The 72089-nt window shown below is 36.1% G+C and overlaps 1 protein-coding gene across 1 annotated transcript; it reads left to right on the top strand.

Annotated features, from left to right (window-relative positions):
* The first annotated feature begins 32621 nt into the window (after positions 1 to 32621).
* On the top strand, positions 32622 to 34824 carry LOC128241098 (uncharacterized). The gene is made up of 4 exons (XM_052958077.1): positions 32622 to 32942; positions 33176 to 33372; positions 33591 to 34514; positions 34806 to 34824. The coding sequence occupies exons 1-4, from the start codon at positions 32628 to 32630 to the stop codon at positions 34822 to 34824; spliced, it is 1455 nt and encodes a 484-aa protein (XP_052814037.1). The 5' UTR covers positions 32622 to 32627.
* The last annotated feature ends 37265 nt before the right edge of the window (positions 34825 to 72089 follow it).

Genomic DNA, 72089 nt, shown 5'->3' with positions numbered 1-72089 from the left:
GTTCTCAGTAACAATCTTCTGAACATCATGTTTAAGACCTCTGGCAATTCCGTTAAGGGTAACAGACTCATAAGGACCAAGTTCTACAGTATGCTCATTAGTGCAGCAGACGCTGAACTACAAGTGCTGGAACATCAAGTTTAAAGTTCAAATCAGGAACAGCCAGAGTAATTTCAATAAAGCCAAAAATGTCAAGTTTGTAACCATTGGCAACAGTAACATTTATATCGATATTCAAATCAGACAACTCCCTCAAAGGAGGCTTACTAGGTAAAGACCTAAAGAAAGTATCACTAATAGTAGTGACCATGGAACCACTGTCTATCAGACCTATAGCAGGAACTGAATCATCGACAACATTGGACGTATTGGACGCACCAACAAGATCAGAAACACTAACAGACTGGCCGAAAACGGCGCCAACCCCTGGGTGGCCACTGGCAGGGGCGGCTAAAGATATGGGTGACTAGGGGCCGACCAAAAGAAGTATGGCGACAACCACCTCTACCACGCCGAGAACCACGGTTACCACCAGAGTATACATTTTGTGTCGGAGGGCCGTTACCATGCGGTCTGGGAGGTGCCGCCTGGGAAGGGGAAAACAAAGGAGGAATGTATTGAGGTGGGGGTACACTAACACCAGGCGAAAATGTGAGAGGGTCTAGGCGCTGTAAAATAGTGGAAAACTTTTAATCAACACCAGATTGGACAGAAGATATCCGGGAATGGAGCCGTTGCTCTAAGTCAGAAAGCTTCTTATCAAAGTTGGGGTGCTGAGAACTGGAGGGCATAGATTGCTGTTGGCTAGAAGCATGGAGGGATTTTGGACTTAGGTAAAGAAAGGTACATCTCTTTATCAACTGCCGGACATCCAGGAGAAACGCGTCATAATCTGTTGCTTCGTCTAACTTGTGGCGTGTGCTTGTGCGCAACAACTCTGTGCGCAAACTAGACCATAGTTTTTCGCAAAGCAGTTCGTAACGATTTGTCAATGGGATGCGGCCGCTGTCAAAAGCTTGAGTCAAAGCCGACTCAAGCCGACAACCAAAAGATGTGACCGACTCATCTGGTCTCTGAGCCAAATTGAAAAACTTCTTCATAGATAAAAACTTTTGAGAAGGCTCGCCATAATTCACTTCAAGCTTCCGGAGTACCGTGTCTACTGTAATATTTTCACCAAGTAAACGACGAGCTGTACCCCATAATGAAGACCTGATAGCTTGCAGCACTAAAGAAGAAGACAAAGAAGCGTCTTTCCTCAGGCACCGCACCTCATGGCGCCACTCATAAAAATTGATCTCTGACTTAGGCGAAGGATCATCACCAGAAAACGGTGGGATCTTCGGAGCATTAGTCGCCATAGAAGAAAGAAGGTGTAAAACCAAAATGAGATGGGGGCGTGGAAGGCTGGGTCATAAAGAACATCAATGGTTGGGGCTTTGGCTTGACATTAGAACTTGAAAGAGGTTTGGGCTTAACATCAAAAGTGTGTGGGGCAAGCTTAGGTGTAATATTATACTTGCTGGAACTGTAACATTTCAGCTTCAGATGGTATACACATCACCATCAACTGCACCAAGCTTCTCCTCGGACATGGGGGCTTCTTCGTCACTCAGGGTGACAGAAAGCAACAACAACAGAAGGTATAAGAAACCCAGAATAAAGAAATGATGTACAGAAAATACAGTAGAAAACAAAGGTAAATAAAACAATAATAAATTAATAAAACAGAAAGCGGCTATAATCCACTACATTGTGTGTGACTTTGGGTGAATAAGTGTATCACAATGTGCTCTGCTCACCATTGAATTATTAACTAATGCAAATGTATATCTTTAATAAATATATATATATATACCAATGGATGTGTAAAACTATATGTGTATGGTATATGAAATTAAATTTTAATGTGTGTATATTAAGTTTAATCAATTATGATGAAAATAAATTTAAAAGTTTAATTATTGAAATTAGTAAATTGAACTTATCCTACTGATGTATGTGAATGTTAAACTTTAATTCAAATGACAAATAAATTAATTTTAATCAAATTTATGAAACTTAAATGTTAATGCCAAAGACAAAGCAAAGGACAAATCCGTTACAAAATATTAATAATACAAGTGATAAGTTTAATGGCCGGGAAAGTTTACACAAGTTCAAGGTCAAACAGGGTCAAAAGGTGTTCCCTAAATATTTTAGTACCAAATATATTTATATAACTATTTCTATTTAATATATACACAACTACCATAAATACACCTGGTTTAGCTATATATTCACACAGTAACTATTAACAATAAATAATTGAAGTACTTAATTGTGTGGGAAGCAACTTAATAAAATGATTTCAGAATCTCAAATTAATCAAAACTGTGAGATAACACTATGAAATATTAATAATCACAGGGAAAACTGGAAATAAAGTAGGAAAATTATATGAAAAAGGACAAATATGTATAACCTAGTCTGAAAGGTCAAAATATGAAACATATAATGAACAAAGAAAACAGAAACAAAGAACACAGAAACACACCCTTATGAGCGTGCGATATAAAACAGAACAAATATTTTAGTTTTTGTAGACCGGACAAGACTTTTGGCCATTAGTATATGACACAAGTAAAGCAAGCAAGTTTACACAAAACAAAACATTTAAAGAACAGTCAATAGATGAGCAATTCAAAAGGAGCCGTGTGTACAATTAATTAAACCTATGAATTTAGCTGTCATAATTTACTGTCAAAACAAAAACCGGGTCGCGAAAATATGTCACAAATGAAAATGGCTGACAAAGTACAAAATGACAGTTACAATTTCAAGCAAAACGGAAAAAAAATCAATACCAAATGAAATGAAATAAACGAAAAATATATGTACTATTACCGTAAATAATGCAATAAATCTTAAAAGTAATGCAACAATCTAGGTCAAGCTATTTTCACTTTATAAATGTCAACTAACCTGTTTACTCAAAAGGAAAAAAATAGTTACAGCCAAAATATCAAAAACTTACAAAGTTATGTATAAAATAAGGGTTCTCACTGTTCAACGAAAAAAAAATCAGACACACAAAAATACAATCCACAATTACAAATAACAAAAATATCACAGACAAAACACACAGAAATCCATACGCGGTGCTTCTCTTCTGTCATGTGACACGCGACCAGCTGATAACTGTCAAATTTGACAGATAAAATGTAAATAAAACAGGATTAGACTCTCTCGCGAAAATATACTACACGATCAGGGAGGATGGGTGGGGAAAGGGACGGGAGATATACCAATACGGAAGTGCCGGCGGATCTGCTGGGCTTCTCGACATCTTCTGGGCGTCAAAACGCAGACAAAATCCCCTCAACGTCTGGTCTGGGGACTCGACGGCCTGGCTCTGGACTACGCCAACCTCGATCTGGGAGCCATTTGTAGTGTGGGTGTACAAAGACGAAACCACTCAACTTCGGAGTTCGAATATTTATTAACGTTGTCGAATGAAACCTAAAACATATAATTAAACATATAAAAATATATGCTAATCATATTATTAATAACACAAAATACAAAGACAATGGACAGTGATCGGTAAATATATAAGGGAGACTTCGCGGTTAAGTACATAAAACATTCTAAGAACTATAAGTAATAAACTAACCAGGCACGTCTAAATAATAATTATACATGAACTAATATTTCAGTTCAAAGATAAGAGCGAATAAAGTAACAACTGTTACAATTGCAATCTTGACTTGCGTCGATGATGATTCAGAACGGAATGATATGATATATATGTATATATAAATATTGGGCGTGTGCAATGAAGCGGGAAAAAGGGGAAAGGCATTATGAACCAATCAATCGCTCTTATAGATTTAGACAAACTCGCATAACCAGTATTCCTGCTCTGACGCACTCGGACATAGGCGGACATTGACGAACATTGACGGACAGTAACGCAAAGACGTAGCACAACACTAAACACGACAATACACAAACAATACAAAACAATATATGATATGGGACCATACCAAACACACAAACTGAAAAAAATACTGAAATATGCACCTTGCTACATTTGTTTTACTTATTCTGGAAAATTTCAAATGGCTTAAGGATGATCGCAACTGATTTTGATATCCTTTTTTAATCGATGTATGTACAGCAAAATGAAAATATATAACGGAAAATTGCTTAACCGTTTGTTTTTTGAAATCTTAGCTTGTAATTGGAATCATGTTGGTCCAATTTCACTAAGAATAACGAGCAAAAAAAATGAAACTGTAATAAAATAATTGAAAATGTGTTTGGAGCATTTATGATACATATTAGTGCGTATTAGCAATTAAATGTCTGTCAATTGCTACCAAAACTATATAGAACACAATTTATTAAACCTCTTATTGTTAATGAAATTTTAGAGAAATCATTTATTTGTAGGTCGGATTGTTGGACTTGGTCAGTGTTGCATTCCAACCGACAATCAAATATTCATCAGTTGATTATTCTCTTTTTATTCCTATGATCATTTCCGATATGTATTGATCTACAAACAGTAACATATATTAGGTGTTAACGGTTATTGTGCTCATGTATTGGGTATTCAAACACATGGTTTCATACTTTGGGAATGTTTTGTCGTTTCAGTTAAGACAACTTTTTTTGAAATGAGTCACTTACAGAATATTTTCAAATGATTTTACTGATATTAATACTTTACAAAGCGAACAAATTCAGTGATGTCAACGCAGTTGAATCACCAGGCGTGGACGGCTTTGTTTTTCCATCAATGCCAAGTTTGCTTAGGAGCATGTATAGTTAGACCAATCATTTAAAAATTCAAAATGCCAGTTTTGTAATTATTGACAACATATCCAACTATAATGTACATGTATGAACTGTATGCAATAAAACTATTTAAGTTCCGTTGCTTTAATAGTTTTTATGCGAAACCACACGACGGATGTACAGGAAAATAGGCGCCCCACGGCCAGCAACGGCAAACGACTTGGCATAAAGATAGTAGTTTTTTTGCATAAATATTAGCTTAGGCCAGTTTCTGACACACCAACGAATATATCCGCTAGTTCTTACCTGTTGCAGATAAATCCGCGTTTTCTGGTATGAAGTTGTTCTGTGGTATTGAATTGAGTTCTGATCGGACGTACACTGGCGTAAGTTTATGTAGAGCATTACTTCGATATCATAATATTCCATCAATTATTTTCAATCTTTCAGATATGCAAAGTGACAGCGAAAAATACATTCGGCGATTCTTTTTACACTTCTTCATGTGAACTTCAGCATGTAAGTTCTATTGATTGGATTGTTTTAAGTTTATTTACATTTCACTAATAAAATCTAAAAAAAATACTTTGATTCGCTTAAGTCAATAAAGTTGGACTCATCACAATAATTTGGCTTCAACAGTCAGTACGTTTTCCGTGGGAATCGAAATAGTTAATTGAAATAAAATTGAATTTAGGGCTAATCTAATTATAAAAGACAAGATATGTTAGGGATAAAAAGGTTATTGAACGACACATGTATCAGCTAAATAAGTATTTTAATTTATATATTATGACAAGATAACGTTGAAACTGTATTAATAATATTGAGAATGACCCAACAGTTTTGATACTTTGTTAATGGTATTTACATGAATGATTAAATACTTAAGACCTGTGGACTGCATCAAGAACCAGGAATAATTGGCAAACGAGAGACCGTGAACGCCCGTTCAAGTGAAAACCTTCACGTATGCGATGCTTGCTGCTCCACAGATCTTTGTAACAGGGATTGTAAAAGAGGTAATAAGGTTTAGCTAAAGGCAGGACAACAATGGTGTGTTTAAATAATAGTTCAAACATTGCAACGAACTTACTAGGTTGAACTTATATTCCATTGCATATGCTGATAGTAAAACCATTGTTCAAAAGTCGAAATTATAGCGGATTGTTTTATAAAGCATGTTAAAATATGGGTCTGTTTCAAATTGTTTAGACGACAAATCATCACAATGAATAATAACTAAGTCAAACCGAAATAAAAATAAGATTTACTTAATTATTTATGATTTCATACACCTATAGTTTAACTTGGTTTTAAAGAGATAATAATATTACTAAAACGAGCCTGATAAAAAATAAATAATGAAAATTATGAGCTTGAACTGTTATTTGACTATCAAATTTCGACACATTATGATGGTTAATTGATCCTTACATTCCTTTAATCCATTATTGATTCAGGCATAATTAATACTTCTTTAGATTTGAAGACAATCACACTAAATTAGTATAAACTTATTGACTGGGTTTTCAATTTGTTTTGGTCAATAAATTATTTGCATTTTCATATTAGCAATGCAACGTATCCATGGACAATGGGCTGAGTGGTCCTCTTGGGGTTCTTGCTCGTTCAGCTGCGGTGACAGCGTGCAATCCAGACACCGAACATGTACAAATCCCTCACCGACAAATGGCGAAATTATGTGCTCAGGACAAGAAACCGAATCAAGGGCCTGTACAAAACACGCATGTCCAAGTAGGGAATTCAACAATGTTTTTTCCTATTACTGTTATGTAAGATCGAGAAACATGTTTTGCATGTTCATACATGGGGATGATTAATGTTGCCGTTGTCTTAATATTTGTTATATTTACGAATACACAGATTACATTTTGATTAAGGCCTCTTGGATGTGTGTTATTTACATTCCGTCTTGAAGAGAACAAAAAATGATGGAAAGAATTTATATACGTTAACGTGAGGAATCCATGACAAATACTAATTATCTGAGAGCTCAATTGACCGTAGTCTTACAGATATCATGTGGTATCATTTAACAATTACGCCTTACACAATCATCTTTACAGTAAGTTTCCCCGCTTCAGCTGATGGCCAATGGTCTTTATGGTCGACATGGACCAACTGCTCTGTATCTCATGGTGACGGCGTCGTGTCCAGAACACGGTCCTGCTCCAATCCAAGTCCGGTAAATGGCGGGAACAATTGCGCGGGACTTGTCATTGAAAGAAAATCATGTCAAATGCCACATCAAATCGTTTGTAAGACTTTATTTATCAATTGATGGGACTAACGCCGCCATTGTTATGTTTGTAACATGTAAAATTAATACACGTCAGGAATTGGAATATTTTTTTCAAGAATTTACAATATATTTCATATTAGATATTCAGCATATTGATAAAAAACATACATAACAGATGACTGTAGCGATGTGTTAAAACTTGGTTTGTCATATGGGTCGGGTGTGTACAGAATCACGGTCTGGAACAGGCACTTGGAAATTGACGTTTACTGCGATATGGATACCGACGGTGGGGGTTGGACGGTGAGTAGTATGCTGTTTATATAAACTGATATAAATTATAAATACGGTATAACCCTTTCAATATATAATATATATATAATAACCTTTTAAACGATAATACTTCTTCTTAAGATGTTAAATCCAGAATGTATTTCTTAACAAGAAACCATTTATCATCCTTCAAATGCACATATAGCCAATAGCTCCACTCACAAAATGTAAACAACATTTCAATTAAATATCTGACAACATAAGGAAATGCTTTAAAGACCGAAACACACTTCTTCCTAAATTTGCTCAAAGTATTCGGTCCAAATAAAGTTCGGACTTGTTGTTGTAAGGTTTTAGATCCATAGAAGTAATTTATAATTTATTATTCTGCTTAAGATTTAAGACCAATACATAGGAAATCTTTATGTTTTCAAAGTAATCAAACCACACACACACATATAACTGATATTTTTCAAGAGACTCGAAACATACATCTAAATGTCGTATGCCGGTTGTAGTATCCGGCCGTTAGTTCTAAGAATACAAAATGTAAAATATCCAATACTAAATAGTGAGGAATTACATTATTTGTGGTAAAACGTCATATGATAGATGCAAAAAAACTGTATTCCATTTTAATGTTTTACGTATATGGCTTAAATATTTTTTTAAAAAGATATCGACTCGTCGATAATAATAAAACCCTATATTAGCTGATATTGTAATTACATTTGCCCTTCAACCTCAGTGGCAAATATGTTATGGCCGCGACTTCATATCTGTCTTGCTATAAGTCATTCTGCATTTTCCTGGAATTCTGATATACGAAAACCATTTTGTCCACACAGTCACTTTAGCACTGCTTTCTATTTGAAGGTGTTTCAAAGACGCTGGAATGGTTCTGTTGATTTCAAAAGGAGCTTTGGGTATTATGATGCAGGATTTGGTTCGCTTGATGGTGAATTTTGGATGGGTTAGTACTTTCAATAACGAACATTATTCTCGTAGTAAAAAACGATAATTTAGTGCTTCACTTCGTTATTAATTGACATCTTAAATCGGTGAAACCATGTTAAAGGTTTGCTCAAGGTAACAAATACATGGTTTTGTGAACAGCTTTAACAACAATATGGAGCTTCTGCATGAAGCCGCTATTTCTGAATTGCTTCAAAAGTATGGTAATTTTCCTGTTTAACTAAATGGTGTATTAACACACGTGTTTGATAACTGTCCGCCATGTCGTTTTTTGTGAAGAGAGCTTGTTTTCGGATGGAACGAACCGAATAAACCACAATTTTTGAAACCAACATTAAATCAAAACGAGTTTATTACCAACGAAAAACGCCCGAAATGTGACTAAGTGGTAATGTTCGAAAATGCTAAAATCGTACGTTCAGATTCGTGTTGATAAGGTATTCTCCGATCAAAGAAAAGCTCATTTTGTATTCAACTTACTTTATGTATTTTTTGTCTCCTCAAGTTTTAAGTAAAGAACGTGTTCATGTTAGATGACAGTACAAGGGCGTATGTAGGATCACCGTATACCTTTCAGCCTCATTTGTTTCCCTTGACAATTAGTTCAATTTCCAGTTCAACAGCAGATTCCCACTATTCTTTCACCGAAACATCAACAGCCAATTTCATGGAACACCCTTGTGATTATGAATTGTATACCTATTGAATTATGTACACCTAGTTTTAACTGTTTAACAGACTAATTGGGTGATCAAAATGCAGTATATTTCATTGATGACAAAATGATAACTATTGACATTGATCAGGCGTATCGATGACGGACGTGTTATTTCTAGTGTAAGTGAAAATCTTCAATCATGATGTTTTAAAGTAAATTTGTGTAATGGAAACGGAGATAAAGGATAGTTCATTGTTTGTGATGTACAGTTCTTAAATATTGTGGTAGAAAATAAACGCATATGGACGATCTCGATAAATATTTCTAGCGAGGTATTGTATTTTAAAATTTCGTCTCTACACTGCTAAACATTAAAAGTCAATATCGGTAAAAAAAATAAAAAAAAGTTAAATTTTGTGAAAATGGATAAATCATCTCCATCAACTTCAACGCCTATAGCCCAAGTGGGCAATAAGCGCGATTTTTCTCTCACCCCATCTGATGAGTACTTGGCTGCTGAAAGCAAAAAAAAGCTAGACCTGATGACCCGATTAACCTGTCTTCAATTACCGAAAATCATCCTGATACTGCATGTGTTACAAACGTACAGTTGTCGAAAGACGATGTTACGGCGATATCGCTACAACAAAAGTTATTATTCAATGTTGAGATTCGAAGCTCTATGAACAATGCTGTCAATGCACTGATCCCTAAAATTATCGAGGGTATAAATTTGAGATTATCAAACGAGATTGATTCGTTGAAAACTTACATTTTTTATATTAAAGCTCGCATCAGTGTTCTCGAAAAATCTGAAGATCGCCTAGAACACCTTAAACAATACAGTAGACGTAGTAGCCTACGAATCCCTGGTGTTTGTGAGCGGGAAGGCGAAAGTACAGACGATATCGTTACTAAACGTGTGCCTGACTTGGGAAATACAGTATCGCTAGATGAAACCGACCGTTCCCATCGTGTTGGTCTTCCACGGCGCAATCATCCGGCCAAGCCACGTGATATCATTGTAAACTTTACGTCGTTCCGTGCGAGACAGAAACTGTGCTCATTTACTTCATAGGCAAAGCATTGCCCAAATCTTAAGAAGGTGTTTCTAAATAAATACCTTTGCAAGGCGCGATGTGACGTGTTCTACCTTGCCAGATCTTTAGTGCGAAAGGGTAATATAAACAGTGCCTGGACCTCTGTTGGAGTCATCATGATCAGAGTTATTGGCATGCACCTGCATAAGGTTACAAAGGCACACGAACTTGACAACTTCCAGTCGGTAACAGTACCACGGACATCGCCGACTTCTCAGAGGTCGTACGCATATGTCCTTAATAGCAATGTCCAGTAAACTTTCGTGGTACGCAATCTTTGTTGATAACTCTCACCTAAAACGATATTGATATTTTACGTCTGTCATCGATTACCTAGGAATAAAAGCTATTTATCCTTGTCCTTTATTAACACCACACCTGTGTTTTTCACCATTTACTGTATTAAATACCTCACTTTATCTCCCCATTGACTGTACTATATAAAACTGATAATCACAGGTTATTATATTTTGTGATTGTTTGACTACCGCAATCTAGATCATAATGTTAGATAAAAAATCTATTTTTCAATTTGAATTAAGAAATAATTTTTGTTCTACCTATAGCTAAAAATTAACTTATTGTTCACTAATTATATTGATATTCAACTATCTAATTGTTTGGCTTTTTGCAGGTTTTTCCTTTCTTTTACTTCTATTTCTGGTCCGAAACATAATTGTTCTCATAATAGAAAAGTCGGTATGCATATGATCAATTTAATTAAAGTTAAGCATTCGTAATGGTAATAATGTACATTCATTGCTTGTGTAAAATTATTTCTTTTTGAAGTTAAAAGTTTACACCAGTAGTACTTACTATTGAATATAACGATAGCTGACTGCATATTCGTTTAAAAGTGTTTTGTCATCACTGCATACATTTGATAATATTGATGCGTTAATACCTGTATCATGGTTAATTTATTATTTTCATTGCTTGTATAATAAATACCAATCTATATATATTAGTGCTGTTTAATATTTATAAAGATTATTGCATTACTTATTTGCTTAATAGAGTTGTGTACTCAAGTGTATAGTTCAACGGACTACAGGAGATAATTATATTAGGCTATGCTTATATCAATGTTAGGCATAGAATAGCTAACATACTTTGAAGTTAAAATGGCTTTATTGGTAGTGTGTAATATGACTAACAATACCTGTCTGTATTTTAATTGGATCAATTGATTTTATGGATAGTTGCATAGTTCTACCGGAATTATTATTTAATAATAATGTTCGAATATATTGAAAGGCAATTTAATACCTGATTGTATTACTACATCACATATTGAAATTGATTTTATTGTAACCCTCCATCTCATTTCCTATACAATCTCTCTTGACATTATTTTGAAAACAATATCATGTTTCATATTCTAGCCAAGATTTCTTCTTTCTTCTTTCTATTCATATTGTTCTCAAATTTGCATGCTATTTGCTTCATGAAAGTTTGTGGGTACATACCAGTGACATTGAATGTCGTCAATCGCAAGTTACCGGCGGTCATTTTGTTCTTGTTTCTTTTACACTCTATTTCATGAAAACATCTTGTTATATGACCCCGGCCGCTGGTTTGATACAATTAAACGTCAGGGGAAGTTAGAAAAACAGTATCATTTTTATATGTTTAATTCATATGCAGTGTGTTAGCTGTGATTTCTCTTATATCATACCATACTCCGCACCCAATACCAATCACTGGTAAAAAATCCGTTCCAACGAAATTAAACGCCGCTGTAATGGGTTATGGTTTGTGCTCGTCTTTTCAATATTAGCTTCATTTGGAGTTGAATGTTGGATTTTTGAGCTTATTTTATTATTTGGTGATATTCAACCCAATCCTGGCCCTGATTCAGTTTCACTAACATCAGAGTCAAGCTCAGAGTTATCCAAACTTCTCTTGTCACACAATCATGTTTCATTCATCCATTACAATGTACAAAGCCTTCAAAGCAAATTAGATATACTTTTGGCGGAACTGAGTGGGTTTGATCTAATAGCTTTTACTGAAATATGGCTTAAAGATACAATTTCCTGCGAAGATTTATCCTTTAATGGTTATCACACGGTTGAGAGACGCGATAGACAGGGAGACAGTCATGGTGGTGTTTGTGTCTTCGTCAAAGGTTCTACTCATTTCTCGCGTCGTCCTGATTTAGAGCTCCAATATCTCGAATGCGTATGGGTCGAGATTACACTAAAGAACCGTAAAATGTTATTGTTTGGTACAGTTTACAGACCCCTAACTCCTCTGCCGCATTTTGCGATTCTATAGAGGATTCTGAGGGACTTGCCTTTGATACAGGAATAAGTGATATAATCATCAATGGTGACTTTAACTACAACACCAGCAATATAAGTTATTCTAGATGTGTTAAAACTTTATGTTCACTATATGGTCTATCGCAGGTGGTAACAGACCCAACTCACTTTACTGAAAGTACCTCATCAACACTAGATCTGATTTTCATTGCTCTAATAGTTTAATAGCATCGGGTGTTGGAGATCCTTTTCTTCCATCAAACATTCACTTCCATTGCCCAATCTTTGGCATTCTTAAGTTTGCAAAATTTAATCTACCTCTTTCTCGAGAGAAGTATGGTATTACGATTGGGGTAATTACGATGAGTTGCGTGATCTTCTCGAGGGAACTGATTGGGACTCTCTTTCTAATTTGAATATCAATATATACACTGACAATATTACCAATGCCATTTTGACTAACGCAAAAAGATGTATCCAGATTAAAACAGTCGTTATTCGACCAGATGACGTACCCTAGATGACTTTACATGTACAAAATCTTATTCGCAAACGTAAAAGTTACTATAGTAAGGCTAAAAATACAAACTCAACCCAACTATGGGATAAATTTCGTAAACTTCGGAACGAAACAACTTTGGCTATTCGTGACGCAAAAGAAACATATTATTCTAATCTCTCAGAAAAAAAATGCTCAGGGTCTTCTCAGTCGAAAGGGTGGTGGACAGTTCTGAAGTCGTTTGTTAATCCTCAACCAAGGCCAAACATTAATGCAATCCAAGATCTCTCTGATGGCGAACTCTGCCTAGATGACGCTATTAAAGCTGATATTCTCAATACCCACTTAAAAATCAATCTGTATTAGATGATGGCGGAACAATAGCGGCCACATTGTTCCGCCAGCTAGTAATCATAACAGTAACCGCACAATTGACAATATCACAGTGCTACCAAATGAGATAACTGCCATTATATCATCATTGTTAATAAAGCTTCAGGACCAGATGGCATAAGCAAACGAATCCTTAAAGAATGTTCTCACTCGTTAGATTGGCCTTGCCCTCTCTATTTAATATGTCTCCCTCAATCGGTAGATTTCCAAAACCGTGGAAATATGCTAATGTGTGTGCAGTTTTCAAAAACGTTGATTTTATACTTCCTGTTAACTATCGTCCTACCTCCCTACTTAATACAATGGAAAAGGTGTTTGAAAGGGCAGATATAAACATTTCTTTAACCACCTTCGTGACATAAACTTTTTTACCCCATTCCAGTCAGGCTTTCGGCCAGGCGATTCTACTGTTAATCAGCTTGCATACCTTCACAACACATTTTGTAAGGCATTAGATGATGACCTTGAGGTTAGATCAGTATTCTTTGATATCAGTAAGGCATTTAATAAAGTTTGGCATAAAGGCTTGATTGTGAAACTACAACACACTGGTGCCGATGGCAACTTACTTTCGTGGTTTTGTGACTATCGTAGCAAACGTAGGCAACGTGTAGTTTTCCCTGGCTCCATATCTAGTTGGGTCTTTCTTAAGGCTTGTGTATCCCAAGGTTCTATTCTAGGTTCCCTCTTATTTTTGATAGTTATAAATGACATTGTTGTCAACATTGGAAGTAGTGTTAGGCTATTTGCAGGCGATTTTAGTCTTTATATTCTCGTTGACGAGCCCTTAAGGGCCACTGAAATAATCCAGAGAGATATTGATAGCATCAGTACATGGGCTGATAAATGGCCAGTCACCTTTAATCCTGCAAAAACTAAGTCAATCTTGTTCTCCAGAAAACGTCTACTGCGTATTTATCCAGATTTGTCTATGTATGGTCAACAAATCTCAGAAATCAATTAGCATAAACATCTTGGTTTGGTTCTTTCCAGTGACTGTACATGGCTTGAACACTGAGTACATCAGAAGTAAAGCCATTAAAAGAATATGCATCATGCGAAGGCTTAAGTTCCGTCTGGACAGAAAATGTCTAGAAACTATTTATTTTTCGTACATCCGTCCGATTCTTTAATATGCGGATATTGTCTGGGATAATTGTACGGACTACGTAAAAACGAACTGCAAAAGATACATAATGAAGCCGGTAGAATAGTTTGTGGGTCTACTAATTTAATTTCGATTGATGTTCTCCATACGGAGCTATGTTGGCCTACTCTATTAGAAAGACGCACTAATCACAAACTATCTATATCTTCTATAAAATGAAAAACGGCCTTGCCCCAGAATATATATCATCCCTTGCCCCTTTAAATGTCAGTACACAGAAGTATCCACTACGGAATGCATCTAACACAAGAACGGTTATGTCACGCACAGATTCTTACTTTTTCTCATTCTTACCTTCAACTATACGTGCCTGAAATGAACTTCCACAGAATATTCGGGATTGTCGTTTAATTGCATCCTTTAAATATGCACTTCGTAGTCGATAGCCAGTCTGCCCGCCTTACTATTATTACGGTAACCGCCGAATACAAACACTTCACACTCGACTGCGTACTAGTTGCAGTGCTCTTAACTATCACCTTTATTGTAAAAATATCATCAGCTCTCCTCTTTGCGAGTGTGGTTGAAGTATGTCAATTAACAAAGAAATAAACATTGTTTTCATTCCCTATGGCAATCCAACCCTAACCAACGAGAACAACTCCAAACTAGTTGATACTGTGAATAAATTCATACAAGACTGATCATTACCTGATTTACAGTGTTTCCCCAATATGGAATGTACCAAACTTGTTTTCTTCCTTCATATCTGTCCACACCCTACATATATATCCTTTATACTGTCACTTGTGCTTATCTTGTATCTATTATGTATCGTGTTTTAACTATTGAACCCATATCTAAACAAAAAACAACTTATTCCTATTTGTTAGCATTAGAAACAACTTTACTCGCATAAAATATATATATCGTCTAATCGTCAGTAATAGGCATTTTTTTCTGGTGAATGAGTAATTTAATTCCCATGGAGAAGATCTCTATAAGCTATGCTTTCGTTCCAATCCATTTCAATATTATAGACAACTTGTGTGTGTGTGCGTGCGTGCGTGCGTGCGTGCGTGCGTGCGTGCGTGCGTGTGTGTGTGTGTGTATATTCTGTGTAGTTTGTTTGTATATGTTGAATAAAATATGTTTAAATCAATAATAACTATCGTGTTACGGAAGAGTTAAAGTTAAGTCCGCAATACACGGGTCTAGCACATTTTTAGTTAAATATCACGCTATATTTATGTGAAAACAGTGATAGCAAAACATTTTTACTAGTTAAATATGTTAATGGTATATTTTTGTCAATTTGATAAGAACTTCTAACAGAGGTGGTTCCTCGACACTTCTCAAGAAGACATTTCATATCAATATATTTTAAGTCAGTATCTACCACGTGCTTATCACGAGGCTTTGAATTAGTTAACAGTACATAACATATATGTCCATGCTGGAACGCCGAATAAGAAATAAGACATAAACAACAACATGTGCCTAGGGCGATAAATTATGTTTTGTAACATTGTAGATATGTAACGAATAAAAGATTATTGTAAACTTAATATGAAACTGACATTGAAATGTTGAAAAGTGTAAAAACAAATGAAATGAAATTAAATTCAGAAAATGCTACAAAAGTAAATCATTGCAATTATTTCACGATGTAGCATCATATTTTTGCTATATCTGCTGAAATGTTAAAAAAAATTGTCACTGTTATACGGACATTGCTCGTGTTCAAAATTGACGCTTATGTCAATATGATTGTAAATGTAAGAAAATATGTACACATAATATTAATTGTTATACGCATACCTTATGTCATCACATAAGCGGCCCTTTTAGATTAACTAAAAATGCTTCGCGAGATATTGATCGCCATTGACAATGGACTGTGTACGTTAGTTTATAAAACTTGATCTAGATTATTCAGCAAAGCGGATTAAAAACGGAACTTCCATGGTTTTGTCCGAATTCCTAGCAATAATACGACAATTTGTTTTCAAACGAATAAATCAAAACATGATTTTCGCAAATGTCATTTAACTGTAATATTCAGAGCACTTGAGTTTATTATTAATTTGCCGATAGCGGCAGAAATACAGAGCATGTGCCGAACTAATTCCTCTCATAACGATTCATGTCGAAAATTGGTCTCCACGATTCATGTACTATGAATAGCTGTGTTCGTATCAAATCCTTCAACGCTAGGTCACGAGTGTACACACACTACAACTTTAAACCAGTAATTTTTTGTTCTTCACAGGTTTGGGTCCTCTTTACTCTATGACAAGCCGGGATAACATGACGTTACGCCTGGATATGAGTTTACCAGACGGAACTACTGGATTTGACGAGTACGCGGGTTTCTATATTTCTCCACCTAACCAGTACAACTTCAACGTTGATAGGAGAATCAACTCAAGAGGAAGTACGTTTTTTCGTGATATTAGAAAATAATACAATGTATAAATAAAATACGTCTAAATACGTTCATTGCTCATTATTTGTTTCAATATCCTATATCAGTTTTAAATATAAACTATGTTAAAACAATTAAATATTTTTAAAACGGAATAATTCACCACAATATTTGATTTGTCTTTATATGTTTTTGCTCAGTATAGTTTAGTCTTAGGCGATGCTTGAAGTTGGTATATTATTTTAATAAAATACGTCGGGATTCGATAATTATCATGGCTTCCCTTTAATGGTAAAACTAATAAATGGGTGCACAAGAGATTTTTTTAATTATAATGCATGATAATGTTTTACGCATTTGACTTTAATTATCAAAATATAAACACGTTTCCACAAAACAACCTACGCTCGAGTCGGAATGGACCTGTCTTAAACTTACGGCCATGGAATATACTTTTTATCTCACCTACATTCATGAAAGAAATTAAATAAGATGTCTGTTTGAAATAGGTTAAATTGTTTATACTTTAATATAATTGACAAGCAATATATTGTTTTCCGAATGCAGACAGCCAATTTTGGAGTTAAATCGGCTCATTTACGAAAATGCTTGCTGGTTCATTCTGTACATTTTTAGAACCTAGGTTCATCCCGAATCTGGAAGATCTATGGCACACTGTATTTACCCGAATTACCAGGGTTTTTTTTTAGTTTTTCAAATATATTAATTTTGTTTATTATTTAATTAAATAAGAGGGTGTGCAGATATATGATTTATATTTTCAAGGAATAAAAGATGAAACGAAAGAAGAGATCAAACCTGAATCTAAATAAACAAAAAAAAACAAGACGTTTTAAGGTAGTCCATATAAACGACATAATTAATGAATACTTGATGATAAAATAAAAATAGAGGTTCTTTATAAATTAAAGGGACTATACACCAGATTGGCACAAAAAGGTTGTTTTTTTCTGTAAAGAAATTCATGACAAGTATTTAAAGAAATGTTTTACTCTTTCATATCATTAATGTAGAAAAACAAATCGAGTCGGAGACCGGGTTGGAACCGGTGTCGCCAAAATTGCAGTCCATTGTGGTATCCTCTGTGCTACGAAGGCTTACCCTAAACGGTTGGAATATTTAAGCTATATACCTAACTTGGTTATATCACGTGATGACATCAACAAGTGAATCACGCAATACGGGAATGAATTCCACTAATATGTAATCTTTTTTAAATGAAAAAATACGAAAAAAAAACTGCAAAAAAATAACTAAATTTTGAACTATGTGGTACTTCGGTTAGTAAATTTCAATGCATAATTGATACGAAGTTTATGTCAGGTTTCGACAATTTTTTCTCTTTTTCGGTATTTCACCGTATGGAGTACAGCCTCTTTAAAATTGCTTATGTAATTATGTAAGGTAAAATTGTTGATTATTTCAAACTACCTTTTTAGGAAATAGCAATGTAAAGGAACTAAGAGTTTACCTAAAAGGGTGCTATATGTTTACTTTGGCAATCGAAATAAAAAGGGAGACAACCTGCAGGAAACAGGCAACAATTTAAGGTCTAAAAACTTCGTGTCTCGACTTACTATATAACCTCCAAAAATAATGACAGTTCTTGAAGTAGAGAGCCCTGTCAGCGTGTATAACACGTGATAAAAATGTCATAACGCTACGTCCGAATGAAGACTTTAAACGAAGATAACTTTCCTATTTCTTCACCATTTTAAATGAAATATATAGTCCCGCCTTCGGTCGTTTCTCAGTGTTTGATTGAGAGTTTAGATACTTAAAACACTTCAACAAAACTTTTCACAATACGGCCGTCTGACGGAGCACTGTCAAAACATTATTTTTGAAACAGGTTTGTCGAAGTGTTTGTTGAAACTAATCACCTTATCAAACTCCGGTAAAACAACGAAGGCGGGACTCCTTAGGTGCCATAGATTGCCTTTGTTTCATTTAGAATTGTGTAGTGATTGAAAAGTTAGAGGTGAATTAATGTTTTTTGAAGTCACAAAAAATTGCAACACGCAATATATTTAGTATATAAATCTACTTTAATAACAGCAGAATGTTATTATTCTTTTTTCTCTTGATTAAATGCAAAGTTATTCAAAAAAGATAAATTAAGTTAACAGTGATATGTTTTTCATTGTTCGTCTAAATAACGTTTTGTTTCTACACATGCAAGGTAATCACCATTATATGTCAAATATGTTTATAAAAATGTAGAACTAGGGGATGCTTAAGTAGTGTGTCCTACGGATTTGGTGTTTTTCGAATCATAAGTGCGGCAAATGTGTGATGCGGAATGAAATGGCGGTGTTCTAAGTGTATTAGGAAGATGTTTTCACCTATTAAGTAAGTGATATTAATTTTCTCGCAATATAAATACGCCGACCCGAAGGCCACACGTGTAAGCTTCTCTTATTTTTTGCAACTATGTTTTTAGAGGCATTAACAAAATGTTATACATATTCATAAACAACAGGACCAATAAGGACACGGAAATATCGCAAAATGATAAAAAATGTATACTTGCTTTTGTTTACAGTTTTTTTCAATCGGCTAAGCCATTTATTAAAGTGTTATGCTTTACCATGATTATTGATTTGAATTATATATCATGTAGACTGTAAGGCTAAAAACTGTTCACTATGCTTTATCAAGTTCGTTTACAGGGCCTGGCAATAAAGACAAAGCTGTTAATTAAGAATCCGAGTATCTTTGTGGGTTGATGTTAGAGAATCCTTCTATTGTATGGAATACAATTAAACTCTTTGTACGTATAAGGCTGAAGGTGGTGTTATACTGACTCAAAGCCATACTATAGCATCGTTGACTGCGTATTTGCAATGCAAAATTTCCTACCAGATACAGTAGTATTCTATTCTAGCAATTCAAATATAAGCGCATAAAATAATTACTCTTTATACCAATGTAAGAACAATGATGAAGCACGAATGGAAGGTGTATTTATATTGCGCGAAAAGTGATATAACTTACTTACCAGGTGAATATATCCAACTTAAACACCATTTTTACTTCAATTAGTTGAAATGTGTGTTCAATTTTGATCTGTTCACAGCAAAAATGACGTTTACGTATCTTAACTTGTCATTCTGAAACTTGAAGCATTCTTTATCTTGCAATGTTTCTCTATAAAATGACTGAAATAAATCAATAAAAATAGTTCATGATTGTCCGATGACCTGCTCATGTCGTTTGAGTTGGCTGTCCTTGGTGTTTGTGTTTCCCATGCAGTTGGTTGGTCTTGAACAAGCGCCAGTCAGAGTTGATCCGTCCACACCTTGATCACTCTACCTGTGACTTAGACCGCACTGCCACTGTGTCAGCCCACAATCCACCCTTACACATCATCACATTTATATAATTCGATAAGGGTAATACGTTTACTAGAATACCTTGCATCCCTTGTAAATAAACGTGTTCTGTATGACAAACATTTGAACAGCCAAAGAACGAAAATTCTGTATATACATGTAAATCAATCCAGTAGAGTCGATCAATACATATCATGTTCTTATAAATAGTAAGCGAAAGGTCACTGAAGTTGGAAAGTAACTAACATTTATTTTGAGCTTTAACTTATTTTCTAACTCTTAAATTAAAGAAATAAAGGTAAGCCACAACTGGTCCTTGGTTAAAAACATACAAGTACATCTATTCATCGGTCTATCTGCCACTAATGATGCAGAGAAAAGTGTAGGTGAAAACTAATTAATAAATCTCAATATGTAATATATTCATAAATAAGTATGTCTGTTGTGTTCTGATAAACAACTACCGCTCCAAAAAATAGTCATGTCCACACAACTCCACAAACGAAAAGCACAACGTCCTTTTAAAATTTATGAAAAATGGTCAGCAAATTATAAATCATTAAAGAAATCGAATGTCAAAATATAGCGACGGCTTTGCAGGCAAATGCAGTTTATAAAGTATCGCGATTAAATCCGCGCAAATTGACAAAATATTGCAACGTGAAATACCTCAGCTATTAAAACTATACATACATTTTGGTAAACACATTAGGACGTCGCTCACAACTTTAAATGCTGCTAACGCATGTATGGTATAGCCAACATGGATGTTATATATTATTGTTCAGATTCTACAGTGTTTGCACTCTGTTTCTTTATTAGGTGAAAGCGGGCATATATATTGCCATTTGCGTATTTGTGCCTTATTGATTGTCTGCAATGACGTCGTACATTATATGCAGTCCAATAATATGGCTGCTTCCTTGTTATGTGATATAGCAAGAGTTTTATATAACATAATATGTTTAAAGGCACATTAAGCAAAACCCAAATAGTAATGACAAAAACCGCGGGAACGAAATGACGCCGCGTGAGTCTTGGCGTGAGTAGGCGCGGGCGGAGATGACGTCTGATTCTAAATAACTAATATAAAGTAAGAGTTTCCATGTGGCTGTCTATATGATTTTATTACCTTAAATGATTAACCTAAATATGCCCCGGACACAACGTAGTATGAATAAGCTTCTGGCATATTGATGGTTAAGTTAATAGATGTATAAAGCATTAAATAATTGGTAGTATGCCTTATTTGAAAATGACTGTATGTTTCAACTAGTAATTTATGTAAATATGATTTATCGTCTCAGCCGTTGTCATCTGCTCTTAGAAGCATCCAGGCCAGGTGGTTGTTATCGTAATAGTGAAGTTCTTCAAATCCATACGCATCGCATTTAGAGGTACATGCAGCGGAACGCTTGGACGACAGAAAGGGGTGGTAACGGTCGTTGTAGTAAAAGTCAAAGGGGCCGCGATCTGCCCAATACCACAGCTAGAGCCATAGCAGCAGGTCTGGTACTGGTAACATGTACTTCCGCTGATTAAGTCGGGTAACAGCAGATCTTTTTAGTCACACCGCCACCCTTAATATATATTTACTTTCTCGTTATGACATATAAGAACACCTCTCCAAATTGTTTTCGGTGAAAGGATTCGGCATAACAACACATTCGTTGCTGCTTCCAGTTGCCTGTCATAGAATTATCATAACAGCATTCTGTTGTGCAGCAAACGTTCTTAGCAAGCGCATTCGGAACACCTTGGCCATTTTGCATTCAAAACAACCTTGGATGTAAATGGACGATTTGCAATGTCAAAAATATTTACATTTAACTTCGCTATAAGTGGTCACGTAGTATTTTCAATTTCGAAGTTAAACACGGCCGAAGTGTTCCAAATGGTGCCTGTGTAGTTACACGTCTGGAGCACTCATAGATAAAGTGTGTTTTTATTGTCTCTGTAAAATATGTCCGATGTCATTAAAGGTTCAAACTCGTTTCATACACACACATTCGTCTGTACACATGCTCCCCATTTTACTGTGTTTCATTTTCATTGGAGCACTAGGTTCATGATTACAGTTAGTCGTCTGTACACATGCTCCCCATTTTACTGTGTTTCATTTTCACTGGAGCACTAGGTTCATGATTACAGTAAGTCGTCTGTACACATGCTCCCCATTTTACTGGGTTTTCATTTTCACTGGAGCACTAGGTTCATGATTACAGTTTGTCGTCTATACACATGCTCCCCATTTTACTGTGTTTCATTTTCACTGGAGCACTAGGTTCATGATTACAGATAGTCGTCTATACACATGCTCCCCATTTTACTGGGTTTCATTTTCACTGGAGCACTAGGTTCATGATTACAGTTAGTCGTCTGTACACATGCTTCCCATTTTACTGTGTTTCATTTTCACTGGAGCACTAGGTTCATGATTACAGTTAGTAATCTGTACACATGCTCCCCATTTTACTGGGTTTCATTTTCACTGGAGCACTAGGTTCATGATTACAGTTAGTCGTCTATACACATGCTCCCCATTTTACTGGGTTTCATTTTTCACTAAAGCACTAGGTTCATGATTACAGTTAGTCGTCTATACACATGCTCCCCATTTTACTGGGTTTCATTTTCACTGGAGCACTAGGTTCATGATTACAGTTAGTCGTCTGTACACATGCTCCCCATTTTACTGGGTTTCATTTTCAATGGAGCACTAGGTTCATGATTACAGATAGTCGTCTATACACATGCTCCCCATTTTACTGTGTTTCATTTTCACTGGAGCACTAGGTTTATGATTACAGTTAGTCGTCTGTACACATGCTCCCCATTTTACTGTGTTTCATTTTCACTGGAGCACTAGGTTCATGATTATAGTTAGTCGTTTGACACATGCTCCCCATTTTACTGTGTTTCATTTTCATTGGAGCACTAGGTTCATGATTACAGTTAGTCGTCTATACACATGCTCCCCATTTTACTGGGTTTCATTTTCACTGGAGCACTAGGTTCATGATTACAGTTAGTCGTCTATACACATGCTCCCCATTTTACTGGGTTTCATTTTCACTGGAGCACTAGGTTCATGATTACAGTTAGTCGTCTGAGTCTAGACTCACACACAGAAAAGTACTTTTATGAAGTAAAAATCACATCTTGATTCCATTTCAAGTACATAAATATATGTAAAATAATGATAAAACATTTAGATAGCAATATAATTCAGCCAAGTTCACCAGACTTGACAACAGCCGTGAACAGGCTCAGTATTAGAGCTCATATAAAATAGTAAATATCTCATCGAGCTAATGTTTCTTGTTAACACTACCCGACTTAATATAAAGATTCTTGTATCTTGTGTCTTGTATTAGAGGACTGGTGCGGCCTAAAAAACTTTACAGTGATCAACTATCATCTCTATAAGCTAGAAATATCGTGTTTTCTGCACCTTCTTTCAAATTAAGCACGGTATTCTTCAGAAGAACCCTGCTATTTATTCATCATTTTCTGTAAATTAAACATTTGTAATGAGTATGGTACTCATTTTGCACACTCACCCAGAGTTATAAGTTTAGAAAACTTCAATGTTTTGAATATGTCGACGTATGTACTCATTTGTTTTATCATATTAACACTGTATTGTCAAAGAAAGTCAATCGTTGTACCGTTGTTCTCATTTTATTTTCACACCAAAGTCCATAAACAATTTTTATGCAAACTAATAATAAAACTTAGGATAGAACAAAGGGAAGTAACTAATATTACCGATACATGCAGTTTACTGTGAAGTTATCTCCCTCGAATAACCGCTGGATGGAGTTTGATAAAATGGATGGTTTTATCTTAAGTGTCTTGATTTTTTTTTTTTTTTTTTTTTTTTGGGGGGGGGGTATCATTGACAATTAACGTGGTGTTTACATGGCTGAAGTCATTCATGTTCATCAGTTCATCCATGCATGACTCAATATAAAAGTGTGCACCTAATTCTAGTAGCTATAGATGTCGACTGTTCTGATAAATATTTAGGAGTATACTTTCTCAAAGACGTCGTTATTCTCATGTATTATATGTTACAGTTCACCACTGATTACTTTAAAACCTGGGAAGACTTTTGCTTTAGGCATATTGCGAACCCTGCCCTTGCGTTCAAAACATATTCAACCTTGTCGACATATCTATTAAATACGTAGATACAACTTTGACATTGCCACATATAATCTATCCCGTCAATTCGACTAACAAGAAGGTAACGCATCATCAGAATAAACAATTTAAACGCGCCCATACACGAAGAAAACTTTTAACATCGACAACTGTTTTATTGATTGTCTTTATCTTGCATGTCCACCAAACAAGAAAGCAACATCTTCTGCTTACACACTTATCATGCAGAGGCGGTTCGAGGACTTTCTAAACTGACAGGCACAGCTAATTATAAACATATCAAACTTTTTTGAATGCACTATTTTTATCATATAATGGCAATAATATTTGTCTTCATTGTCAATAAAGTTTGGCAGATAAATTAATTAAATAGAAATCATTTACTAAGATAAACCTTTCAAAACACAACAAAGATATCTAGCCGTTTTGGGGAATCGAACCAGCGTCGACCGATTATCAGACTATTTTTGATCAGCTGTCTGTGTAAAATGCGCCGCCTTTTTATCGAATGTTCGGGAACAGATGTCATTTTTCAAAAGACTTTTTCGTTTCGTATACATGTACTTTATAATACTCGATAACCAGGTTGTTTATTTGCTCAAATGCTTATATAAAAAAAACTGAATTGGGGCAACTTATTTGTACAGTTAAATCAATAAAGATGTGCCCCCAAAAAAATTACTTGCCGGCACGCTGGGGAGGGTGCACTGGCCCTATGTCCCCCGGTATGATTTACATGATGAGAACATTGTCACAGAACATTCAGTTAAATGTCACCATATATACGAGTACACTAACATTTCATATCGAAACACTTGAATATAACAAATGTATACAGTATAAAACGGCGTTTATTCATCGACGAAAAAATAAAAACCCAATAAAGTGAAAGAGTACCATACAAATAATACATGTAAACATTGATGATGATGTCATGCAAATCCAATTAATTTCAAATTTTAAAACATCACTCCGTATAAAGGATATCAGTATTGGGTGTAGTAATTTAGGCTAAGTTCTACAGTGATTCAGTGAGATTGCATAACGTACACGTCATACCAGGGTAAGTTCTACAGTGATTCAGTCAGATTGCATTACGTACACGTCATACCAGGGTAAGTTCTACAGTGATTCAGCGAGATTGCATAACGTACACGGCATACCAGGGTAAGTTCTACAGTGATTCAGTGAGATTGCATAACGTACACGTCATACCAGGGTATGTTCTACCGTGATTCAGTCAGATTGCATTACGTACACGTCATACCAGGGTATGTTCTACCGTGATTCAGTCAGATTGCATTACGTACACGTCATTCCAGTGTATGTTCTACAGTGATTCAGTGAGGCTGCATTACGAACACGTCATACCAGGGTATGTTCTACAGTGATTCAGTGAGGCTGCATTACGAACACGTCATACCAGGGTATGTTTTACAGTGATTCAGTGAGCTTATGATTACGTACACGTCATACCAGGGTATATTCTTCCGTGATTCATTGAGGTTATGATTACGTACACGTCATACCAGGGTATGTTCTACCGTTATTCAGTGAGGTTATGATTACGTACATGTCATACCAGGGTATGTTCTACCGTGATTCAGTGAGGTTATGATTACGTACACGTCATACCAGGGTATGTTCTGACGTGATTCATTGAGGTTATGATTACGTACACGTCATACCAGGGTATGTTCTACCGTGATTCAGTGAGGTTATGAATACGTTCATGTCATACCAGGGTATGTTCTTCCGTGATTCATTGAGGTTATGATTACGTACACGTCATACCAGGGTATGTTCTACCGTGATTCAGTGAGGTTGCATTACGTACACGTCATACCAGGGTATGTTCTACCGTGATTCAGTGAGATTGCATTACGTACACGTTATACCAGGGTATGTTCTACCGTGATTCAGTGAGGTTATGATTACGTACACGTCATACCAGGGTATGTTCTACCGTGATTCAGTGAGGTTGCATTACGTACACGTCATACCAGGGTATGTTCTACAGTGATTCAGTGAGGTTATGATTACGTACACGTCATACCAGGGTATGTTCTACCGTGATTCAGTGAGGTTGCATTACGTACACGTCATACCAGGGTATGTTCTACCGTGATTCAGTGAGGTTATGATTACGTACACGTCATACCAGGGTATGTTCTACCGTGATTAAGTGAGGTTATGATTACGTACACGTCATATCAGGGTATGTTCTACAGTGATTCAGTGAGGTTGCATTACGTACACGTCATACCAGGGTATGTTCTTTCGTGATTCATTGAGGTTATGATTACGTACACGTCATTCCAGGGTATGTTCTACCGTGATTCAGTGAGATTGCATTACGTACACGTCATACCAGGGTATGTTCTACAGTGATTCAGTGAGGCTGCATTACGAACACGTCATACCAGGGTATGTTTTACAGTGATTAAGTGAGGTTATGATTATGTACACGTCATTCCAGTGTATGTTCTACAATGATTCAGTGAGGCTGCATTACGAACACGTCATACCAGGGTATGTTCTACCGTGATTCAGTGAGTTTATGATTACGTACACGTCATACCAGGGTATGTTCTACCGTAATTCAGTGAGTTTATGATTACGTTCACGTCATACCAGGGTAAGTTCTACCGTGATTCAGTGAGGTTATGATTACGTACACGTCATACCAGGGTAAGTTCTACTGTGATTCAGTGAGGTTATGATTACGTACACGTCATACCAGGGTAAGTTCTACCGTGATTCAGTGAGGTTATGATTACGCACACGTCATACCAGGGTATGTTATACCGTGATTCAGTGAGTTTATGATTACGTACACGTCATACCAGGGTAAGTTCTACCGTGATTCAGTGAGGTTATGATTACGTACACGTCATACCAGGGTATGTTCTACCGTGATTCAGTGAGGTTATGATTACGTACACGTCATACCAGGGTATGTTCTACCGTGATTCAGTGAGGTTATGATTACGTACACGTCATACCAGGGTATGTTCTATTATGATTCAGTGAGGTTATAAATACGTACACGTCATACCAGGGTAAGTTCTACCGTGATTCAGTGAGGTTATGATTACGTTCACGTCATACCTGGGTATGTTATACCGTAATTCAGTGAGGTTATGATTACGTACACGTCATACTAGGGTATGTTATACCGTAATTCAGTGAGATTATGATTACGTACACTTCATACCAGGGTATGTTATACCGTGATTCAGTTGGGTTATGATTACGTACACGTAATACCAGGGTAAGTTCTACCGTGATTCAGTGAGGTTATGATTACGTACACATCATACCAGGGTATGTTCTACCGTAATTCAGTGAGGTTATGATTACGTACACTTCATACCAGGGTTTGTTTTACCGTGATTCAGTGAGGTTATGATTACGTACACGTCATACCAGGGTATGTTCTACCGTGATTCAGTGAGGTTATGATTACGTACACTTCATACCAGGGTTTGTTTTACCGTGATTCAGTGAGGTTATGATAATGTACACTTCATACCAGGGTATGTTCTATTGTAATTCAGTGAGGTTATGATTACGTACACTTCATACCAGGGTTTGTTTTACCGTGATTCAGTGAGGTTATGATTACGCACACGTCATACCAGGGTATGTTCTTCCGTGATTCAGATTAATCACGTGGTATACACACACTGAAATATAATGAAAGTGAATGGTGAGATCTGAACAAAGGTTAAATGGCTCGTAAATGTGCTGGAAAAAACATGCGCTTGTTTGGTATCTTGATGTTTCTTTTTTCTATAATCAGTTTATACAATTGTATGTTCATAAAGGTTGTTTTTATCAAACATATTTTATAGTTTTATTTCACAAAATTAATGTTGTCGCTGAACCATTTTGATCACGTGACCCCCGTGGTACAACATTGAAAACTGTATTCCAAAATGACGTCGCGTTTCCGCAATCACAGATACGTAAAAGCATGCTGTAATAGAACTAATCAAATACATTTGAATACTATTGGAATATATTGATTAAATGTGTAGTTTTAAAAGCAGATATGTATCTCGTAATTGCATATTGTTTCTTTTCTCGTCAGTTGAATATATAATATGTTAAAACAAGAGAGCCGCGGAGCCAACACCAACGCTCGCCTGTTCTTATTGGCCAATAAGGGGCATAACTCGACAAGTCGTGAATCATTTGTTAAGGGCCTTGCTACACATGCGCCCATTCTCACGGGTAATATATACCATACAGCGTTTGATTTGAATATCGTGAATGTTGATACTCCATTATCAAAGAAACGTATGGCATGACTTTGATAATTGAAAAAGACGCCATCCGTTAAGTTTGTATTCGTATTGTTGAAAGACAAACATTCGGGGGTATAAAAACCATTTGTATCAGTTTGGTTTATTGTAACAGTTGTTTAAGGTAGAACATGCACACTTTTCGTCATAGAGCGAATATCTCATACTACATAAAAAACAAGTGTTCAAAATTGTGATTGGAAAAAGTGTACACGTCACTTTCGTAACGCTACACGCAACTGAAATAACGTTCTTCAGAATTTAAATACTCATGGTAGGCCTACAATTGCCATGTTGATAAACTAACCGAATTAGAATGGTCGTCGTTGATTTCAAATATACAAGATGGACAAATATTCCTAGAAAGGATCGCTTATGTAAAGCATGCAATAAGTTAGATGAGTACCACTTCTTGAATGTCATTTGTACAAAAACATACGATGTGAATACATTCAGAAATATTATAGGGACAGAGCATGTTTAATTCAGTTTCTATTCTAAAGTCTAGAAATGCAATCGTCTTAAAAAATTAGCAGTATCGATATTAATGCAGTTGAAATAAGGAAAACGTATGTTCACGTATAGATTTCTAATGAGTAGAAACTATGCACGCTTCCATCTGTATAAAATGTTCTTTGAAATACCGGCAGCCATGCATTATATTTGGTAAGCAAAACAATACTAAGATCGACATTTCTCCCACCTCAGATAAGTAGATCCAATAATTTAATCATGCTAGATATTCTTATCTTGCCCACGGGCGAAGATAAAATGCCCGGATGGAACTCCTTTTTCATGGTCAACACATTGTAATTACCTCCCTTGTTGAAGACTGTCGTCTGTAGCATCATGGAAACCTTGTATTGTGGCTATATTTAGAACGCTTACTAATTATTTCTCGCTTCAAATGTCACCATAAAACAGTTTTTACGCACCATTAAAGAAATAATTCTTCATTCTCCTTAGAACTATTTAAAAAGACCGATTTGACTATTAACATTAACTGGATCACTGCGCGCTTATCCATGACAACCACGTGCTATCGCATATCCATACGCAATTATTTTTACTAAACACAAAAGAGTTCCAGCAAAAAAATACATTTTTACTTACTGTTACTGAGGTGGGAGAAAAAGCATCTACCATAGCCGCTCGTGTAAGATAGGTTCATCCCGACCCTCGCGCAGGTAAACCTCGTTTCCGCAAAACACCCTACGCTCGGGTCGGAATGAACCTATCTTACACTCTCGGCCATGGAAGATACTTATAATCTTTACCCTGTTAACCCTTTTAACAGTTTTCGTCCTTTTAGTGAGGTAGGAATAGGGCATAAGCATTAAAGTTAGACACGTTTGTACTTATAAGAATATAACGAATTGGTAGTACATTTTTCGTAGAATAATTAAATTTCATTTTAAATGGATATCATATGTATGTTATTTCTTTCATGCTTTCCGATGCAGTGTCAGTAATATAACAACAGGGAAAATATGAATTTGACATTTTCACTGCAAAATAAGTAGTGAAAATATCAACATGCAGAACTACTTTTCAAATCCTTTGTAGTTACTTCCCCTTCAACGAAACAGAACACTTCACTTTGAACCATAAAACGTAGGCGAAAAATGTTTAATATTTAATGAAACTTTTTATTAGTTGAAATGAATAGATATTTTGAAGTTAAAAACCAAACAATTTACAGACGAAAATAACTGTTCGATCATTATAATAAGAGGGGGTACACGTTTACATACAAAAAGGATATACACAATACCGTTTAGAGCATTTAACCACCTCATTCTCCTACACAAACTGAAGAATTAAAACTTTAAACGTGTCATCACAATATTTTCTTCACGGGTCTTGTGTTTGATACAGGGTGGGATATGGTCAACTTTGCTGCAATTTGTTTTATTTTTAATATTTATTTGCACCTTTTAAAAAACCAACACTCGCTGATTAGTTAACGTTAGGTCGCAAAAACAATGTGTTCACCATATTTCCGGTGACAAAGTGAGGTGGGGATAATAAGGGAATTTATATTCACTCCCGTCGTTACGTCCGTCTCTACGACAGTCGGTCCAACCGTCCCATTTTTGTCGACTCCATATCTTTCTCGTTAATGGTCTGAGTACATTAAATAATGTATTGATAGCAGTTGAACCGACGCCCCGAACATGTGCAAAATCCAGATAACGGCTTGTCGAGTATGAACACACATCCACATGTTGTTCGCTTGGTAACTGTGATATATTTGATGAAACAGGTAAATCGTGATCGGAAGAAAACACTTCATCAGATCATTACCAAAGGCGTTGTTCTAGAAGTAGTCCATGTTCAGTGTAACCAACTGACCGGGGTATAGACTCCCCACAACAAGTATCCAACGTTGCACCATTACTGGGGCTTGTTTTGGTGCTCGACAGCGCAACAGTGGCACCTATTAAATAAGTGTTGCATGTTTTCATTTCAAGAAGTACCTATCAAGCTGATGTTAATAAAACAACGCTACAACGATTTTATTTAATAACCAACACAATCAATTTTACTTATTTAAAAATCTTATTAAACAAGACTCTTATGGTTATCAAATTATGCAAAAATGTCACGAAGTGATTATTATGCTGTTAAGTGATTTTTAATTGAAATTGTGCCGCCACCGAAATGTTAATATAGCAATACGCAGTTACGTGCATTGGCTTTATGACGCCGCCAATAAATACGATGTCTCTTGTCAGCACTGGAGATATTGAATCGTGATGCATCACTAACTATCACGAAACCCCATCGATGAGCACGATTGTCGACCGCCCACTGACGTCAAACTTGACGATGACGTCACGCGAGAATTGTGTCACGATATGTCTCATGCAGCGTACGCCCCGCTCTAGAAGCCGATTTTTCTCTGTATGGCGGTTGATTAACCTTCCTCTACTTCCTTCAATAAGGTTCGACGTTGAACTCGCTGTAACAAACCGATCCGGGAGATGACGTGTATGTATGCTATTGCTGACGTTACCCGTGATGCACCCGATCTTGGAATGTCTTAAAATACACGTTCCCTGTTTATCCGCTGTACTATACGTGAACTTCTTCGAACAAGATACGTTAAAACGTCAAGCTACGGATTCTGGTGTACGTCAACACGTTGCCGCATTTATAAACGAAATCAACCACGCTTATGCAGTTGATAAATTTCATCAAGAACGGACTTAGTTTTTTGTGTCTACTTAACCAAGCTTTGAACTGGACTTTTGGAGACGTAAATTCTGACAAAGATTTTGTAAGATCGGCTTAAAGATACACTCTTACTTCCAAATAAGATTTACCACATTTAATAATATTGTTTTAATATTCCAAAAAGAATGAATAAATATCGATAACAATGGTTACATGACGGAAACCAAGTTTAATTTCAAAGAAATGACATAAAGTTCGGTATTTCTACCTTATGACTACATTAGATCACAGTAAATCCTTTAGCATTCACGGTTACAATCTTATTATCGATACTTAATATTTTCCACAAACGCATTATTTAGTATGTAGTAAGAGGTTTATCAGTCAAAATTGATGTTCGTTACACATGTGTATGATTTGATTTTGAATAAGAGTGTCACTTTAAATGCGAACCAAACCAATTGATCAGATTTCAGATAGATTTTACGATCTGCCATTATCGTAAATTTACGATCATAATAACGACCAATTTAACGATAATCATATAGGCGTTTCAGAAACGTCTCGTAAACTCTCCGGTCGTACGTAAAATATAACGATCAAGTTCAGCGTTAAAGCGAGTGACACAGTCTGAAGTAAAATGACGTCACGTCATATTAAACTGGTGAGCGCACCTGTCTTTTATTATTATTATTAATAATAATAATAATAATAATAATAATAATAATAATAATAATAATTGTCCTTTCCGATAACTCGATTATCTTTCCCTGAATACTCTTCAAGTGGGCATGCGCAAAAAGCGGAAATTTACTTCCGGGGACTACACAAACCAGGAAGTAAACAGCAACAAGTGAAAATGGAAAGTAAAGATTCAAAACTAATAAAGAAAACGGGCAGGAAAACCCCTAAGTACTGTTGTATTTGTAAAGGAATTTACAGAGGAAAGGTTATTGATGGGAGAAAAGTGTCATTGCACCGTTTTCCTCAGAACAAACGTTTAAAACGTGTGTGGGTGCAGCGATGTAAAACGGTCATGAGATCGTTCCAGTGGAATGAACACAGACGATTGTGTAGTGAGCATTTTGTTGGCTTCAGAGGACCTTCATTCCAGCATACACTTCCATCTATGTTTCCAACTGAGACTGGTGCTACCAAAACCTTCCAGCCAACGGTATTTTTTATTTCTTATATTAGTTTAAGTTCTTCCTTACATGCACCTCAAAATGAATTATGTTATATCAACGGTGCTTAAAAACAATGTCACAGCACTTATTTGTAAATTTTGTAATTTAAGAAATGATTAAAGAATTGTTTTCAAATACAGCCTGGAAAAATGTGTACCATATAGCCTGGCAGATTTTGTACTAAAACATTTATCTTATACAGTTTCATTTGCAATTTCAGCTCCTTGATGAAGACGTAGGTGATGATGATGATGGTGATACGGTCAATGACGATTTAGACCTAGAACTGTCAAATGATGATAGTATACAGCCACAACTGTCATTTGTATCCCCTTCCGGGCATGCCATTGATACCTCTGTCCACCTGCATGATTACTGCATGGGACCAGTACTACAGCCACAGAATCAGTCCTTTAGGTATTGTTCAATATATATATATATTGCTTCTTGTGCTATGAAATCGATCTGATAAGTTAATTACTTCTGATCATTTTTCTTCATTCTTTAACAAAAATAGGAAAATTTAAGTGTTTGTAAATGTTTAAGGCCAAAAAAACAAACATTTGGTTAGGGTTACCAGACTGTACATGTAAGATGTGGTAAATGGGTACATGATCAATTTGTATATGTTTCAGATGTTGTGACACACAGACTGAGAACAACTGTGCAGTGATGGAAGTACAAACTGAAGAAAGTTTCCTGGGAAAAACAGCAGACTTCAGTTCACAAACAGAACATTCTACTAGAGACTTTGGTGTACAATGTCAGCTACCTATGCTCACATATGATGACGTAAAATACAATGACGATTTGGTCAGTTTTTACACCGGAATCCCTAATCGAGTTGTGTTTGAAGCTTTGTTTGATGAAATCAAGGATGAAGCTGAAGTGCGGACATCAAGGCGGAAACTTAACTATAAAGATTCAGATGGAGGACGGCCAAGAACTCTAAGTGTTCTGGATGAATTTTTCATGGTGCTGATGCGCCTACGTCTAGGTCTGTTATTTGAAGATCTAGGTACTAGGTTTTGCATATCCACTTCACAATGTAGTGACATTGTTGAAAGATGGATCAACTATTTACATGTACAATTATCCTTTCTTGTTCAATGGCCATCTCGTGAGGTAGTGAAAAATAACATGCCTGAACAATTTAAAGAGAAATATTCTAACACTAGAATTATTATCGACTGCACTGAAATTTACAGTGAAACATCCAGTTCTCTTTCTTTGAAAAGTTTAATGTACAGTGATTACAAGTCTCACATGACTCATAAGATTTTGGTGGGTATAAGCCCAAATGGTGTTGTAACTTTTGTTTCTGACTGTTGGGTGGGCTGTACCAGTGACAAGAAACTCACAGAAAAATGTGGACTCTTGGACTTGCTTGAAGAAGGAGACGCCATAATGGTTGATAAGGGTTTCACTATTACAGACCTTACTACTCCAAGAGGCATTCATCTCATTATTCCACCATTTAAACAGAAAGGAAAACAATTCTCTAAACGTGAGGTTCTCCTTACAAAAGATATTGCAAGTTTACGAATACATGTTGAAAGGCAAATGGAGAGAATCAAGAACTTTCGAATATTGCATGGCAATATTCCTATAACACAGTCAAGGAGAATTTCTAAAGTGTTCAAAATATGCACATATTTGACAAATCTATGGCCACCACTTGTTCAATAATAACTCATGTGTCAATGAAAGCGTTTGTATATATCAAGCATTAGATTTAGGGATAAAAACTTGTATACTTCTAACTAGAACAATGAAATTACAATTTTGTTTTAAAATCATTTTTTCGAGCAAGTTATATGATAACATATGAGATTACACATTTGATTCAGGTTTGACAAAAATGGATAAGGAAATATGCTCATGTGAATGGATTTCAAGATTTGATTTGAAACATGTATGCATTAACTGATCAATTTATTGATATAATTTTTTGTTTGTGAAACATCTGCTTTGTATTTTGTGGTTTTATTATTTGTAACATTTCTAAGAATAAAAGTCAAAGATCACTTATTAAGTTTGGCTCTGAAATGAGTTTTTTTTTATTTGCCATGTGTAATTGATCTACCACGTACTTCAAATCATTAGTATTGAATTGCTTAAAGGATTTTTCAGTATGAACCATTTTCATATCAGTTTCATAATTGAACTAAGTGGAAATAAGAATAGGCAAGAGTGCCATAGATCAAACTGAAATGCCCGACAAATGTTAACTTTAAGATACATTAGATTAAAAAAACTAGCCCCATGCTAAATATGTCCCAATGTTTAAAGGGACTGTACACCAGATTGGCACCAATAAAGTTTTTTTCTGTAACAAATCTCAGGACAAATTATTTAATAAAATGTTTTACTCTTCTGATATGATAATGGTAAAGAAATACCAAAATGTAAAAGAAAATTGAGCTATGGATTGAACTAGTGTCACCAAAATAGCTGTCCAGTGTTGTATCCACTTTGCTACGAAGGCTTATCCGAAACCATATGAATGCTTAAGCTAATATACCTTACTTGGTTATATCCCATGATATCATCAACTAGCAAATCACGCATAAGAATGAATTCTACTAGGTATACATACCCAGTAAAAAAAATTAATGGAGAAATATGGAAAAAATAATGCGAAAATAAATTAATTGTATACTACGGTATGTGGTACTTCAGTTAGTTAGTTTCAATGCATTGTACACATTGATACCAAGTTTATGTCAGTTTTTGACAAGTTTCTTTTTTTTTTCGATATTTCATCACACGGTGTATAGCCCCTTTAAGTTTTGCACCCTGCAAACATAAGAAAGTAACACTCATTTGTTGTTTTTAATTAGCAAGTCAGAAAAGGAGAACAACTCGACAGTCTTGAGTTATGGGCCGTGCAGTAGCTACATGCAAACCAATATTCAATTGAACATCTTCAATTGTTTTAGAGTAAAACTCAGCTACTTCTTTAAACAATGGCAATATAAACGCTATCACTATCCTGCACACAAAATGCAATAATAACACACTTGAAAGGTTAAACATATGTCCATTTATTAAGCTCAGAAATACATCCCTGAAAACTAGATAAATGGAAAGGAAAAGTAGAAAAGGTCAAACATAAAACAAGGAAATAATTAAAGTAGATTTACAGCATCGCATAATCACAATATGTTGACAAAAGTACACATACTTTCAAAATACTGCCCAAAATTTAGATTTACAACTTTTTTATTCATGGTTTCAAATTATAGTAACAATACAGTCATTTTGGAGTTTCATTTTGAATATAGTTATGAAAATAACTGAAAGCAAACAAGATATTCACATAAATTGCCATTATTGATCATTCAAATGTACATGTATAAACAACACATAACTAGACGATGTACAAATCAATTGAACAGACTCATTCCCCTTTTAACACGTTGTGCGTACAGTTCAGGAATGTATGATTCAAGGCAAAATCTGTCAAGTTGACACAACATTTTCAGCCAAAATGATTCACAAAATGCAATTCTCTGTATAGAAAGACCTACACATGTCCAAACTACAAAATCACACCATTTCCTCCCGGTGATTCCCATCTGCCCTTGGACCTGGTAGTAATATTTGTGTGTTTCCTTGAGTAACACCTTGCCATTCTCTAACTGACAAAAAAAATCATTGTCTTCACAGCATTCCTCAGGCGTTTGCATCCTCCATTTCTTAGAGGCAGGACACTTAATCTCAACCAGACCAACACTTTCTGTACAATGTGAACAGAACACAAGCCCATCTGGACTGGCACCAAGGTAGGGTCTGTCGGCACATACAACTAGACCACTGTCTTTAACTGCTAGTCCTTTGTGGTCAGTTTGCATTGCTTTCGCATACATTCTCTTTGCAGCCTTCTCATGTTTAATTCCATATTCTGTGTACTTGCTTGTGAAATTGGAATACAACATCTGCCGCAGGAGTCCGTCAGGTTCAGTTGATTCTTTCCTACGACAGATGCTGCCAAAGTTTGAAGCTGTTAGGCGTTCTTTTCTGGCCTCTTGCCATTTCCCACTTTTTTGGCCCCTTGTTAAGATTTCAGTTAATTGAATTTCTTCAGCGCTTTGCTTCAAAGAGTCAAAATGATCCAAAAACACTGTCTTACTAGAACTGTCCCTCAAGTTTACACTATCATGGTAGTTGAATGGCACAGAATGTAACACAGGGAGATCTGGTTCATTTTCAGTTGTTTCAATTTCAAAGTTTTTTAACCAGCCTACATTCAACTTCGAACCAACCAGTTTCTGCCTAAATCTGTCAATGTTAACAGTGCATCCATTGATAGAGTTCAGTTCATGGTTTTTGTTTACAGAAACTTTACGTACTGACACGTTGTACAGTTTCTTCTTTGAGAACATAAGATCTTCAGATTTCCTAGGCGACAGCTTACGTTTCCGTGGTGCAGACAGCATGCTGAAGTTGTTCCAGGCACAGGGTTTGGATGTTGGAGCAAGGGTTTTTTTACGCGTCAGGTCTTCAAGTCCATACAGCAGGGCACCAATATGGTTGCAGCATTCACCTTCACTAGATGAAAATAAAAAAATTCATTTACATGTGTGCCTTTTTACTTGTTATACTTACATGTATATTCCAAAACATTAAAGTTTGAAAATGGAGGTGAATACACAGTATTTTACACTTAGTATTTCCTGGTAGGCCATGAACATACAAAACACAAACAGTGCCATAAGTAAACACCAACACGGTGAAGGGAGTTCATTGAATCAATACATAAGCTCGCCTGTTCTTTCATTCAGAAAAAAATAGCAAAACTCAGCTAACCATGAAAGCCAAAATTATGACAGTTATAACATGTGCTTTTTTGTCTCTTGTAACAAGTGTACCAAGTTTGATAAGAAGATATGAAATAGTTTGAAGAATGCCCCAAGTTTAAGTATTTGATAATACTGACAAAATAGCCTAGCGTGTGTGGGTTTGACACCTTTCATCAATGCAGATCAGAGACTTTGATTTATCACAAATTAATTCAACTTACCCAGCTGGACAGTTGCAGAACGCGGAGTGTATGCAGCCAGTCACTTTCGACAGAAGGATCCAGGGTTGGTACTCTGGTGACTTTCTTTTGTCTGCAGTTGGAAATGGTGGCAGCACGGAAGCTTGAACATAACAGTGGCTGCACTCTTCGCTTATTAGATGGACCTGAAGAATAAATTATAAATAATATTTTAATTTAAATGACAATAAATAAACAACATACATCATAGAACATATGAAAATTGTACAAAATACATTATTTTTTTTAAAATTAAGATAAGTATATAGTCAGTGTGGTTCGACACATACATGTGCTTGCATCCACCACACCCCCCTTAATTGTGGCTAGCCCCGCCTACATAAAAATGTTGAGTACATTTTTCACACCAAATTACTTTTATGTCCAAGTCAAAATAGTCCCCTTGAGCTAATTATATAACTAGATGAAGTAAACATGGCAGAAAAAACAGCCTCAGACTTATTATAAACTCACTATTTGACATACCTCAACTTTCTGTACATGTCCGTCCACATAATAAGTCCTCGCCTTCAATTGACGTTTCGAGTCTCTTTTCAGTACAATGTAGTTGTATATATCCTTTTCCTCTACAGCAGGAAACAGATCAATAGTGGACTTCCATGCCTTCAGTGTTGATGGCGGTGGAAGACCCTCGCCACATGGGAGGATAAAGCGTTCGGTTGCTCTTCTCTCTCTTTCTTCCCGATCTCTCTCCTCCAGCACGCGTTTGTCAGTTATAGAAAGTCTATATGCGCCTTTTATCCTCTCAATCAATTCGCATTTAAGACCTGATACATTCAATTTCCGGTTCGCAAGGTATCTTTTCAAATCGACGACCTTAAATGGTGTCAACTCATTGTTATTCATACACGCCCCAGTGATCTCATTGTCTACGTCGGCCATCTTGCAAAATGTATTCCCCGGAAGTAGGAAATGGAGTAGCCTCCCTTAGAAATCAGGGGAAGTAACCAAGTTATCGGAAAGGACAATAATAATAATAATAATAATACATACATACATACATACATACATCCAATAATGGAATCAATTAATGTTACGATACAAACTGATTGACTATTTGCTGCTAATGCTACACTTATATCTATAGTAGAACATTGTGTTGGAGGCAGTGGCGGCTATATATCGTGGGGGCACAATGGCCCGTGACCCCCCCCCCCCCGTCGTTAGCGAGAAAATGAAGTTTATTTAAATCATAAATTGATACCTTTTCGGGTAAAATGCTGATACATACATAGCGTTTTTCTACGGTTGTGTACACCCCAGTTATGTATCCCTGGGCCCGCCACTGGGGTGGGTATTGAAACCATCGGAAGCCGCCTCACAATTAAATGTAAGTCTTATGCGTTGTGCTGCTTGTGGAGTATTCAAAAGGCATTTGTTCTAAGAATATGACATCAAAATGGGTGCTTGCAAGTGACTACTATTACACAATGATGAATATGATTCTGTTTCTGCCGGGAAACCCGACTCTCCGTAGAAAATTTTGTGTAACTCTGATAAAATTGGACAACAAAATACGATTGGTTTCATGCAGGCAGCTAATTTTAAAGTTATTATATTTTAAATTCGTATTTGATAAATGAAATATTAAAGTACGGGTATTATGACTGCCCTGAGAAGTAAATGCAAACGTGCAGCATGGTGCTGATGATGATAGTAAGGATGATGCGACGACAACGACGATGATGATATAATAATAATGATGATAATAATACAAGGACTACGACGACTAAGGTGATGATAATGATGGTGGGATGACGACGACAATGATAATGCAGAGACAACGACGATGATGAATATAATGATAATAATGATGAATTTGGTACGACGACAATGATACTATTTATGATGTAACGATGATGACAATGATGATGCGTAAATGTTGTTGATGATTGATGATGGTGGTGGTGTTGGTGATGATGATGATGATGATGATGATGACTGATTCGTATCCCCAACAACTGGCCTTAGTTCATATAAGGTAAAGTTCATACTTTAATGCATTAACACTTTGAGTTAGAGGTATTGCACTTGGGAAATGGTTCAAACATATAATTTTGACTGTTTGGATATGTTGTATAAATCAATCTTTATTGTGTCAATCGTTGTGATAACTATTAAATAAACAGTATATTAGATCCATTCATAATACTTGATAAAATAACCAGTTGCTGACATGATTCAAAGACTCGATACACATAATGACTAAAAAGAAATATAGCTATTTTACAATCTCATCTCATCAAAACGCATTATTTAACAAAACAGTAGCTTAATAAGTGGTGCAGATTCTCAAAGTGGTTATATGTTCAGAGTTTCATGCAAATATTATCTACTGTTTCTATTATTTTATTACCTACACTGGAGTATACACTATATACACCAATGTGTGTTGAAAGATGTGCCAGTCAAAGTAAAATAACAACAACAAGAAGTTATTTGTATTCAGAAATATCAAAACATTCACTAAATTTCTATAAAAAATGTAGTATGAACGTTTCATTGAAATTAAATCCATGGTAATATTACATGAACAACCATGGTTGTGTGTGTTTCATATATTATCATAGGATTCAATAAATGTTTCATTTAAATTTTTCCTTTATAATTCAAAATTGTTTAAATGCTTGGAGGAAAATATGTACAAATGGACAGATGACACTGTATAAATATGTTTTGGAAAATCAAATGTTAATGGCTTTTCCAATTCAAAGTCAAACTTAAAAAAAAAATCATTTCAACGTATGAGGTTAGCACAAATGCCTCACTGCCTATGAAACAGTTTGAAATATTATGCTGTGTTGGAATATGCAATGAATTGTATTGTCTGTGTCCATATATATGTAGCTTAAAGTCTGCTTGGTCTGGTATCTCCAGTGGATGTTGGTAAGTACTGTTTTGTCACAGTATCCTTATTCACAGTGGAATGCTTGGGTGAGTATCTTGAAGACTGACCATGAGCATATTCTAGATGTCTGAAACCTTGGATTACTAAGTGGTCTGAAAAAGACAAAAAGTTATAATATATTGTTTAATACAGCACAACATAATACAACAATACATTTATGTTACACCTTTTAATAGTTTACATGTTTGTATATTTTATAAAAACTATTTTTAATTTAAAAAAATGAAAATAAGTAGGGTATGTAAGAAAACATGAAACACACCATTCTGGTACCAATTTATTTCTAGTTCAATGTTTATACCTAGCTAAATATCACATATGTTATACCAATATTAACTGTTCAAAATTTATATATAAGATGCTCAACAAGGTATTAATATAAAATTCATTGTATTATTCATAAAATTTGTTTGTGTCCTATTGAATTTTAAACTTTAAAAAGTGAGAATATAGAATATCAATTATCATCTGCACATAGCCTGTGCGTTAACTGCAGATACATAAAATGGTTTTGCAGTTAAATTACTTTAATAGTCCTTATGACAATGTGTTCATATGTTAACTATACCTACAGTATATTATCTTTTATAAAACAAGCATTAGATTTTATTTCCCTTTTCCATACCATTATTAAATATATGTCTAAGAGGTCTGAGGAGCACAGCATATTCCATCAATCTTTCATCTTAGGTTTTTGTTGTACACGGCATCAAATGGTATGTCTGAAAAAAGAAAAGATGTATCTTTTGTCGTTTGAATGCTCACATGTATACATATAGTGATACTGCAAAGTTCTACAAAGAACATATGATAACTTAGTAAAAACAAGTAGCTTTTACAAGTGAAGATGAATTAAAATGATTACATTGTGACCAGATATTGTGCATGGTATTAAACTATCAAATAAACCAACTAATTGGTTGTGACAGTGGTGTTTACGGTACAGGTATATTTACAGACTTTAATAGCACCAGATTAAGATGTTTAACTATAAGAATAAGAATGAAATGTTTATATCATGACATGATTCAATAAATGGTAACATTGTTTAATAATTCACTGACTATAATATGCCATAGAGGCCGGTAATATTACATTGAATCTGTTTATTGTACAGGCATTTATTTATCCGAATTAAACACCATCCGAAAAATATGAATATCAAGAAATGTTTTACAGGACATGTTACACAGCAATGAAAGCAAATCAAATTCTACATCATATTCAATGCCTAAGATGTACACAATGTCAGCGCATTAACTAAATATAACATAAAGCTTACATCTTCTACAGTTAAAATCCTTTTTTTGACAGATCGGCGGAAATAGAACATTTTCGTACTGTTTTGAGCTATTTTTAGACATTGTTTGAAAATTCCACTCCAGTGAACGTGCTTCACGCAATATTAAACTCTTAAATGTTGATAAAAAGTTAAAATATACTTTGATATGGAGAAAATCTTCATCCGCCATCTTGATCGTTAAGTTTACGAGTGCCTCTAGTCGGTCGTAGGTTTACGATCAGAATTAACGATAAAGCAGGTGCACGGTGCGTCTCTGAAACGGTGCCGATCGGTAATTTTGGTCGTACTACCAAAATCAGCTAACGATCGCCTTAACGATCGTCTCTGAAACGCACCCCAAACCAATTGATCTTTCTGTAAAACGTTTGATGTCAAGCCCGGCTAAAGGCGGGAATATAATGTTACGACAACGCACAACACCGTCATTAGAGACAATTGAAAAATTGAATCCTCTTATGACGTAACATATATTCTCGCCTTTTTTGTCAGACTGACGTGCATGTACCCTTGACAATGCGCACTTTCAGTGTCATTTACTAACGTTACTGGAAAGGTCAACTGTTAACGAGGGACAAACAACAGAAATTCAACAGTTCTCACAGCTCCACATGTGCGCTATGTGCTCAGGTGAGCTAATAATTATTTCCTTGTCCAGAACCACTTGTAGTTGTGTGATTGTGAAATTTATTCACGTCTATGTCATCAGCGTATATATCTGGTCACCAGGGAAACGAAAGTAAATCGTTGAAAATCAGCGCATTAACGAGAAAACACGTTTATACGGCGATGCTGTTATGCGGCGTTAATGAGTATCGCCAAAAGCCTAGCCCAATTTCATTACTTAGTCTACGTATCGTAAATTAATGTAAAAACACGAACTTGTCGAAAATAGTTTTGTAGATCATTGTCAGGGTATACATATGATATTTTAGTGAGTAAAACTGCGTGATATACTCAAGTAGGTAGCACGTGTAAAACGTGCGCTGACCTTCACAAGACTGGATTGATGAATACTGGAGCAAAATTTGTTTTGTGCATGCCCCAGAGACATGAAATAAATACATCTATTTGTAATATGACGATAATTTTGATTTTGCAAGAAATATATAAACGTTTTTCAATGTGGCATTTTATTTACATCAGTGTATTTAATATGTTATTGATATATAATAATAGAAAGGGAGGTAAATGATATTTACACAGTGTGCAGGTGATAACGCAGTTATCTGACACGGGTTAAATACAGCATACAAACAGCAACAACGCTAATCAGATTTTCATCCAGCCGTTTGTAGCAAGTATTTATGGAAACAATAAATATCGATAGTTTAAAATAAATATTAAACAGTCACGATTGTTTCCCTTTTATAGAAATATGAGTGGAATCGCTTTATAATTAAGAACTTCAATCATACTTGATATGGGAAAGGCTCCGGAAACAACAGTCATGTTATTTTCATATTACACAAGGCCAACATTCAAGATTTCACCATGGTTGTGAGGTTATTACGAGATAACATTCAATTTGACATATATTTATTAATCTAATTGTTAAACCATGAAATACGTACGCGATATACATTAAATATTAAGTGTAAGTGGCAGTTCGTTGCAAGTCGCAATAAAGTGGACGGTTTTGTTAAAGATGTACTCTTACTTCCAAATAATAATAATAATAATAGTGTTTTAATATTCAAAAAAGATGATAAATATCGAAAACATATCATCCTTTCTGCAAAAGAGTATCAAATGTTCAGTGTTAAATCATTCCCCGGAAAGCGTAGCCACCATCACATAATTCGCCCACAAGCGAGAAAGTGTGCTGTGAATGAGTTAAAATATACCAATGACCAATTACGTGATAATTAACCAAAACATGTCAGAAAAAATATGTGGTGTTAGCAGAAGATGGGAGAAAATTAACAATGTAATGGCATAGTTGGCATATGTATTATTAAACAGATACAGTTATATTTGGAGACAGGCCTCAAAATTATACAGAAATCTTGGGGTTTGGTAAAAATGATATATTGGATAGAGTTGACTTAAATATTCAAAATATATACTCAAATTGAAACGCTCGACGCCAAACTGGTTTAACTTTTCTCCATTAACTAATAAGGCTTCTTTACCTTAATTTAAACTACAAACCTTTTCTCGAACTGCATTGTCCCCAAAATTAAGTATGAAATCAGGAATAAATGTATGATTGCTACCAAAACCGAATGATAAGAAATAATTATTATGGTTGAAGAATCGATGTTTAATTATCCCAAAATCAATAACGCACAAACAGAAACGCTTAACACCTATGCTATAACTACAGACAGGACCAGCATACGAAACGCTTATAAACCAATCACAAAATATCAGTGAAACCCGCAAATACAAATGTATAGTTGTACGGGGAATCAAACCTTTGATCCTTCTCCAATAGAGAAGAACCCGCCCTAAACAGTACAAAAAGTTACATGGAAGTTTCCCTATATATTAATGTGATGTTCTCTCATCGGCGTCGAGATTCGAACCAACTTTTTCTGTTTTGTTTATTCGAGTTTATCAAGGTCTGCCCGCGCCCATTGGCTACATTATGGCTTATAACAACGATAGTTCACGTGTTACACCGATAGTCCATGTGTTAGGTCGGTAGTCCATGTGTTACACCGATAGTCCATGTGTTAGGTCGGTAGTCCATGTGTAAGGCCGGAAGTCCATGTGTAGGGCAGGTAGTCCATGTGTAGGGCAGATAGTCCATGTGTATGCCCGGAAGTCCATGTGTATGGTCGGTAGTCCATGTGTAACACCGATAATCCATGTGTAAGGCCGGTAGTCCATGTGTTAGGTCGGTAGTCCATGTGTTACACCGATAGTCCATGTGTTAGGTCGGTTGTCAATGTGTAAGGCCGGAAGTCCATGTGTAGGGCAGGTAGTCCATGTGTAGGGCAGATAGTCCATGTGTATGCCCGGTAGTCCATGTGTATGGTCGGTAGTCCATGTGTAACACCGATAATCCATGTGTAAGGCCGGTAGTCCATGTGTAGGGCAGGTAGTCCATGTGTATGCCCGGCTGTCCATGTGTAAGGCCGGTAGTCCATGTGTTACACCGATAGTCCATGTGTTAGCTCAGTAGTCCATGTGTAAGGCCGGTAGTCCATGTCTGAGGCCGGTAGTCCATGTGTAAGGCCGATAGTCCATGTGTACGGTCATTAGTCTAGGTGAAGAGCCAATAGTCCATGTTTAACACTAATAGTCCATGTGTAAGGCCGGTAGTCCATGTGTAGGGCAGGTAGTCCATGTGTAAGTCCTATAGTCTATGTATAAGGTCGGTAGTCCATGTGTAAGGTCGGTTGTCCATGTGTTAGGCCTGTAGTCCATGTGTTAGGACGGTAGTATATGTTTATGGCCGGTTGTCCATGTGTAAGGCCAGTAATCCATGTGTCAGGCCGATAGTCCACGTGTAAGGCCGGTAGTCCATGTGTAGGGCAGGTAGTCCATGTGTAGGGCAGGTAGTCCATGTGTTAAACCGATAGTCCATGTGTAAGGCCGGTAGTCCATGTGTAGGGCAGGTAGTCAACGTGTAAGGCCGGAATTCCATGTGTAAGCCGGTAGTCTATGTGTAAGGCCGGTAGTCCATGTTTGAGGCCGGTAGTCCATGTGTATGGCCGGTAGTCCATGTTTGAGGCCGGTAGTCCATGTGTAAGGCCGATAGTCCATGTATAAGGTCATTAGTCTAGGTGAAGAGCCAATAGTCCATGTTTAACACTAATAGTCCATGTGTAGGGCAGGTAGTCCATGTGTAAGGCCTATAGTCTATGTATAAGGTCGGTATCCATGTGTAAGGTCGGTAGTCCATGTGTTAGGCCTGTAGTCCATGTGTTAGGACGGTAGTATATGTGTATGGCGGGTTGTCCATGTGAAAGGCCGGTAATCCATGTGAACGGCCGATAGTCCATGTGTAAGGCCGATAGTCCATGTGTAAGGCCGATAGTCCATGTGTAATTAAAGAGTTTTTGTGCACACTGCTCCACTTTGGACTTTAATAGCCATAGCAACGAAATTTTAAACCATTTTGACTGTTTGGTTTGATCGCAGGTTTTTATATTTAAGATCAAAAGTTGATGTATCATGCATTTTTCTTACCGCGAATAACGGTTGAAAGCTGCACTCTCACAAATTGAACGTTTTGTCAACTTTTTTATTATTTGTCTTGGAAAGAGCATTTTTTGCGTATATATCTGCAAACCAATGATATAAGACTGCTGACAAAAAATTAGATCGCAGATTGTTATAAATGGTAACTCTGTGAGAGTGCAGCTTTAAGACATAAAACATTAATTTTCGAACAGAAATATGTAAATCTGCGATCGGATCTTTAGTCAACAATCTTTTATCAGTGGTTTGCAGATATTGGCGCAAAAATCTGCTCTTTTCAAGACAAAACAATAAAAAGTTGTAAAAATGGTATATCGGTGAGAGTGCAGCTTTAAAAACGCGATTGTAAACTAATACGGCTGTGGTGTTGCGTGGTTTAATGACGTTATCAATGTATGGTTTACAGGTCAACATATCCACAACTTCTGTACAATTCCCGGGGACCGTGTGGACTAGTCGTCTGTTTTCTATTGTTTTCTTGACTTTAACGGAATAGGTTCAAACCCTACTAAAACCATATTTTCTGCAATTTCGATGTCATAGAGTTAAGTAAAATAAGTGTTTCAGATGCATACTTTTTTGGTCCAAAATATGAGCGAGTCACTTTGTGTATGGTATATTATTACAAATTATAGAAGACCTGAAAATAACATGTTTCGTTTATTACTTTCTTAAAAAAACCCTGCCTTTTTGACATTTTCAACGAAAACATTATCGACCCTTGTGCTTCTTCACGTCTCCATAACAACAAAAGTACGTAAGATTTTAACCTAAAAAAAGCTGAAAATGTCTTTTGCACCTTTTACCCCTTTCTACACAGTCGTCCGATATACTCATTTGAACAAACATATGTACATCCTGTCTTAAAATCGTTCGCCTGCACTAGCGTGTCTAACAGTGTTTGGCGAAATAGAGCATATACTGCTGCATTTTATATAATTATTTACGTTAAAGCTTTGGTTTGTTAACATTTCGGATTTTTTGGTATCGATGTCAGTCCCTACGATACGTGAACTAGTCCCTTTAAGTAAACAAAAGTGTATCGTTACGAAATATTAGAACGGAAATAATGTATGCTGAGATTTATTTTGGCTGTTTTATTGAACAGAAGTGAAGGTACATCAGGCAAAATTTTTGATCTCTCGGAAAAAGCATCTTTTATGTTTAACTACAAGGTCTTCGGCTTTCGACAAGTGAATATTGTGGCTTTTGATTGCATTTATAGAAATGCGTTCAGGCAAAAATTGAATAAAACCGGTATTAAAGATAAAGTTTTACGAATTGTAAAAGATATAAAGTCAAGTCAAGTCAAGTCAAGATTTGTTTGTTGTTGGATTCTATATATAATATTTAAAACATAAGCTATGTATAGCTTTTTACCGACATGATCATTTAACAAATAGGTGTACGAAAAAGTTAAATAGGCTGTTAAGGTGTTGCTGCAAAGCGCGGGTGTATGAAGCCGACCCCGTCTCGGATATGCTGCGAAGCGCGGGTGCACGAAGCCGACCCCGTCTTGGATATGCTGCGAAGCGCGGGTGCATGAAGCCGACCCAGTCTCGGATATGCTGCGAAGCGCGGGTGCATGAAGCCGACCCCGTCTCGGATATGCTGCGAAGCGCGGGTGCATGAAGCCGACCCCGTCTCGGATATGCTGCGAAGCGCGGGTGCATGAAGCCGACCCCGTCTCGGATATGCTGCGAAGCGCGGGTGTATGAAGCCGACCCCGTCTCGGATATGCTGCGAAGCGCGGGTGCATGAAGCCGACCCCGTCACGGATATGTTGCGAAGCGCGGGTGCATGAAGCCGACCCCGTCTCGGATATGCTGTGAAGCGCGGGTGCTTGAAGCCGACCCCGTCTCGGATATGCTGCGAAGCGCGGGTGCTTGAAGCCGACCCCGTCTCGGATATGCTGCGAAGCGCGGGTGCTTGAAGCCAACCGCGTCTCGGATATGCCGCGTAGCGCGGGTGCTTGAAGCCGACATTGTCTCGCATATGCTGCGAAGCGCGGGTGCTTGAAGCCGACCCCGTCTCGGATATGCTGCGAAGCGCGGGGTCTCGGATATGCTGCGAAGTGCGGATGCTTGAAGCCAACTGCGTCTCGGATATGCCGCGTAGCGCGGGTGCTTGAAGCCGACATTGTCTCGGATATGCTGCGAAGCGCGGGTGCTTGAAGCCGACCCCGTCTCGGATATGCTGCGAAGCGCGGGGTTTCGGATAAGCTGCGAAGCGCGGATGCTTGAAGCCAACCTCGTCTCGGATATGCTGCCTAGCGCGGGAGCTTGAAGCCGACATTGTCTCGGATATGCTGCGAAGCGCGGGTGCTTGGAGCCAACCTCGTCTCGGATATGCCGCGTAGCGCGGGTGCATGAAGCCAACCTCATCTCAGATATGAAGCGTAGTGCGGTTGATTGACGCCGACGTCGTCTCGGATATGCTGCGTAGTGTTGGTGCTTGAAGCCGAACCCGTCTCGGATATGCTGTGTAGTGAGGGTGCTTGAAACCGAACCCGTCTCGGATATGCTGCGTAGCGCGGGTGCATGAAGCCGACATTGTCTCGGATATGCTGCGTAGTGCGGGTGCTTGAAGCCAACCTCGTCTCGGATATGCCGCGAAGCGCGGGTGCTTGAAGCCGACATTGTCTCGGATATGCCGCGTAGCGCGGGTCCTTGAAGCCGACATTGTCTCGTATATGTTGCGTAGCGCGGGTGCTTTAAGCCGACATTGTCCCGGATATGCTGCGTATTGCGAATGCTTGAAGCCGAACCCGTCTCGGATATGTTGCGTAGTGCGGGAGCTTGAAGCCGATCCCGTCTCGGATATGCTGTGTAGTGCGGGTGTTTGAAGCCGAACCCGTCTCGGATATGCTGCGTAGTGCGGATGCTTGAAGCCGAACCCGTCTCGGATATGCTGCGTAGCGCGGGTGCATGAAGCTGACATTTTCTCGGATATGCTGCGTAGTGCGGGTGCTTGAGGTCAACCTCATTAAAGAAATGCTTTGTAGTAATAGGATAAAGCGGGGGTAAAGCCAGCCTCGTCTAGGGGATGCTGGTTGCCGTGTAAGTTTGAAGCCAGCCTAATAGATCTATATGAAGCTGCCTAATGCGGGTTGAAGCCGGTCACGTCTAGGGAGGATGCGTATCGCGTGTTGAAATCGACATCAACCTAAAGATTCTGAATAGTGCCGGTTGAAGCCGGCCACATCTGGGAGATGCTGCGTACCGCGGGGTTAAACCGACCTCAACTTGAAGATGATGCGTAGTGCGGAGCTTTAAAGCTGACCTCGTCTCTGAGATGTAACGTAGCGCAAGCTGGTTGAGGTCGACTTCGTGCTTGTTGCGTAGCGAATTGCTGAATTACACTGCATATCATGCCTTGCGCAAGGGTTGGGGGATTGGGGGACAGATGGAGTGGGTTTGAAGTCAACCTCTTCTAGGAATGGCTTCATTATGTTTTAACATAACAAAGGATACGTGACTTCACAAGCTGTAAGTCAAATTCTGTAAAGCAACAAGAATCAGATATAACCCAGATAATGAGCATGCACCAGTCGATTGTTACCACAGCTCCCCAGGTCCGGGGATTGTCGGGTACTTTGACTGTCGGTCCTCCCGGCAAAGGTTAAAACACGGCCGATTTCCACGGATATCCTCTCGGACCTGTTTGGGAAATGGTAACAATTGACTGGTGCATTACGACCGCAGTACTGATAACCCTTTTTGAATAATGATAACTGGTTTAATCACAATCGCAATATTGTATTTTTATATGACTTCATAATAACGCTAGAAATATCACTTCATTTAAAAAACGCTATATGACCTAGCTGTCTTTGTTAAGATCGGAAACAGGATATGTCGTCATTATATATCATGCGCAATCGCAACACCTCGTCTGGTATCCAACAGAAGATTGCCGCAGATGGTCGAGTTGTTACGAAGATGGCATGCGGTATCATGAAATAAAACAGCTATCGCCCCGGTCAAGGATTTTTGGTCAATATGACATGATATTTCACAGTAAATTATTGACGTACACCGAGTAAAAAACGGTCAAGTTTCTCTGTAGTGAAATATGGACAACATTATCTTACGATGATAATACATATAGTCGATTATCTCTTGAAAGCGCGATGTATCAAAAACTAAGGACTACAGTGGACGTCCAAATGCATTCTCGTTCGTGTGCTTTGACTGACTGATAAAGAAAGCATAAACATGATAACCTTATTAAGAAATGTCTACACATGGGCTGTGATAGTTCCCGCTCAACCTGGTGCATTACCTTCAAACTCATTGGTGATACGGGTATTACCTTTCAGAAGAACTCTGTAAAATATAAGTCGACGTCTTTAAATCTGCAGATTCGTTCCATACACAGATTCGTCTGTGCACATCAGGACTTCCGTTGAGGGAAGTTTGGAAGTATAATACTCCCTAGAAAAGTACATTCGAGAGACTTCAAACTTTGAGTATTCATACATCCAGTTTCAAATACAAAATGGAAGCTTTGCACACATTTCCCAAGCATTGCATTGATAACAGTTGGTCGTTTAAGTCTAGACTCGGACTCTTAATAATACTGTAAAAATACTTTTTTGAAGAATAAACAAATCTTTAATCCATTTTCTATTACATAAATATATGTAATTTATATTAACACATTCAAATAGCATCATAATTCAGCCAAGCTCATCAGCCTTGAACATTAGAAATATGATTGTTCAGGTAGCACTCAAAAACACGTAACATAAGGAAAGGATAAGCTAGCTAAACAAACAACATTAGAATGTGGTGCTGGCTCGCAATTGTATTCAGTCGAACCCCGTTAGTGCAAACATCGGGGTCTGCGATTCGAAAAGCTTGAACTCTTAAAGCACATGTACACCCGATTGGCACAAAAATGTTTTTGAATCTCAGGAGAATTATTAGATAAAATGTTTTACTCCTTGATATCATAATTGTAAAAAAACACCAAACTGATAAAAATCAAGTCGGAGACCGGGTTTAAACCGGTGTCGCCGAAATTGAAGCACAGGGCTGTATCCACTGTGCTACAAAGGAATATTTAAGCCATATACCTAACTTGGTAATCTCACGTGATAACGTCGACTAGCAAATCACGTATAAGAAATGAATTGTACTAGGTAGACATACCTAGTAATCTGTTAAATGGAAAAAGTATGAAAAAAAACTGCGAAAAAAATAAAATAAATTATATAACATGTGGTAGTTCAATTTTCTTTTTTTCGCTATTTCATCAGTATGAAGTTATCGGTCCTTTACATCCACTTTGAGGAAACGAGGAAATCGAGTCAAGCGAGTTCGAGCAATCGGGGTTCGACTGTATTTCGAAAGAAAATTGAAACAGTGACTGTCCCAATAATTTCTCCAAGGCTGGTCCATACATATAAATAGCCGCCGTGATGACGCGTTTTTAGAAACACTTAAAATGTTACATTAGTTAAATGTTTACCCCATACCATGGTGTCTTTTAGCGGAGTGAACGGGCTCGTACACAATTTAAATTTACTGTTATTGAACGTCTCATGTTTGTCAGTTGGAGATGATTTGTAGCAGGAAATGTGACGGCACCAATCCCGAATATTTCCTTACAGCACATTAAACTGAGCAGACCATTAAAGAAAGCCAGTTTTCTAACATTTTTGCACAATCAAACAGGGTTGAATTTTAGAACTCGAACGTATTATTTTGAATAGGTCGACGTCTTTCCCATAATGCTATGCAACCTAAAAACTGTAATGCCACAGAAAGTCAATCATAGTACCGTTACTCTCAGTTAATGTTCACAGCAAAATTCTTGAACCATTTCCATGCCCACTTATAATGTATCTTAGGACACAGCAAAGGGAAGTAACGGCTATTACTACAGTATGCAGATTGCAATGTAGTTACCTTTCTCAAATAACCACTAAATAAATTGTTTTCACCTATTGACTAGAATTTTTAGGAAATATGTGTAATTATTGACAATAAATGTGGTATTAACATGGTCGGAGTCAAAATTAATCAGTTCATCCAGTTCTGATAAATATTTTAGATTTATAATATCCAAAATATATCGTTATTCTGGTTAAGTAGGAGTCACAGTTTCCCCGCGATTTTAAACCTGGGCAGACTTTTACCTGCTTTGCGTGGCTATATGCACAGTATTAGCAGTTTACTTAATCCTGCAGAGCCGTCTTCAGTCTTAAGTAACAATTCTGAATAAATACGAAACGAGACATTTTAAAAATCTAGCGCCCCTGATTGGCTGACAATGTTGGGTAAACACTAACTTTGGGTTAAAAAACTAGTCTTAGATATAATGCCCATATACATTCTGACAAACAATGTATACTTGTTTAAAAAGCTACAAGGGGCCACAACTCCTACATTATTTTAGCTGGATTATATAACTTGTACAAAAGAGCACATTGTTACTGTTCAGAACTTGAATTAATCAAGTTTGAATTTGAGATATTCAATGATTGTTAAACAATAAATGGATTGTAATTAAATTATATATGAAAAAACCTGTTTGATAAGTTTTTGACCTAAGGTGACCGATATTGACAACTGTTCAGAAATATTGGCCCGGTTGTTGGAACATTCGTTAAATACATAACGATGAAATTTAGCGTTAAAATGACTGAAATTGCTAAATATTCCTTAAATACCTTCGTTTAATTTATTTCGCTAAATTTCGGTTGTTGGAAATTTTAACGATAACGAAACCGTTAAATCAGTCGTTATGTTAACGAAAAATTTAAAGTACCTCAAAAGGTACTTTAAATTTTAACGAATCAGTTAATGAAAACCAAAATGGCTGCCGTAACTGGCCGTTTAGTAAATAATATTTACACCTCAACTTCCATTCCTTAAATGAACTGCCTTTCGGCAATTGCGTTCATCAATCGATGAACGCAACATCTTCGAATATATTCGGATCGCAATTCATCGCATAACAATATACATGAAAACTATTGATCTTGTTATTGTTTGTATCGTGTCAGCAGGCCCCGTTAAGTTATTATATTTTAAACGTTTTGTTGCCAAAAGTGTTCCAATTTTACGTTTAAAAGTGATTTAAAGTGGTTGATCTTTTCCCGTTATTTTGACGTCATTTAAAAAAATGTTTCCGGTAACAGTCGGGTCGTCCTATTTACAGAATGAGTAGAAAGGATTACTGAAAGGTAATCCGATATGAAATGAAGTACATTTTTAACGTTTCTTGAAAAAAATAATGAACTATTGGTGTAAATATAAGGAATTAATTGCGGGGTTGATGTCATTATCGGGGATATGAACGCAATTGGGCTGGTCAAAGTACACGTGGAGTCCTTCGGACTCCACACACACATCAACTCCGCAATCCGTTCCTTAATTGGACCACTTTTATCGAAATCTGGATAAGAACCACCCAAGGAACATTCCTGCGAAGTTTAATTGATCTTGTCGTAGTGATAAAGTTGTTGTTACGATAAAAATGTTGACGACGAACAATCCCTCTATCGCAAAAGCTTAAGCCCAAAGAACTTTGCCAGATTTGCATTATATGCAATCCAGAGTGAGCAAACTGTATAAGGTTTCAAAACAATACATGGATTAGATGTTAGATTGAATTTCATATGCTAACAAGTAAAACCGTAAGCAAAAATATGACCGTTAGGGCGTCTTTTTAATAAAGTGTAGTACATGATGTAATTGCTGAGCTATTGAATTAAATGTGATAACATGCAAAACCTAAATCAGACGAAAGAAATTGAATAAAAAAGAAACAAACACTACTTGAAAGACAGTGTGGTACCTTTGTATAAAGTTTCAATGCGATTTATCAAGTATGCTATGTTTTCTTACATGCAAAACTTAAACAATTTGTTTTGACGTAAAAGCCATAAGCAACCCAAAAGAACTATACAATTGGCCTAATCAGAGGTTGGATAGTTGAGTACAAATGTCACAATTAAACTTGGTTATTTGATTGGGATGAAAGGTTGAGTATCATTGTATAAAGTCGAAATACAATCAATGCATCAACTAGTGGCTGATATGTGTGCTTACATGCAAAACCTTAATCAGAATGTCCAAGTCAAAAGAAAAAGGTCCATAATTTGCTTTGTTTTCCTATACGTATAATCAAACAATCATTAATAATTATTAAGTTATGTTGAGAACACATATAATTTTTTTCAATCAATACATGATATACTTTCTTAGATCTTGAATGTATTGTTGCTATTATGCAAATCCTTCAACAAACTGAGACACCAACCGGCGCTAGGGAAAGAAGTGTAGCATTCCTTATTATTCTAATATTCCCTAAAACAGACTTGTAAATTAAATTCCATCGAGTAGTATTTAAGTTTTCCGAACAAAAAAGTGACAAAGGGCAGTAGCTCTGCACTGAGCTGAAATAGAGTTATGCTTTTTATACAATGGATTTCCGCTCATTGTGCTTTAAAAAATGTTTCATAAAGTTTCATCAAGTAGTTATGTTCCGGACAGGGGAATAATGCCATCTTTATAAGGTATAATAGTGTTATGTCAACTTTACTTATTATCACTGTGCTTTACAATTGTATGTAGTTTAATTAAGTTCTAACAAGTATTTTTAAGTTACGGACAAGGAAAAATGTCAAACATGGCAATAACTTGACTAGTAGTTCTTGTATAATGTACTTACTCTCATTCAATTCTATCATTGAATGAAGCTCCACTGAATTTGATCTAGAAATGTTGAAGAAATGCTCTGGCCCCGAAATCTCGAATCTTCTGAAGTCCCTATAAACAGGATTAAGCTAAGCTCACTATTTCTGGATTTCAATAATAATGTTTACTTCTTTAAGAGATTTTATACTTGAGAAAGGAATTATCATCATGATTATCAGAAGAGGTTTTTATGATTGATCAAAATCTAGTTAAATATATATTTTGGCAGTTTGAAATAAGCTACTTAAGCCTGTAAAGCTAAAGTAGTTTCGCGAAATCGGAGCCAGCTCGTTATGAAAAAGTTACAAAGGGCAAACGATCTGTTAGTAGCTTTAACAGTTTCTTGTACACTCTACTTATTCTCATTGTGCTTAACTATCCTGTGTAGTTGAAATACATCCTGTAGTTTTCAAAAATGGTTCTGATCAAGAAACGTAACACAGGACAATAACTCAATTTTCTGAAAGGTCCTCAGGAATATGATATGGCTGTTTGTGTGTCACTAAATATTGAGATGTAAAGGTCTCCAGGAACATGATGTGGCTGTTTGTGTGTCCCTCTATTTTGAGTTGTAAAGATCCTCAGGAATATGATGTGGTTGTTTATGTGTCCCTCTATGTTGAGATGTAAAGGTTTTCAGGAATATAATGTGGCTGTTTGTGTGCCCCTCTATTTTGAGTTGTAAAGATCCTCAGGAATATGATGTGGTTGTTTATGTGTCCCTCTATGTTGAGATGTAAAGGTCCTCAGGAATATGATGTGGCTGTTTGTGTGTCCCTCTATTTTGAGTTGTAAAGGTTCTCAGGAATATGATGTGGCTGTTTGTGTGTCCCTCTATTTTGAGTTGTAAAGGTTCTCAGGAATATGATGTGGCTGTTTGTGTGTCCCTCTATTTTGAGTTGTAAAGGTTCTCAGGAATATGATGTGGCTGTTTGTGTGCCCCTCTATTTTGAGTTGTAAAGATCCTCAGGAATATGATTTGATTGTTTATGTGTCCCTCTATGTTGAGATGTAAACCCTTACTAAAATTATTCAGTTTCAAATGTTTTCCTATTTTTAGTAACAGTGACCTTAACCTTGAACCTAGGGAACCCAAACGCAATCCAATGAAAGGTCTCCATAAATTATTCCTATAGACAAAGTTTAGTCAAGATATATCATCCCTAACTGATGTTATTCAGTTTCAACCATTTTTTCTATTTTAATAACAGTGACCTTGAACCTAGGGACCCCAATCGCAATTCCATGAAAGGTCTCCATAAACTCTTCCTATAGACAAAGTTTAGTCAAGATATGTTATCCCTTACTAAAGTTATTCAGTTTCAACCGTTTTCTATTTTTAGTAACAGTGACCTTGACCTTAGGGACCCCAAACGCAATCCCATGAAAGGTATCCATAAACTCTTCCCACAGACCAAGTTTAGTCAAGCTAATTATGTCATCCCTAACTAAAGTTATTCAGTTTCAACCATTTTTTTCTATTTTTAGTAACAGTGACCTTGACCTTGATCCTATGGACCCTAAACGCAATCTCATGAAAGGTACCCATTAACTCTTTCTATAGACTAAGTTTGGTCAAGATATGTGAACCCTTACTAAAGTTATTCAGTTTAATAGGTGAGTTTGACGCCGCCCGGATGACCGCCCGAACAACGACGTTCGTCATTCTAATAACCAGGTTTCATTATGTAAAAGCCCTGGCTATGAGAACAGTGATACAGTACCTAGACATGTAAAAGCCCTGGCTATGACAACAGTGACACAGATTCTAGATACGCTGAAACCCAGGCTATGACAAAAGTGACACAGTACCTAGACATGTAAAAGCCTTGGCTATAATAACAGTGACACAATACCTAGACATGTAAAAACCCATGCTATGGTAACAGTGAAACAGTACATGTCTAGTTAGTTATGTTGAAACAGGCTACGTAAACAGTGACACAGTAAATGTCTAGTTATAGGAAAAGAAGCTCAGAATTTGTTTATACAGATTTCAGATGCCATTCATGTTTTCAATGGCTACAACTCTGTATAAAAATGTTGCAATTAAAACAAATCTTTACTGATAATGATGCCTAAATTTATATTTGTGAAGGGTCATGCAATAAAGCTACCTGTATAGTTTATTAAATTTGGCCCGGTAGTTTCAGAGAATTTTTAAAGCAAAAAAGTCAGCAATTGTGTTGTTGTTTATGATCAATCTCAATGCCTTGTTGTATTTTTATAGAGTTATAATGATGCAATGAAGCTTCCTGTTAAGTTCCAGTTAATATGGCCCTGTAGTTTAAGAAGAAAGATTTCTTTTAAAGCAAAACAAGAAGTTTGCCAGAATGTTGTTTGTATTTGATCAATCTCGACACCTTATATTTTTGTAGAAGGTTATCCAAAAAGGTTACCATAGGAAGATTCCTGTATAGTTTCATTGAATTTGGACTGGTAGTTTTAAAGAAGATGTTTTTTATAAAGCAAAACAGGGAGTTGGTCATTTTGTAAATGTTGTTTGTGATCAATCATGACTCTTTGTTGTATTTTTTGTAGAAGTTTCATTGAATTCGAAGTGTTAGTTTCAGGGGATATGCTTTTTTAAGCAAAACAGGAAATCAGCCATTTTGATGTTGTTGCTTTTGATGTTGTTGATAAATCATGATTCCTTGTTGTAGTTTTGGGTCACCCAAGGAAACTTTCTGTAAGGTATAATTGAATTTGGGGTGTAAGTTTCAGAGGAGATGCTTTTAAAGTCAGTCATTTTGTTGTTGCTGTTGTTGTTGTTTATCAATCGTGATCCCTTGTTGTATTTTTGTAGAGGGACGCCCAAGGAAGCTTTTTGAAATTTCAGGGGAGATGATTTTTTAAGCAATTGTTGATTTTGGACGGACAGACCACGGACAAAGACTGATCAGTGATCACAATAGCTCACCTTGGGCACTTGTGAGCTAAAAGGACTGGTATGTCAATGGTTTCTTTTGAAATAGGTCTATCAACACAGCAAGTTATATAAGTGTGTGACATTATGATCTAGGAATATGCATGCAATTACTTGAATAAAGCCACAACAGCACAAAGAAAGGACTTTTATATTTTAGGCTTTTCAGAGTGAAGTGAGAAAAACATGAGTTCACTATATTGTGAACTGAATTCAGAAATTCACACGATTAAGTTTAAATCTGTCGAAACTTTGTTTTGACATATATTTATTTTATAAAAAGGCTCCAATCATCTAATGGATATTTTGGCTTTTCCCTACTCTAAACTCTAGTTGTGAAGATGTAGGTAGGATAATTATTTCACTTCCTTACTTCTTTATTTCACAATGACCAACACAATTAATATAAGCATTGAACGTTATTTTCTGTTGGATGGTATAAGGCATACAACAAGAGCTGTCACAGAGACAGCGCGCTCGACTATTCCGCCGCTTTTCAGTGTAAGGATTGAAAAGTTTTCGCCAAGCATGCATGGATCACTGTTAGAGTTCAATGCAATTCATGATGTGCTGAGATAATAACATAAATGTGGTCACATGGAAAATTTCAACCACATTTTTTAAGTCTAATAATAAAGGGCAATTATTTGCAAAATACAGTTATATGTCTTGGTTATTCAATTACGTTGAGTGGTTGAATACCATTCTATAAAGTCTCAATTCAATACATCGAGTAGTTGCTTAGAATTTAACCTATGTGTGCTTACATGCAAAACCTTAACCAGAATTTCTATGTCGAATAATAAAGGTCAATTATTTGCATAAAATAAAACTAGGGTTATCTTACATGTATAATTAAGTAGGTTGGATGGTTGAGTACCATTGTATCGAGTCTCAATGCAATACATCAAGTAGTTGCTTTGATATCAAAATAATGTGTGCTTGCACACAAAACCTTAACCAGAATTTCTAAGTCGAATAATAAAGGGCAATTATTTGCATTAAATGCAAAGTAGATTAACTAACTTGGTTAATTAAGTAGGTTGGATGGTTGAGTACCATTGTATCAAGTCTCAATGCAATACCACAAGTAGTTGCAGAGATATTACCCTATGTGTGCTTGCACGCAAAACCTTAACCAGAATTTCTAAGTCGAATAATAAAGGCCTATTATTTGAATTAAATGCAAAGTAGAGTTATCTAACTTGGTTAATTAAGTAGATTGGATGGTTGAGTACCATTGTATCAAGTCTCAATGCAATAACTCAACTAGTTGCTGAGATATTAACCTATGTGTGCTTGCACGCAAAACCTTAACCAGAATTTCTAAGTCAAATAATAAAGGCCTATTATTTGCATTAAATGCAAACTAGAGTTATCTAACTTGGTTAATTGAGTAGGTTGGATGGTTGAGTACCATTGTATAAAGTCTTAATGCAATACCTCAAGTAGTTGCTGAGATATTAACCTATGTGTGCTTGCACGCAAAACCTTACCCAAAATTTCTAAGTCAAACAAGAAAGGTCTAATTATTGGCATTAAATGCAAAGTAGAGTTATCAAAATTGGTTAATTAAGTAGGTTGGATGGTTGAGTACCATTGTATAAAGTCTCAATGCAATACCTCAAGTAGTTGCTGAGATATTAACCTATGTGTGCTTGCACGCAAAACCTTAACCAAGGGGTGACGTCGACGCTTTGGTGAGTAGTATAGCTCTCCATATTCTTCGAATAGTCGAGCTAAAAATGAACTTTTTAGTAAGGATTATATCTTTTTCAAAACAGGGTACTTGTATGTAGGCTTTTTTTCAAATGAAATATTTCGTTTTCTATTATGCTTTATGTAAAAATGTTATTATCAGCATTAAGTAGGAGTGTTCAAGTAACTTTAACGGCTTCAAACTATGTGTTTAAACACACTTATCCACAGGAGGCCAATAAGGGCCTATGCTCTATTGGCATGGCTCTTGTGATAATTTTTAATCCAGAGCATGTATGCATGGGTAAAAGGCAACATACATACAGTTCACGTTTTGTGTTTTGGTTACATAAAAATGTTGCACGATCAACATCTGAGGACAGTTGGTGTTGTTAGCAGATCTCTATTTCTCTCTCTGCATAAACTATTTTAATATGTGCCAAGTAAAGGTCATCTGACAAACTAGAACTCCGCGAGTCGGATGTGTCGCCTGACGAATTATTTACTGTCGACATTATAGCTGTTAGATTGGCATTTTATTCATTTATAGACAATGATGTTGCCATTTAACTTTCAAGTGTAGGTGGCATTTGAACCCCAATCAGATATACCTACAGAATAAGTTTCAGGTTGAAACCTCCTATAGTTTACGAGATATGCCACGGACAAAACTTAAGCAAGAAAATTAAGGACAATAACTCTAAAAATATGGCAGCAAGAGTAACGGTTCTTGTGCACTGCACTTGCCCTCAATGGGATCTATCTAGCTATGAAGTTTCAAGTTGATACCTCTTATATTCTTCAAGATATGCCCCGGACAAAACTTTAAGCATGAAAATTAACAAAGGGCAATAACTTTAAAACTAAGAAAGCAAGAGTTACTGTTATTCTGCCCTGCACTTGCCCTCAATGAGATCTAGCTAGCTATGAAGTTTCAAGTTAATACCTCTTATATTCTTCAAGATATGCCCCGGACAAAACCTTTAAGCATGAAAATTAACAAAGGGCAATAACTTTAAAACTAAGAAAGCAAGAGTTACTGTTATTCTGCACTGCACTTGCCCTCAATGAGATCTATCTAGCTATGAAGTTTCAAGTTGATACCTCTTATATTCTTACAAGATATGCCCCGGACAAAACTTTAAGCATGAAAATTAACAAAGGGCAATAACTTTAAAACTAAGAAAGCAAGAGTTACTGTTATTGTGCACTGCACTTGCCCTCCATGAGATCTATCTACATATGAAGTTTCAAGTTGATAACTCTTATATTGTACAAGATATGCCCCGGACAAAACTTTAAGCATGAAAAATAACAAAGGGCAATAACTCTAAAAGATATGGAAGCAAGAGCAACAGTTCTTGTGCACTGCACTTGCCCTCAATTTAGATCTATGTACATATGAAGTTTCAAGTTGATACCACTAATAGTTTAGGAGATATACCCCGGACAAGCGAAAATGGGACGCGGACGCCGCCGACGCCGCCAACGCCGCCGCCGACGCCGCCACCGCCGCCGCCGTCACCTCCGCCGCCGCCGACAAAAGTAACCCCTATATGTCGTATTTTCAGGCGACACAAAAATTGCTTAATATTACTGTATGACATGGACAAATTTTCTGTAGTTTTAAAAATAAAGAAGTTGGTCAAAAGGTCAAAGTTAAGGGCATTCGAGGACAACATTGGTTCTCATTTGCAAAACTGTAGACATGGTCTAAATATCATTGCTGTAGCTTTAAAAATTAAAAATCAAAAGGGGTGGGGCTAGCTTTAGCTCAATGGGCATATTTGCAAATGCTTTGCTCGACAGTCATCATATGATGCTCTACAACAAATATCAAAGGTACGAGCTTTGTGGTTTGAAACAAGAGGATTTTGAAAAATGTCTTAAATAAGTTTCTAGAAAAATTGTGACCCCAGGGGGCAGTGCCAGCTTTGACCCAATGGTCATAATTTGAACAACACTGGTAGCAGATCACTAAATTGTGCCTTATTCAAAATAGCAAGTCCAAACCTTTGAACACGTTGGATGACCAGTTATAACCCCAGTGGCATAATTTGAACAAACATTCACAGGCAATTATGCTGAGATGGATGCGCGAAAACACGAACACTTTTTCAACATTTCCCAAATTAAGTGTACAAACTTGTGAACACTTGGTGTGGGCAGTACTGACCCCGGGTGCACAATTTGAACAATTTACAGAAATACAGAACATGGCTTTCAGCAAGAACAAGGCGGAATTAAATTGACAAAATCAGCTGCAGAACCAAAAAGCAAGTTGTCTCCCTTTAATCCTAGACTTGACTTTACATGTTAACATGGCTACAAATAGAATTCACTCATGCAGACCTGACTAATACTAGGTTAGCTAAAAAAGCATTTTTTTTTAAACTTTCAAGGGCAATAATCTTGGCATTGTTTTGAAAGGAACCAAGCTCAAATATATATTTAAACACTGTACAAGTTTCATAGAAATACAAGCAAAACTGAAGATTGCATCGTGTTCCAAGCAATTATTTACAGACACATATACTAAGAACACATAACCATCTCATAAGCTCTTTGGCCAGTAGATACAAAAACAACAGTATAAAAAGGGAAAGGTCAGTGCCTATTTGGTATGTTGGGTTGGGTAGCCAAAACTTATTTTTTGTTTTTGTTTTTTTCCGAGGCCTAATTGGTCAGGAATTCTTGAGAGCTTATTTGTTTTAAAATAATAAGCAGGTTTTTTATATGTTTTGTGGCCAAGCTGACAGAGAATGTTCTAGAAGAAGAGAATGTGTAGTAGACAGATATAGGACTGCAGGGACACACCCGCTACATGGAAGACACACGTTTAATGCAATCCAATTACCTTTTAGTTCTTGAAAGAAAATCTAAATATATAAAGTGTTATTTTCTAATGGAGAAAAATAAGTTAAAGCAGAATGGTTGCAAAATCACTCAATATATGTTTCAAAACTAGGACAAAAACAAAACAAAAACATGGCAGTGATTAAAAATATATTAACAAATTACATAGACCATGGTTGCCAATGACTATTAATATTAACTAATGCTTAAAAGTCACTCAACTGCAAAAATGTAAAAAGATATAGTTTGTTACCCATAACATAAAACAAACAAAACATGTAATATAAATTATGACTCCAAACCAAATAATATTAAACTAATTATACAACAGACTTCACATTTATAACAGGCCTGCCACGAAGAAACAATAAAATCTAACAAAACAAATGGCTTTAAAACCATATGAACAAAAAGAGAACAAGAGCTGTCACAGTATGTGACGAATGCACCCGAATGTGACATTGACCTACGAACAAGGTCAGTACATGAAAAGTTGATCTTGCCTTTACGTGTCAAATACATATGGCAAGTTATTTTAAATTGCCTCTGAACATAAAACAAGAGAAAGTTACAGCCCGGACACGACAACCTATACTCTATGTCCTTATATGCAGCACTCCATTGTGAATAAACACTAAGTGTGACCTTGACCTTTGAGGTAGGGACACGGGTTTTGCACGCGCCACATCATCTTGGTATATGGAACACATGTGGCAAGTTATTTTAAAATCTGTCCATACAAGGGAAAGTTACAGCCCGGACACGACAACCTATACTCTATGTCCTTATTTGCAGCACTCCATTGTAAATAAACACTAAGTGTGACCTTGACCTTTGAGGTAGGGACACGGGTCTTGCACGCGACACGTCGTCTTGGTATGTGGAACACATGTGGCAAGTTATTTTAAAATCTGTCCATACAAGAGAAAGTAACAGCCCGGACACGACAACCTATACTCTATGTCCTTATATGCAGCACTCCATTGTGAATAAATACTAAGTGTGACCTTGACCTTTGAGGTAGGGACACGGGTTTTGCACGCGACACGTCGTCTTGGTATGATGAACACATTTGGCAAGTTATTTAAAATCTGTCCATACAAGGGAAAGTTACAGCCCGGACACGACAACCTATACTCTATGTCCTTATATGCAGCACTCCATTGTGAATAAACACTAAGTGTGACCTTGACCTTTGAGGTAGGGACACGGGTCTTGCACGCGACACGTCGTCTTGGTATGTGGAACACATGTGGCAAGTTATTTTAAAATCTGTCCATACAAGGGAAAGTTACAGCCCGGACACGACAACCTATACTCTATGTCCTTATATGCAGCACTCCATTGTGAATAAACACTAAGTGTGACCTTGACCTTTGAGGTAGGGACACGGGTCTTGCACGCGACACGTCGTCTTGGTATGTGGTACACATGTGGCAAGTTATTTTAAAATCTGTCCATACAAGGGAAAGTTACAGCCCGGACACGACAACCTATACTCTATGTCCTTATATGCAGCACTCTATGGTGAATAAACACTATGTGTGACCTTGACCTTTGAGGTAGGGACACGGGTCTTGCACGCGACACGTCGTCTTGGTATGTGGTACACATGTGGCAAGTTATTTTAAAATCTGTCCATACAAGAGAAAGTTACAGCCCGGACACGACAACCTATACTCTATGTCCTTATATGCAGCACTCCATTGTGAATAAACACTAAGTGTGACCTTGACCTTTGAGGTAGGGACACGAGTCTTGCACGCCACACGTCGTCTTGGTATGTGGAACACATGTGGCAAGTTATTTTAAAATCTGTCCATACAAGGGAAAGTTACAGAGCCGGACGGACGGACGGACGGACGGTGCGATTTTAATATGCCCACCTCATAAAAACAAACTAACAATACACAATAATACATACATATAGCAAGACAACCATGAAAAACAGCAACATACAATCTTACAATACACCAAACCATACATATAGCAATCAGGCTACCAAAAAACCAAATCAAACTAACAACACAACAGTCTGCATACATATAACAAGAATTAACAAGAATTAACTAAAACAATCAAATTCCTTTAAACATATAAACAGTTTACAAGCAGACCATTAAAACAATCTAACAATACAACAGAACGTGTGTATAAAGCATGGATTCTGTAAAGAGCAAAAGCAAAGCAAAAACAAATACTTCATAAATTATATGGCATGGCTACTTTACGATTACAAACACAAATTGTGATGCATCAGCCTACAATTCCATAAAATGACAACCATAGAAAAATAACAAAGAAACAAACAAAAACAATACAGAGCCAAAAGAAGACAAAAAGTTCAACAAATTACATACAAATTGCATTGCTATAATTAAAGACTTATATTACCAGATTTCATACAAATAGAATGGCGCACTACTCTAAAACAACACTTAAAAATAGTTACAATTTCAACACACTTCATACCCATCATGGGTACCATAACAGACAAAAACAAACTAATATTACTATATGCTCTAACATGGAAGCTTACCATAAAAAAAACATAATAAAAGTACCAACACATTTTACTCGACACATGTGGCCATAAAAGGGGAAAAAACAAACTAAAAAATCACAATCCACATACATATAAAAAGACTTCTATTTCATGATCAGATTAACAATATAGTGTCACACACAATAAGGTACAACAGACCTTATGCATGGAACATGGTTTTAATAATGTAACACCAATTAACTAACAATAAATCAGACTTCATACTATTTGCATGGCTTCTTCAAAGGAAACAAACACTAAAATACACATGACTTCATATATAATTGTTTTAAACAAAACATGGCAATTCAGCATATCAAATACATAATTATGGTTTTGCTACTAATAAACCCCAAAACAAACTTAGATTACACAGACCTTTTACATATAGAAAAGCTATCATAAAAAGACAAATAAGCAATTCTCAAGGCATCATTCAAATAGCATGGCCGAAATAAAGAGCCAAACAAACTTACAACACAGCATACTTCATAAATACAGCAAGGATATAATAATAAGAATAAGAATAAACAACAACAATACAAGACAAGTCATACACAGAGGAAGACTTTCACAAAATATCAACACAACATATTAAATACATGTTACATGGCTACGAAAAAGACACTATAACAAACTAACACTACACCAAACTCCATACACAGAAAATGGCTTTCATAAAATACAAACAATATAAAAATACAACATATTTAACCCATGTTTAAATGAAGCATGGCCACCATAAAGATATAAAGATAAAAATACATAAGCCTTATTATGTTTAGCATGGCCACAATGAAGAGCCAATAAGAAAACAACAATACACATATTGCAAAAATAGGGCATCGGTACAAGAAGGAGCCAAAAATAAACAAACAACAAATTCAATACATGTAGCCTGGTTATCATAAAAATATAAACCTAACAATGCACCATCCTTCGTACATATAGCATGGCTGACATAAACTGACAATAATCAAACAGACAATACACAAGATTTTAAACATAAAGCATGGCTACAATAAAGAGCAAAAACAATTCTAACAATATTCCAGACTTCATACATATAGCCATAAAAATCAAACTAACAATACACAGGCAATTATTTAAATATATAAATAGTATTATAATTATATTAATACACAAATTAACTAACAACACAACATATAACAAAGCATGGCTACCATAAAGAGCCAAAACACGCTAACAAGGATATAATAAAGCGATAAAAAACACTAACAATACACCATACTTCATACATTGATGTAGCATGGCTGCAGTGAAAGGTCAAGCACAACCTAACAATACAACATACTTCATACATATGATATAGCATGGCTACAATTAAATGCCAAACTCAACCTAACAATACACCATACTTCATAAATGTAATATAGTATGGCTACAATTAAATGCCAAACTCAAACTAACAATACACCATACTTCATAAATGTAATATAGTATGGCTACAATTAAATGCCAAAATCAACCTAACAATACACCATACTTCATATATATATATATATAACATAGTTACAATTAAGAACCTAACACAACCTAACAGTACACCAAACTTCATTCATTTAATAGGCTTACAATAAAGAACCAAATACATGTACAACCTAACAATACCTCAGACTTCATACAAGTAACATGGCTACCATAAAGAGCCAAACACAATCTATCAATACAACATATTTCATACATAGAGGAAGGCTATAATAAAGAGCCCAAAACAATCTCATATTACCCCAGACTGAATACATGTTGCATGGCTTTAATAAAAAGCCAAAACAAACAATACACCAGGTTTAATAATTAAAAATGATAACATTCTAATAATACACAGTTATAATACTTCATACATATAGCATGGCTGCCATAACATGACAATTTTAGTCAAACTTGCACTACAACAGACGTTATATGCATAGCATGGCTACAATTCATAGTTTTATAAACTTAAAAAAACAACACCAAACTTTAAACATGTAGGATCGCTACCATATAAAGCCCAAACAACAAACAATATGCCAGAATCTATACATAGATATTGCATGGCTACAATGATAGTACAAAAGCAAACTTACAAGACAACATACTCCATCCATTTGAAATGGTAAGGTAAAAATAAAAAAAAACCTGGGAGGGAGTTTTAAATAATCAACATAAATCAAACATATAACATATAAAGATATAAAACAATCAGTATGGAGCCAAATCAAACGTAAGAAGAATGTATATATCATGGCCTAAAAAGATGCAAAGAACAAACTTACAGTACATCATACTAAATGCATAAAGCTTGGCTTTACAAAGAGTAAAAACAAACTTATAGTTCAACAGACTTCATACTTACATGGCTTCAACGAGTAAAGCCAAACTTACAATAAAATAGACTTCATACAAGCATCCGCTTAACAAAGAGTAAAAACAGACCGACAATACAATAGGACGAAAATACATAAATATACGAGTAAATCGTACATGGCTAAACTAATGGAAAAAACAACAAATTTACAAAACAGCAGATTTCATAAACACAGCATGGTTTTACAAAAAGTAAAAACAAACTTACAATACAACAGACTTCATACATACAGCATTGCTTAACAAACAGTAAAAACAAACCTACAACGCAAACTATTTCATACACACAGCACGGCTTTACTAAAAGTAAAACCAAACTTACAATAAAACAAACTTCATACACACAGCATGGCTTTACAAAGAGTAAAAACAAACATACAATACAAAAGACTTACAATACAAAATCCTTAATACATACTAAACAGACAGCATGGAGTAAAAAAAAACTTACAATACAACATACTTCATACATACAGCATGGCTTATCAAAGACTTTACAATGAGTAAAAACAAACTTACAATACAATAGGCTTCATAAATAAACATGACTTAACAACAAGTAAAAACAAACTTACAATAAAACAATGCCCTAACATACAGCATGGCTTAACAAAGAGTAAAAAACAATCTTACAAAAATACTACAAATGTTATACATACATCATGGCTTAACAAAGAGTAAAAAAAAACAATCTTACAAAAATACTACAAATGTTATACATACATCATGGCTTAACAAAGAGTAAAAAACAATCTTACAAAAATACTACAAATGTTATACAAACAGCATGGCTTAACAAAGAGTAAAAAACAATCTTACAAAAATACTACAAATGTTATACAAACAGCATGGCTTAACAAAGAGTAAAAAACAATCTTACAAAAATACTACAAATGTTATACATACAGCATGGCTCAACAATGAGTAAAACAATCTTACAACAAGAGATGTTAGTGAAACATTTATGCCCCCTTGGGAGCCAAATTGTTAGTAGGATTTGGACACTTAAATAAAATATGGACAATCAGAAAACCTTTTTTCAGCTTACAGTCACACTGACCTTGACCTTTGACCCACTGACCTCAAAATCAATAGGGTTCATCTGCTGGTCATGACCAATAAGCCTACCTAGTATGAGGTCCCTGGGTCAAAGCGTTCTCAAGTTATTGATCGGAAACCGTTTTTCATGTAAAGGTCACACTGACCTTGACCTTTGACCCACTGACCTCAAAATCAATAGGGTTCATCTGCTGGCGATGACCAATACACCTACCAAGTATGAGGTCCCTAGGTCAAAGCGTTCTCAAGTTATTGATCGGAAACCATTTGGTATTCCGACCGACCGACAGACAGACAGACCGACCGACCGACCGACCGACCGACCGACATGTGCAAAACAATATACCCCACTTTTTTCAAAAGGGGGCATAAAAATACTACAAATGTTATACATACAGCATGGCTTTACAAAGAGTAAAAACAAACTTACAGTAAATGTTATGCAAAAGACTTCTTACATATACCATGGCTTTAAATATAGGAAAATCACCCTTACAGTACAACATACTCTATACTTACAGCATGGCTTTACTAACAGTAAAAACAAACTTACAATACTACCAAATCCATAAACATGGCATGGCTTCACAAACAATGAAAACAAACTTACAATACAAAATACAACATACAAACAGCATGGCTTTACAAACAGTAAAAACAAACTTACAACACACCATACTTCATACATACAGCATAGCTTTACAAACAGTAAAAACAAACTAACAATAAAACAGACATACATCATGGCTTTATAAACAGTAAGGAACAACTTTACAATGCAACAAACTTCATATTTACAGAATGACTTTACAAACAATAAAAACATTTTACAATATAAAGGACTACATAAATATAGCATGGCTTCACAAACAGTAAAGCAAACTTACAATACAACAAACAACATACATACAGCATGGCTTTTAAAGAGTAAAAACAAACTTACAATACAATAGGCCTTATGCATACAGCATAGCTTCCAAACAGTTAACACAAACGTACAATACAACAGACTCCTTAAATACAGAATGGCTTTTCAAACAGTCAAAATAAACTTACAATACAACCAACTTCATAAATACAGCATTGATTCACAAACAGTGTATCATCCATGCAATACAACAGAAAACATACATGAAACATGGATTCACAAACAGTAAAAACAAACTTACAATACAAATGACTAACAAAACAAAAGCCTTCATGCATACTTAACACACATCATGGCTTCACATGAGTAAAAACAAACTGACAATACAACAGACTTCATACATCAATACTTCATTCATACTATTTACATTTATAATATACAATAAATTAAAGGACATAAACCAAGCTTACATTACAGCATGGCTTCACATACAGTAAAAACTAACTTACAATAAAACAGACTTCCTACATACAGCATGGCTTTACAAACAGTAAAAACAAACGTACAACACAAAAGACGTATTTCATATAGCATGGCTTTACAAACAGAAAAACAAAACAAATTACAATACAACATAATGCACACATACAGCATGGCTTTACAAACAGTAAAAAGAAATAATGATACAACATACTTCTTACATAATTTACAAACTGAAAAACACTTACAATACAAAATACTTTATACATATAGTATGGCTTTACAAACAGTTAAAACAAACTAGCATTATAACATACTTCATACCTATAGCATGGTTAAACAAACAGTAAAAACAAACTTACAATACAACAGACTTCTTACATATAGCATGGCTTTACCAACTGTAAACAAGAGGCCCAAAAGGGCATATGCTCTACTGGCATGGCTCTTGTGGTCATTTTAATCCACAGCATGTATGTATGGGTAAAAGGCAACAGACATATAGTTCACATTTTGTGTGTGGGTTACCTGAAAACGTTGCACGTTCAACATCTGAGCCCAGAAAGAATTGTAAGCAGATTAGTTGCATGAACTATTTTAATATGTGCCAAGTAAAAGTCATCTGACAAAAAAAAAATGCTTTCAAAACTGTACTCATGGTAAAAAATTCTGTAGTTTTAAAAATTTAAAAAGAGTTGGTCAAAAGGTCAAAGTCAAGGGCATCCGAGGACAACATTGATCAACTTGAACAAACATTCGCAAGCAATTCTATTGAAATGGATGCAAAAACACACAAGAAGATTTTCAAACCTATCCCAATTTAATTTTACAAACCTGTGAACCCTGGGTGCGGCCAGTAATGACCCCAGGTGCATAACTTGAACAAACATTCACAACCAATTTTGTTCAGATGAATGTGCAAACTACAGACACTTAGAGCTAAAAAAATGGCCTTTTGGCTTTCAACAAGAACAAGGCAGAGTAATTCACAAAATCAACTGCAGTACAAAAAGCAAATTCTCACCCTTAGTCCTAAACTTGAGTTTACACATGTAAACTTGACTAAAAAATATAATTCACTCATGTGGATCTGGCTAAAACTAGGTTAGCTAAAAATAGCATTTCTTTAATTTAAAACTTTCAAGACCCTTTATCTAGGCATGCATATGCGAATTTGGCCAGTTTTCGAAAAGAACCAAGCTCTAATTATTATCTAAATACTGTACAAGTTTCATCGAGATACAATCAAAACGGAAGACTGTATCGCGTTAACAAAAAAATGTTTACAAGAAATTGTTTACAGATACACGGACACACGGACGCACGCACGGACGCACATACTACATACACATTACAATCACATAAGCTCTTCTGGCCTTTGACCAGTAAAGCTAAATACTAACGTACATGTACAACAGACTTCATACATACAGCGAGGCTTTATAAACAGTTAAAAGAAAATTACAATACAACAGACTGCATACACACAGCACGGCTTCACAAACAGTTAAAACAAACTAACAATACAACAGACTTCATTCATACAGCGCGGCTTCACACACAGTTAAAACAAACTAACAAAACAACAGATTTCATTAACCAAGCTGATATTAAAATGCAATTCACTGAATAAGCCAAACACAAATTTACAATATACTTCCTCATATAATAGAACATAGACTATTGCTGCCTAAATGAGCTAAAGCATTCAATATCACTTGATACATGGCTTCTTGATGCAGGAATTATGGCTTTAAAGAATCCAAAAACAAACCAACAACACTAACACAAAAATTCCAAGTTTAACACAAAACACTGGAAAAACAAGACAATATATGACACGAACTTACATACACCAATGTGCCATTTAGTGGAGCCAAAACAACCTGACGTAACATTAACAACATAAGCTTGATGCATTTACTGTGGCTTTCATAAATAAGCAAAAAATAAATAAAGCCAAAACACCACACTAAAAAATCATGATATAAAGAAACTGAGGCTTCCAATACAGAACTTAGAATACATAAAAAACTTACGACCCTTGAGCACAATCATGTCATACACTAACTTTGGCTACCATTAAAATAGCTAAAAACACAGCAACTATAAAACATTTTTTTCCGATATAGATTTTGCTATAAAATGAGCATAAAAACACAATTAAGACAACATCATTGAAGTCACCCAATA

This window comes from Mya arenaria, chromosome 7 (genome assembly GCF_026914265.1).
Source record: "Mya arenaria isolate MELC-2E11 chromosome 7, ASM2691426v1".
NCBI classification, from domain to species: Eukaryota; Metazoa; Mollusca; class Bivalvia; order Myida; family Myidae; genus Mya; species Mya arenaria.
Note: the sequence above shows the minus strand (reverse complement) of the source record. Positions and strands in the feature narration are given on the sequence as shown.

Coding starts and splice junctions, on each gene's coding strand:
- LOC128241098 (XM_052958077.1), top strand. CDS start 32,628: ATGGAAAGTAAAGATTCAAAACTAATAAAGAAAACGGGCAGGAAAACC. Junction 32,943..33,175: donor CCAAAACCTTCCAGCCAACG/GTATTTTTTATT, acceptor TTGCAATTTCAG/CTCCTTGATGAAGACGTAGG. Junction 33,373..33,590: donor CCACAGAATCAGTCCTTTAG/GTATTGTTCAAT, acceptor TATATGTTTCAG/ATGTTGTGACACACAGACTG.